The 72,089-nt window shown below is 43.1% G+C and overlaps 1 protein-coding gene across 1 annotated transcript; it reads left to right on the top strand.

Annotated features, from left to right (window-relative positions):
• The first annotated feature begins 32,384 nt into the window (after nt 1–32,384).
• Nucleotides 32,385–42,666, top strand: LOC123152021 (ADP-ribosylation factor GTPase-activating protein AGD3). The gene is made up of 19 exons (XM_044571630.1): nt 32,385–32,742; nt 33,898–33,974; nt 34,163–34,263; nt 34,893–34,963; nt 35,506–35,568; nt 35,662–35,706; nt 36,171–36,236; nt 36,320–36,367; nt 36,466–36,561; nt 36,644–36,685; nt 37,787–38,002; nt 38,102–38,233; nt 38,351–38,569; nt 38,657–38,743; nt 38,825–39,139; nt 39,922–40,064; nt 40,144–40,237; nt 40,992–41,488; nt 42,117–42,666. The coding sequence occupies exons 1-19, from the start codon at nt 32,698–32,700 to the stop codon at nt 42,229–42,231; spliced, it is 2,472 nt and encodes an 823-aa protein (XP_044427565.1). The 5' UTR covers nt 32,385–32,697; the 3' UTR covers nt 42,232–42,666.
• Nucleotides 42,667–72,089: the final 29,423 nt, after the last annotated feature.

Raw genomic sequence — 72,089 nt, 5'->3', positions numbered from 1 at the left:
CATGCCCCGGAGTCTCAGGAGCGCCGGCCTCAGGCCCTGGGGCTCCCTCCCACGCCCAGTGACAGCACTTAGCTCCGCGCTGGTGAGAAGACGTCGAAGACTAGATTAGGTGCCGGCCGCGGCTTTTCATTTGCTTTCCGCAGTTGGCTTGTTCCTTCTCTTTCGAAGTTTTATTGAAGTTGTTGCCGTCTTTGGCTTGTGGTTCTTCGACTTTTCACTCTCCTGCCTCGATTTCTCTTGTGCAAGGCCTCGCGAGGGGGGCAGCTGAGCGCCCTCGCGAGTGTTCCTATCCTAGTCATTCAAAGAGTTCGTGACCTGGGCCCCTTACAGGAGCACCCCTCCAGTCCATGCCCCACGGGCACCGCAACGCAAACAAAGGGCCTGGGTCGGTCGCCCCCCCCCCCACGGCCCGGGCTGGGAACTATCCACGCTCGGGCACGTAGCCGGAAGGTACGGTAATGAAAGCAAAACGATGATTAACAGCAATAACCCAAACACGCCCCCATGGGGCTCCACACTATTGTCTTTGTTACACAGGGAAAAGGAAAAAGAAAGAACAAATCTGGTGCAGCTCGCCTCACACCGGCCCGCAGGGAAGGCCCGAGCTGCCTTCGGAGCTCAGGCGGACTCCCTCTCGCGCTTCGCCAGGGCGCGACAGCGGGAAGACACGTTGCCACCTCCCAAGCAGATACGGCGGCGCGGAGGCTGACCGCGGCCACCGCTAGAAGAGTCGCCGCTTGAAGAAGAACTGGAGAAGCTTGAGGAACCCTGAGCGCCGCCGGCCGCGCGAGTGCTGCCCTCTCCATCATCGCTGGAGCTGGGTTCCCAGCCACGGTCGTCACCCTCGGGGCAACACCCTGCGCGGCGACCATCTTCCCCAAACACCCTCACGTAGAGGGTGGCATCACCGTCGAACTTGAAGTGTAGGGTGCACCGACGGCTCAGGCCACGCGCGCGGGCAAACGTCTGCCAACCGCGGGCCAGGAATAGGCTCCGCGCCGCGGAGACCTCCAGTGAGACCCATGAGGCCCGGCTGCAGCAGCCGTCGGCCTGAAGCCAGAGGCTGCCCGGGGCACCGGCCGGGAGCTCGCCAAGGAGGAAGCAAGGAAGTGGAAGTCGAGTGCTGGTCGGCCCCGCCAACCACACGACGAACTCCGGCAGCACTTCAGCAGCGCGAAAGCGCGGCCTAGGGGGACGCGCAGCCGGAGCGCGCCCCACGGCCGCATCAATCCGCCCGTCGCTGTGCCGAAGATCGCCTCCACGGCCGCGGGGAGCCACCGTGGCGGCCACAGGATGTTTATGAGGGTGCCCTCAGCCGCGCTTGGGTGGGGTAGAGGCGGGCTCAACCTAGTGAGCCTTCCCCTTCTCTGTGTCCGAGAACCTCCTTGACAGGGCCACGAAGAAAGGGAGAAGCAAGGAGGGATGAACTGGAAGGGCGCGCGCCGGTCCGTACCTATAACTGGCGATGGCCAACCAACGGCCCCCACGATCGCAGGTAATTATGACCCGCTTCGCATGCAGGGACTTGTCCAATCCGTGCAGTTGCCGAGGCGCCATGGGGAAGTGGAGACGCCCATGTCCAATCAACCGCCACGCGGCGCCCAAGGCCGCAGGCTGTTAGGGCCCGCGGCGCTTCGCTCTTGCCCTTCCGCCTCCCTGCACGGCCATGTCCGAGCGCGCCTTGGGCCCGGGGGCTACTGTCGGCGTTCTGGGAACGGGGGTCCCCAGACTTTCCTGCCTGCGGCCTGCAGCGTGGCTCAAGGGGGGCCCAGCGCGGCCCATCTTCACCAACACAAACCCAAGACCCTCGCGAGGGGCCAAGCCTCGCGGGGCGGACGACGCGGAGCTTCCTCAGGCGCGGCCTCGTCAGGCTGGCTCACGAGGAGGCGGAGAGATCAAGGCGGGGTACCTCACGAGGTGCCCATGACGCAAGCCATGACGACCGGGGCGCCAGGCGGGTGCCAGCCCGCACAGCGTCCTTCCTTCCTCTTTGGTGCAAAGGGGGCAAGCGCAGCCGCAGAGTACCAAGGCATCAGGCAAAGGTTGCCATTTCGGTGCAACGAGACCAAGACCAGGAGGACTACGAGACGGAGGTCACCATGGAGCCCAAGACGGCGTCATCACTAGAGCTTTGTGCAGGCGAAGACTACTTTTGTCAGGATGGTTGATACTAGTTGTCCCCCTTCAAATTAGCCCGCCATTGTTGGCTCCCTTCCCGCTCGATATTTGGGAAGAGGACCAGGGCCTCTATAAATAGGACCAACCACCCACAGAGCAAGGGGGACGGAAAAAGAGAGAGAGGCAGAGGTAGGGAAAGAGAGAGAGAGAATATCAGAAAGAGAGAGAGAGAGAGAGAGAGAGAGAGAGAGAGAGAGAAAGGTGACTGAGCTCCTCCCAGCAGTTCATCACCCCAGCCAAGAACAGACCCTCGCGAGGCTGTTCTTCCTCGTATTGTTCATCATCATCAGCCCAAGAGGCAATCCACCACACCGCACACTGGAGTAGGGTATTACACCACAACGGTGGCCCGAACCAGTATAAACCCTGCGTCTCTTGTGTTGTTCTTTCCTTAGTTTAGATCTTGGCAAGGCGGAGGGGTGCAGGAAGGTAGGAGGCGAAATCTCCGCACGCACCCCAGCGTTCAAACCTCAAGGGTCAGCCGGAACCCGAAATCCGACACATATAATGCTATAAGTTCGGGGTGCCGCACTTGTGAAAGTGTTCAAACTTCTCACACCATATTGTGGGGTACTTAAGCCCCTGGTGTATTGGCCGTACCAAAGTGTACGGTTGCAAGGCGTCATTAATGAACACACATATAAAAAAGATAATGCAATAATAGTCCTAATGCTATGCATTGTTTATTCAAAAAGGTGCGTTTAAAGCAGAATGATACAGATAGTGCGATAAGCAAAAAGTAGGACTATGTCCCTTCCAAGGGCAAGCTGAGGAATAGTATTAAAACAAATATTTCACTCGTTATCGTAATCCACCTGGGAGTTCCGGGGTGTGATGTAGCTTTCCGCCTCTCTTGGTTGCTGCATCATGTGTTCGGCAATCGTGCTGCCGGACAAGGTTTCCAGAGATTAAAGTCCTGAAAGAGAAAAATAACAAGGTGGGAAGCCCCTAGTGCGGTTTAGGCCGCGTCTTGGAGCGTGCCGTAGTTGTGCCCCCCTCCCCACCTGTGCCCATGGTATTTTTAATGCGTAATTATGTACGCGTGGCACGGATTTCGCCGTTTGGCTGGGACTGGGGTGGGGGCCGCATTGCTACGCGATCTCAGATCATGCCAGACGGTCTAGTTGCCGATTACTCCGAGCGCACTTGAAGGTGTCCGGGTCTTGAAACGCCGAACTGGTGGATTGCCTTGAGAGGCTGCTTTGCGCTTCTGCTGCGAGGGCCGCAGTGTGCTCCTCCGTTCGGAGAGAGCGCTTTGTGTTTCCATTAACTATAATAACCCCACGAGGTCCTGGCATCTTGAGCTTGAGATATGCATAATGCGGTACCACATTGAATCTCGCAAATGCGGTTCGCCCGAGCAGTGCATGATAACCACTGCGGAACGGGACTATATCGAAGATTAATTCTTTGCTTCGGAAGTTATCCGGGGATCCGAAGACCACTTCCAGTGTAATTGAGCCTGTGCAATGGGCCTCTACACTTGGAATGACGCCTTTAAAGGTTGTTTTTGTGGGTTTGATCCTTGAGGGGTCTATACCCATTTTGCGCACTGTGTCCTGATAAAGTAGGTTCAGGCTGCTGCCGCCATCCATAAGGACTCGAGTGAGGTGAAATCCGTTAATGATTGGGTCTAGGACTAGTGCGATGAATCCGCCATGGCGGATACTAGTGGGGTGGTCCCTGCAATTGAAGGTGATCGTACAGGAGGACCATGGGTTGAACTTTGGGACGACTGGCTCCAACACATATACGTCCCTGAGCGCACGCTTCCGCTCCCTCTTGGGGATGTGGGTTGCGTATATCATGTTCACCGTCCGCACTTGTGGGGGGAACCTCTTCTGTCCTCTGGTGTTCGGCTGCCGGGGCTCTTCCTCGTCATCGCTATGTGGCCCCTTATCTTTATCTTCAGCAATTAACTTGCCGGCCTGCTTGAACACCCAGCATTCCTTGTTGGTGTGGTTGGCTGGCTTGTCAGGGGTACCATGTATTTGACACGAGCGATCGAGTATGCGGTCCAAACTAGACGGGCCCGGAGTGCTTCTTTTAAATGGCTTTTTCCACTGACCGGGTTTAGAGCCTTTGAATCCGGCATTGACTGATGTATCCTCAGTATTATCGCTGTTAATGCGGCGCTTATATTTGTTGCGACGTGACCTGCTATTGCCGTCCTTGGTATCCGGAGTACCATGGTTTTTTGATATGTTGTTACTGCGAGCCAGCCAGCCGTCTTCTCCTGCACAAAAGCGGGTCATGAGTGTCGTGAGGGCTGCCATAGATTTCGGATTTTCCTGTCCAAGGTGCCGGGCAAGCCACTCGTCCCGGATGTTATGCTTGAAGGCTGCTAGGGCCTCTGCATCCGGACAATCGACGGTTTGATTTTTCTTTGTTAGGAACCGTGTCCAGAATTGCCTGGCTGATTCTTCTGGCTGCTGAATTATGTGGCTCAAGTCATCGGCGTCTGGTGGTCGCACATAAGTGGCACGCCCTCATGATCCGTAGATCGATCTTGCATGTTTTTCTTTGTCCTCCAATACATCTCGCAGGTCGGGTGTGTTTCCCCATGCTTTTTTATTTGAATGGCGTCGGGGTGCGGGCTGAGTTTTTGGCTGGAATGCATCTCTATCACGGCCACGAGGTGGCCGATCAGCTGCGTCATACGCTTCTTCCTCCAATCGAGGTAGCAACCTGCATTTTGGGTAACTCTTGGAGGGGCGCTCGAGTTTATATTCCTCGGCCGCGAGGACTTCGGTCCATCTGTCAGCTAGCAGATCTTGATCAGCTTGAAGCTGCTGCTGCTTTTTCTTAAGGCTATTTGCCGTGGCCATAAGCCGGCGCTTGAAGCACTCTTGTTCGACGGGATCCTCTGGCATGGTGAATTCGTCATCGCCGAGGCTTGCCTCGTCTTGAGAGGGGGGCATGTAATTATCATCCTCTGCTTCTCCATCTGCCGCTCTCTCAGGAGGGTTGGCTCTTCCATCCTCCCGCTCTAACTCTTGCTGGAGGGGGTTATTGTTGTCTTCGGCACTATCCGGAGAGTTATTACCTCCTGCGCCGGTATCACCACTTTTGCTTTGGCGGGACTTAGAGCGGCACCGCTGACGTCGGCATTTGGGTTGCTTCTTGGAGGGGTCATCCTCTGTTGTCTCGTCGCCATTGCCTTCTTTGGGTGTATCCACCATGTATATATCGTATGATGAGGTGGTTGTCCAGTGCCCTATGGGCAGTGGTTCCTCTTGTCTCCCGCATCGTCGTCCATACCATCCATGTCTTTGGAATCGAAGTCGAGCATGTCGGTTAAGTCATCGACAATGGCTACTAAGTGGGTGGTGGGTGGGCCGCGAATTTCTTTGTCGTCCGCATCCCAGTTCGGCCGGACATAGTTCGGCCAGGATCCTCCTGACAAGGAGAGAGACCTTAATGAATTTAGTATGTCGCTGAAGGGCGAGTGCTGAAAGATATCCGCGGAGGTAAACTTCATGATCGGCGCCCAATCGGATTCGATAGGAACGGGCACAGGCGGTTCAGAGCCCGTGGCCGGAGAAAGATCCGGCAGTTTAACAATACGGCTCTCGTGCAATGTAAGGTCGATGTTTGGCTCGATCGCCGCTGAGGGTAAGGCCTTCATGGCGGGGTCCATCCACCCATCCATGGACGGCGCAACTGGCTCCGAATTGAGGGTCGGAGCAGCTGCCGGTGCGATCTCTTGAACACTGCCTGATGGTAGAGCTAAATCGTACTCATCGTGACCGCGTGCCGCACAAGGCAGAGGCTCAAATCCATCGAAGATCAAGTCTCCGCGGATGTCGGCCATGTAGTTTAAGCTTCCAAACCTGACCTGGTGGCCAGGGGCGTAGCTTTCAATCTGCTCCAGATGGCCAAGCGAATTGGCCCGCAGTGCAAAGCCGCCGAATACAAAAATCTGTCCGGGGAGAAAAGTCTCGCCCTGGACTGCATCGCTAACGATGATAGAAGGAGCCATCAAGCCTAACGGCGATGACACAGAGGAACTCTCAATGAAAGCACCAATGTCGGTGTCAAAACCGGCGGATCTCGGGTAGGGGGTCCTGAACTGTGCGTCTAGGCGGGTGGTAACAGGAGGCAGGGAACACGAAGTTTTACCCAGGTTCGGTCCCTCTTGATGGAGGTAAAACCCTACGTCCTGCTTGATTAATATTGATGATATGGGTAGTACAAGAGTATATCTACCACGAGATCGGAGAGGCTAAACCCTAGAAGCTAGCCTATGGTATGATTGTATGTTGTCCTACGGACTAAAACCCTCCGGTTTATATAGACACCGGAGAGGGCTAGGGTTACACAAGGTCGGTTACAAAGGAGGAGATATCCATATCCGTACTGCCTAGCTTGCCTTCCACACCAAGGAGAGTCCCATCCGGACACAAGACGAAGTCTTCAATCTTGTATCTTCATAGTCCAACAGTCCGGCCAAAGTATATAGTCCGGCTGTCCGAAGACCCCCTAATCCAGGACTCCCTCAGTCATCAAATCACATAACTCATAATACAAATCGTCACAGAATGTTAAGCATGCGGACCCTATGGGTTCGAGAACTATGTAGACATGACTGAGACTCATCTCCGGTCGATAACCAATAGCGGAACCTGGATGCTCATATTGGTTCCAACATATTCTACGAAGATCTTTATCGGTCAAACCGCATAACAACATACGTTGTTCCCTTTGTCATCGTTATGTTTACTTGCCCGAGATTCGATCGTCGGTATCTCAATACCTAGTTCAATCTCATTACCGGCAAGTCTCTTTTACTCGTTCTGTAGTACATCATCCCGCAACTAACTCATTAGTTGCATTGCTTGCAAGGCTTATAGTGATGTGCATTACCGAGAGGGCCCAGAGATACCTCTCCGACAATCGGAGTGACAAATCCTAATCTTGATCTATGCCAACTCAACAAGTACCATCGGAGACACCTGTAGAGCACCTTTATAATCACCCAATTACGTTGTGACATTTGGTAGCACACAAAGTGTTCCTTCGGTACTCAGGAGTTGCATAATCTCATAGTCATAGGAACATGTATAAGTCATGAAGAAAGCAGTAGCAAGAAACTAAACGATCATTGTGCTAAGCTAACAGAATGTGTCAAGTCAATCACATCATTCTCTATTGATGTGATCCCGTTAATCAAATGACAACTCATGTCTATGGCTAGGAAATTTAACCATCTTTGATTCAATGAGCTAGTCAAGTAGAGGCATACTAGTGACACTCTGTTTGTCTATGTATTCACACATGTACTAAGTTTCCGGTTAATACAATTCTAGCATGAATAATAAACATTTATCATGATATAAGGAAATAAATAATAACTTTATTATTGCCTCTAGGGCATATTTCCTTCAGTCTCCCACTTGCACTAGAGTCAATAATCTCGTTCACATCTTTATGTGATTAGTTCACATCTCCATGTGACTAATACCCAAAGGGTTTACTAGAGTCAATAATCTAGTTCACATTGCTATGTGATTAACACCTAAAGAGTGATCATGTTTTGCTTGTGAGAGAAGTTTAGTCTACGGGGCTGCAACATTCATATCCATATGTATTTCGCAAATTTATATGTCTATAATGCTCTGCACGGAGCTACTCTAGCTAATTGCTCCCACTTTCAATATGTATCCAGATCGAGACTTAGAGTCATCTAGATCGATGTAAAAAGCTTGCATCGACGTAACTCTTTACGACGAACTCTTTATCACCTCCATTACCGGGAAATATTTCCTTAGTCCTCTAAGGATAATTTTGACCGCTATCCAGTGATCTACTCCTAGATCAAAATTGTACTCCCTTGCCAAACTCAGGGCAGGGTATACAATAGGTCTGGTACACAGCATGGCATACTTTATAGAACCTATGGCTGAGGCATAGGGAATGACTTTCATTCTCTCTCTATAATCTGTCGTGGTCGGGTTTTGAGTCTTACTCAACTTCACACCTTGCAACACAGGCAAGAACTCTTTCTTTGACTGTTCCATTTTGAACTACTTCAAAATCTTGTCAAGGTAACTTATCAAGCGTCTTGATCTACCTCTATAGATCTTGATGCTCAATGTGTAAGCAGCTTCATCGAGGTCTTTCTTTGAAAAATTCTTTTCAAACACTCTTTTATGCTTTCTAGAAAATTCTACATTATTTCTGATCAACATGTCATTCACATATACTTATCAGAAATGTTGTAGTGCTCCCACTCACTTTCTTGTAAATACAGGCTTTACCGCAAGTCTGTATAAAACCATATGCTTTTATCACTTTATCAAAGCATATATTCCAACTCCGAGATGCTTGCACCAGACCATAGATGGATCACTAGAGCTTGCTTACTTTGTTAGCACCTTTAGGATCGACAAAACCTTCTGGTTGCATCATATACAACTCTTATTTAAGAAATCCATTAAGGAATGCAGTTTTGACATACATTTGCCAGATTTCATAAAATGCGCCAACTGCTAACATGACTCGGACAGACTTTTAAGCATCGATATGAGTGAGAAAATCCCATCGTAGTCAACACCTTGAACTTGTCGAAAACATTTTGCGACAATTCGAGCTTTGTAGATAGTAACACTATATCAGCGTCTGTCTTCCTCTTTGAAGATCCATTTATTCTCAATGACTTACCGATCATCGGGCAAGCCAATCAAAGTCCATACTTTGTTCTCCTACATGAATCCCATCTCAAATTTCATGGCCTCAAGCCATTTCGCGGAATCTGGGCTCATCGTCGCTTCCTCATAGTTCGTAGGTTCGTCATGGTCTAGTAACATAACTTCCAGAAAGGATTATCGTACCACTCTGGTGCAGACCATACTCTGGTTGACCTACGAGGTTCGGTAGTAACTTGATCTGAAGTTTCATGATCATCATCATGAGCTTCCTCACTAATTGGTGTAGGAATCACTAGAACTGATTTCTGTGATGAACTACTTTCCAATTCGGGAGAAGGTACAATTACCTCATTAAGTTCTACGTTCCTCCCACTCACTTCTTTCGAGAGAAACTCCTTCTCCAGAAAGGATCCACTTTTACCAACAAAGATCTTGCCTTCGGATCTGTGATAGAAGGTGTACCCAACAGTTTCCTTTGGGTATTCTATGAAGACATATTTTTATGATTTGGGTTCGAGCTCATCAGGTTGAAACTTTTTCACATAAGCATCGCAGCCCCAAACTTTAAGAAACGACAGCTTAGGTTTCTAGCCAAACCACAGTCCATATGGTGTCGTCTCAACGGATTTAGATGGTGCCCTATTTAATGTGAATGCAGCTGTCTCTAATGCAAAACCCCAACATGATAGTGATAGATCGGTAAGAGACATCATAGATCGCACCATATCTAATAAAGTACGATTAAGATGTTCAGACACACCATTACGTTGTGGTGTTCCAGGTGGCGTGAGTTACAAAACTATTCCGCATTGTTTCAAATGAAGACCAAACTCGTAACTCAAATATTCTCCTCCATGATCAGATCACAGAAACTTTATTTTCTTATTACGATGATTTTCCACTTCACTCTGAAATTCTTTGAACTTTTCAAATGTTTCACACTTATGTTTCATCAAGTAGATATACCCATATTAGCTCAAATCATCTGTGAAGGTCAGAAAATAACAATACCCGCCGCGAGCCTCAACACTCATCGAATTGCATGCATCAGTATGTATTATTTCCATTAAGTCAGTTGCTTGCTCCATTGTTCCAGAGAACGGAGTTTTAGTCATCTTTCCCATGAGGCATGGTTCGCAAGCATCAAATGATTCATAATCAAGTGATTCCAAAAGCCCATCAGCATGGAGTTTCTTCATGCGCTTTACACCAATATGACCTAAACGGCAGTGCCACAAATAAGTTGCATTATCATTATTAACTTTGCATCTTTTGGCTTCAATATTATGAATATATGTATCACTATGATCGAGATTCAATAAACCATTCACCTTGGGTGTATGACTATTGAAGGTTTTATTCATGTAAACAGAACAACAATTATTTAAATGAATAATTGTGTTGCAATAGACATGATCAAATCATATTCATGCTTAACGCAAACACCAAATAACATTTATTTAGGTTCAACACTAATCCCGAAAGTATAGGGAGTGTGCGATGATGATCATATCAATCTTGGAACCACTTCCAACACACATCGTCACTTCACCCTTAACTAGTCTTTGTTCATTCTGCAACTCCTGTTTCAAGTTACTAATCTTTAGCAACTGAACTAGTATCAAATACTGAGGGGTTGCGATAAACACTAGTAAAGTACACATCAATAACATGTATATCAAATATACCTTTGTTCACTTTGCGATCCTTCTTATCCACCAAATACTTGGGGCAGTTCTGCTTTCAGTGACCAATCCCTTTGCAGTAGAAGCACTTAGTCTCATGTTTAGGTCTAGACTTGGGCTTCTTCACTAGAGCAACAACTTTCTTGCCGTTCTTCTTGAAGTTCCCCTTCTTCCCTTTGCCCTTTTCTTGAAACTAGTGGTCTTGTCAACCATCAACACTTGATGCTTTTCTTGAATTCTACCTTCGTCGATTTCAGCATCACAAAGAGCTTGGGAATTGTTTCTGTTATCCCTTGCATATTATAGTTCATCACGAAGTTCTAGTAACTTGGTGGTAGTGACTAGAGAACTCTGTCAATAACTATCTTATCTAGAAGATTAACTCCCACTTGATTCAAGTGATTGTAGTACTTAAACATTCTGAGCACATGCTCACTGGTTGAGCTATTCTCCTCCATCTTGTAGGCAAAACACTTTGTCAGAGGTCTCACACCTCTCGACTCGGGCATGATTCTGAAATACAAATTTCATCTCTTGGAACATCTTATATGCTCTGTGGCGTTCAAAACGTTTTTGGAGTCCCGGTTCTAAGCCGTAAAGCATGGTGCACTAAACTATCAAGTAGTCATCATATCGAGCTTTGCATAACATCTATATCTGCTCCTGCAATAGGTCCATCACCTAGCGGTGCATCAAGGACATAATTCTTCTGTGCAGCATTGAGGATAATCCTCAGATCACGGGGCTAGTCCGCATCATTGCTACTAACATCTTTCAACTTATTTTTCTCTAGGAACATATCAAAAAATAAACGGGGAGCTACATCGCAAGCTATTGATCTACAACATAGATATGCAAATACTATCAGGACTAAGTTCATGATAAATTAAAGTTTAATTAATCAAATTACTTAAGAACTCCCACTTAGATAGACATCTCTCTAATCATCTAAGTGATCACGTGATCCATATCAAAACCATGCCTGATCATCACGTGAGATGGAGTAGTTTTCAATGGTGAACATCACTATGTTGATCATATCTACTATATGATTCATGCTCGACCTTTTGGTCTCCAGTGTTCCGAGGCCATGTCTTCACATGCTAGGCTCGTCAAGTTTAACCCGGGTACTCCGTGTGTGCAAAACTGGCTTGCACCCGTTGTATGTGAACGTAGAGCTTATCACACCCGATCATCACGTGGTGTCCCGGCACGACGAACTATCGCAATGGTGCATACTTAGGGAGAACACTTATACCTTGAAATTTAGTGAGAGATCATCTTATAATGCTACCGTCGAACTAAGCAAAATAAGATGCATAAAAGATAAACATCACATGCAATCAATATAAGTGATATGATATGGCCATCATCATCTTGTGCCTGTGATCTCCATCTCCAAAGCACCGTCATGATCACCATCGTCACCGGCTTGACACCTTGATCTCCATCGAAGCATCGTTGTCGTCATGCCAACTATTGCCTCCACGACTATCGCTACTGCTTAGTGATAAAGTAAAGCAATTACATGGTGATTGCATTTCATACAATAAAGCGACAACCATATAGCTCCTGCCAGTTGCCGATAACTGTGTTACAAAACATGATCATCTCATACAATTAGCATCATGTCTTGACCATATCACATCACAAAATGCCCTGCAAAAACAAGTTAGACGTCCTCTACTTTGTTGTTGCAAGTTTTACATGGCTGCTACGGGTTGAGCAAGAACTATTCTTACCTACGCATCAAAAACCACAACGGGGTATAGTGATTGCTTTTTGATCTTCAGAAAGAACCTTGTTCATTGAATCCGATTCAACTAAAGCTGGAGAAACAGACACCCACTAGCCACCTATGTGCGAAGCACGTCGGTAGAACCAGTCTCGCGTAAGCGTACGCGTAATGTCGGTCTGGGCCGCTTCATCCAACAATGCCACTGAATCAAGAATCAACTAGTGATGGCAAGCAATATGTATATAGCCACTCCCACAACTCCTTTGTGTTCTACTCGTGCATATAACATCTACGCATAAACCTGGCTCGGATGCCACTGTTGGGGAACGCAGTAATTTCAAAATTTTCCTACACAAACGCAAGATCATGGTGATGCATATCAACGAGAGGGGAGAGTGTTGTCCACGTACCCTCATAGATCGTAAGCAGAAGCGTTATGAGAACGCGGTTGATCTAGTCGTACGTCTTCATGATCCGACCGATCCAAGTACCGAACGTACGACACCTCCGAGTTCAGCACACGTTCAGCTCGGTGACGTCCCACGAACTCCGATCTAGCAGAGCTTCGAGGGAGAGTTTCGTCAGCATGACGGCGTGATGACTGTGATGATGATGCTACCGATGCAGGGCTTCGCCTAAGCACCGCTACGATATGACCGAGGTGGATTATGGTGGAGGGGGCCACCACACACGGCTAAAAGATCAACTGATCAACTTGTGTGTCTATGGGGTGCCCCCTGGCCACGTATATAAAGGAGGAAGGCGTAGGAGGCCGGCCCTAGAGGGGGAGCGCCAAGTGTGGGGAGTCCTACTAGGACCCCCAAGTCCTGGTAGGATTCCCCTTTTCCTTTTCGGAGTAGGAGTGAAGAAAGAAGGAAAGAGAGAGGGAGTAGGAAAGGGCAAGGGGGGGGGGGCGCCGCCCCCTTTCCCTTAGTCCAATTCGAACCCATGGGGGGCGCGTGCCTCCTTCCCTTTGGCCTGCCTCTTCTATTCCTGTATGGCCCAATAAGGCCCAATACTTCTCTCGGCGAATTCCCGTAACTCTCCGGTACTCTGAAAAATATCCGAATCACTCGGAACCTTTCCGATGTCCGAATAATAGCCTTCCAATATATCGATCTTTACGTCTCGACCATTTCGAGACTCCTCGTCATGTCCCGGTCTCATCCGGGACTCCGAACAAACTTCGGTCATCAAATCACATAACTTATAATACAAATCATCACATAACGTTAAGCGTGCGGACCCTACGGGTTCGAGAACTATGTAGACATGACCGAGACTCATCTCCGGACAATAACCAATAGCGGAACCTGGATGCTCATATTGGTTCCTACATATTCTATGAAGATCTTTATCGGTCAAACTGCATAACAACATACGTTGTTCCCTTTCTCATCGGTATGTTTACTTGCCCGAGATTCGATCCTCGGTATCTCAATACCTAGTTCAATCTCGTTACTGGCAAGTCTCTTTTGCTCGTTCCGTAATACATCATCCCGCAACTAACTCATTAGTTGCATTGCTTGCAAGGCTTATAGTGATGTGCATTACCGAGAGGGCCCAGAGATACCTCTCCGACAATCGGAGTGACAAATCCTAATCTTGATCTATGCCAACTCAACAAGTACCATCGGAGACACCTGTAGAGCTCCTTTATAATCACCCAGTTACGTTGTGACATTTGGTAGCACACAAAGTGTTCCTCCGGTACTCGGGAGTTGCATAATCTCATAGTCATAGGAACATGTATAAGTCATGAAGAAAGCGGTAGCAACAAACTAAACGATCATCGTGCTAAGCTAACGGAATGGGTCAAGTCAATCACATCATTCTCTAATGATGTGATCCCGTTAATCAAATGACAACTCATGTCTATGGCTAGGAAACTTAACCATCATTGATTCAACGAGCTAGTCAAGTAGAGGCATACTAGTGACACTCTGTTTGTCTATGTATTCACACATGTACTAAGTTTCCGGTTAATACAATTCTAGCATGAATAATAAATTTTTATCATGATATAAGGAAATAAATAATTACTTTATTATTGCCTCTAGGGCATATTTCCTTCATCCTGGCACGCCCTGGTGGGTTGTGCTTCCTTCGAAGCACCCCCCAGGCGCTGCCTTGGCCCATTGGGTGTCTTCTGGTCCATAAAAAATCTCCATAAAGTTTCATTGCATTTGGACTCTGTTTGGTATTGATTTCTTGGGATGTAAAAAACATGTAGAAAACAGCAACTGGCACTTGGCACTATGTCAATAGGTTAGTACCAAAAAATGATATAAAATGACTATAGAATGATTATAAAACATCAAAGATTGATAATATAATAGCATGGAACAATCAAAAATTATAGATATGTTGCAGACGTATTAGCATCCCCAAGCTTAACTCCTACTCGTCCTCGAGTAGGTAAGTGATAAAAATAGAGTTTTTGATGTGGAATGCTGCCTAACATGTCATATCATATTCTTTTCTTTATAGCGTGGACATTTGGACTTATGTATTGTTCAAAGCAATAGTCTAGTTTTGACATGATAACTTAAATACTCAAGCATATCAACAAACAACCATGTCTTTCAAAATATCAATGCTAAAATAAGCTATCCCTAGCCCATCATGCTCAATCATTGATCCCTCCATGAAACACACTCGCATATTAACTACACCCAATGCTCAAGTATGATCATAATGCCTCCTAGTTGGTGCTTTTATAAGAGAAGATGGAGACTCAAATTCAAAAATAAAAATTGCATAAAGTAAAGGTGCCAGAGCTCAAAGCAAAAAACTTAGAGATAAAAACATTTTGGGAGGTGTGTCCTTCCCACCAACGAAAATGACTTAGAGTTCCCAACACTTTCCATGCTAGATATATCATAGGCGGTTCCCAAATAGAAATTAAAGTTTATTCCTTTTTCCACCATACTTTCACTTTCCATGGCTAACCGTATCCACGGGTGCCTTCCATACCAACACTTCCCAAGGAATTTATTATTTGACAACATAAAGTAAATTCATTTTTCATTTCGGGACTGGGCATCCCTAATACCTTTGCCTTACTCCCATGCAATGACAAGTGAATAAACACTCATCATGAGAATAACACATCTAGCATGGAAAATATTAGCCACCCCTCACCGCTCCGCGAGCGGTACGAACACACAAAAGAGAAGTTTATTTTGAAAATTAGAGATGGCACATACAAATTTGCTTAGAACAGCAAAAGAATACCGTATATAGGTGGATATAGTGGACTCATGTGGCAAAACTGGTTTAAAGGCTTTTGGATGCACAAGTAGTGATCATACTTAGTGCAAAATGAAGGCTAGCAAAAAGATTGAGAAGCGACCAACCAAGAAACGGATAATCTCATAAGCGAGCATTAAGCATAATTAACACTGAATAATGCACCACAAGTAGGATATAATTTCATTGCATAACTATTGACTTTCGTGCTTGCATAGGGAATCACAAACCTTAACACCAATATTCTTACCAAAGCATAATTACTCATCAACATGACTCACATATCATATCTCAAAACTATTACTAATAATCAAGTTTATTTTGTCCAATGATCTTCATGAAAGTTTTTATTATATCCTTCTTGGATATCTATCACTTTGGGACTAATTTTCATGTGTTGCTTTTGATAAGCTCAAACAAATATAAGTGAAGATCATGAGCATAATATTTCTTTCTCTCAAATTAATTTAAGTGAAGCAAGAGAGAATTTCTTGAAAATTTTAATAACTCTCAAATAAATATAAGTGAAGCAAGAGAGCATTTCTTCAAAAATACTAAAGCACACCGTGCTCAAAAAGATATAAGTGAAGCACTAGAGCAAGTCCATACCTCATAAAAATTTAAGTGAAGCATATAGAGCAATTCTAACAAGTCATGACATAATTTTGGCTCTCTCAAATAGGTGTGTCCAGCAAGGAATCAAGACTTAAAACACAAAATAAAACAAGCAAATACTCATATCATACAAGACGCTCCAAGCAAAACACATAGTATGTGACGAATAAAAATATAGCTTCGAGTAAAATACCGATTGTCGTTAGAAGAAAGAGGGGATGCCACTCGGGAGTATCCCCAAGCTTAGTCGCTTGCTCTCTTTTGGATAATAGCTTGGGATGCCGGGGCATCCCCAAGCTTAGGCTCTTCTTACTCCTTATTCCTTCATCCATCGTAAGATAACCCAAAACTTGAAAACTTCAATCACACCAAACTCAACAAAAGTCTTTGTGAGATCCGTTAGTATAAGAAAACAAATCACTAACATAAGCATTGTAGTAAACCAATTCATATTTTGTTCTTGCATTATATCTACTGTATTCCAACTTTTCTATGGCAAAAACTGATCAAAGAAAACCATAGAGCCATCAAAACAAGCACACAACGCAAAGAAAAAAGAATATGTCAAAAACAGAATAGTCTGTAGCAATCTGGATAATTCAAATACTTCTGTAACTCCAAAAACTCTGAAAAATTAGGAAGAACTGGGTAATTTGTATATTAACAAAAAGATTGGGTATTTTATCGCTCTCTGGTTAAAAATTAAAATTATTTTTGCAAGCGCAAAAGTTTCTGTTTTTTCAGCAAGATCAAACAACTATCACCCAAGAAGATCCTAAAGGCTTTACTTGGCACAAACACTAAATTAAATACAAAAAACACAATCATAACAGTAGCATAATTGTGCAAACACTCAAGAATAGAAAGCAAAAAGCAAAAATAAATTTTATTCATTGGGTTGCCTCCCAACAAGCGCTATAGTTTTACGCCCTTAGCTAGGCATAAAGCAAGGATCTAAGTTTTGTCATCTTTGTTTCGAGATCCATAAGATGCCCTCATGATTGATTCATATGGTGGCCTAATTCTTGTTCTACGGAAGTGTTCCATACCCCTTCCTCAAAGGAAATTGGAACTTAATATTGCCTTCTTTCATATCAATCATGACACCAATAGTGTGTAAAAACAGTTTACCAAGAATAATTGGACAAGACGGATTGCAATCAATATCAAGAATAATAAAATCTATGGGCACATAATTCCTATTTGCAAGAATAAGAACATCATTAATTCTTCCCATAGGATTTTTAATAGTAGAATCCGCCAAGTGCAAGTTTAAAGAACATTCTTCAATATCGGTAAGACCAAGCACATCACATAAAGATTTCGGAATTGTAGAAACACTAGCACCCAAGTCACACAAAGCAAAACACTCATAATTTTTAATCTTGACTTTGATAGTAGGTTCCCATTCATCATGCAATTGTCTAGGAGTTGAAACTTCTAATTCCAACTTTTCTTCTAAAGCTTTCATCATAGCATCAACAATATGTTTAGTAAAAGCTTTATTTTGTTCATAAGCATGGGGTGAATTTATCATGGATTGCAATAAATAAATACAATCAATCAAAGAGAAACTATCATAATTAAAGTCTTTGTAATCCAAAAGAGTGGGCACATCACTAGTTAAAGTTTTGACCTCTTCAAAACCACTTTTATCAAATTTCTCAACAAGATTTTCACCCTTCGAATTATCGAGACGCCTTCTATCTAAAGTTGACTCTTCTCCAGTCCCGTTTTCATCAATCTTAACTTTACTAAACAAGGAGTCAATAGAAGAAACACCAATCATTTTAAGATCTTCATTTTTATCTTCTAACAAGATCGGTTTAGCGGCCATTTGATTTACTATGGTAGCTTGTGCATTGGATATTTTCCTAGCAAACTTTCGGCAAAAACATACTTAGATTGGAGATTGCAAACTTCTCTACTAATATCATCAAGTTGTTTTGTTATAGCATAAAGCACAACGGAGTGCTCCTTAAGTTCTTCAGTAAAATACTTATTATGCTCAAATTGTGTAGTCATATATTCCTTAGTACTTTTCTCAATTTCAAGCAAAATATTTGGGTAAGGAACATCATAATATTTTCTTTGAGGCATCATGACTACGCAAACAAGAACACACGCAAAAACAGATCCGGCAAGAAAACGGCAAATGAAAAAGAAGGGCGAATAAAACGGCATTTTTTGTGAAGTGGGGGAGAGGAAAACGAGAGGCAAACGGAAAATAATGTAAATTATGAGGAGATGAGATTTGTGATTAGGAACCTGGTATATGTTGAAGATCCTCCCCAACAACGGCGCTAGAAATTCCTTTTGATGGCGGCTTGAAGCTACGTCGGAATTTCCCCAAAGAGGAAGGGATGATGCAGCATAGCAGCGGTAGGTATTTCCCTTAGATATGAAACTAGGGTTATCGAACCAGTAGGAGAACCAAGCAACACAACGTAAATAACACCTGCACACAAATAACAACTACTCACAACCCGACGTGTAAAAGGGGTTGTCAATCCCTTTCGGGTAGTGGCGCTCCAAGATGGGCAAACAGACGTGAATAAAATAGTAGTAAATTGATAGATCGAACGCCAAATAAAATAAATAAGAATAAAACACAGCAAGATATTTTTTTGTATTTTTAGTTTAATAGATCTGGAAATAAAAGCAAAGAAAAAGTAGATTGCAAAGGCAAATAATATGATAAAGAGACCCAGGGGCCGTAGGTTTCACTAGTGGCTTCTCTCAAGAAAAATAGCAAACGGTGGGTAAACAAATTACTGTCTGGCAATTAATAGAGCTTCAAATAATCATGACGATATCCAGGCAATGATCATTATATAGGCATCACGTCCAAGATTAGTAGACCGACTCATGCCTGCATCTACTACTATTACTCCACACATCGACTGTTATCCAGCATGCATCTAGTGTATTAAGTTCATGGAGAAACAGAGTAATGCAATAAGAATGATGACATGATGTAAACACGATCTATCTATGTAGAGATAGACCCCATCGTTTTATCCTTAGTAGCAACGATACATACGTGTCGGTTCCTCTTCTATCACTGGGATCAAGCACTGTAAGATTGAACCCACTACAAAGCACCTCTTCCCATTGCAAGAAAAATAGATCAAGTTGGCCAAACAAAACCCAAATATCTGAGAATAAATACGAGGCTATAAGCAATCATGCATATAAGAGATCAAAGAAGATTCAAATAACTTTCATGGATATAAAAAGATAGATCTTATCATGAACTCAAAGTTCATCGGATCCCAACAAACACACCGCAAAAAGAGTTACATCATATGGATCTCCAAGAGACCATTGTATTGAGAATCAAACGAGAGAGAGGAAGCCATCTAGCTACTAACTATGGACCCAAAGGTCTACAAAGAACTACTCACGCATCATCGAAGAGGCGCCAATGGAAGTGGTGAACCCCTCTGTGATGGTGTCTAGATTGGATCTGGTGGTTCTGGACTCTACGGCGGCTGGAATTGATTTTCGTCGACTCCCCTAGGGCTTCTGGAATATTGGGGTCTTTATAGAGAAAAGAAGTAGTCCGGGGGGCACCCGAGGTGGGCACAACCCACTAGGGCGCGCCTGGGCCTCCTAGCGCCCTGGTGGGTTGTGCTCCCCTCGGAGCACCCCCATGAGCTGCCTTGGCCCATTGGGTGTCTTCTGGTCCATAAAAAATCTCCGTAAAGTTCTATTGCATTTGGACTCTGTTTGATATTGATTTCCTGCAATGTAAAAAAACATGCGAAAAACAGCAGCTGGCACTTGACACTATGTCAATAGGTTAGTACCAAAAAATGATATAAAATGACTATAAAACATCCAAGATTGATAATATAATAGCATGGAACAATCAAAAAATATAGATATGTTGGATATGTATCGTCGACCCAGCTCCGCCCAATTGGGGAATGTGAGGTATTGAGGGTTTTTTCTCATGGACAACAATGTAACTAATTTATTGAGATGTTCTCTCATTTCTTACCCCAGTTCATCTGCCTCCTTTAATCACCCGACCGAAAATAACTGTGAATTCATTTTTATTCGAGTTGGTTTGAGGTTTTTCTTTCGTTCATAGAGTGTACAGTGCACGGACACATCGGGACTTTGCAGCCTCGGCCAGGCATCCGTGGAGTTCCATCTCACCGTACCAGATGACTTCACGATGTGCACGGTATGTTCAATCTCACCCAACATCAGTTCGCATGGCCTACTTTCCTGAACATAAACTATATATTGCTACATTTGGATAAAAGGTGCCACATGCAACATATACGTCAAAGGGGATTTTCCCTCTTCTTTCTATATTAGGAAAATTAATGGTGTATTGTTCCTTCAATTACTCTCATATTTCCATGACATCATGGTTACACTATATGTTTAATTATAGATTTTTGTCCTTTGATTTCAACTACCATACTGTTCTTTCAATTTCGCCCATATTTGCATGTTACCATATTCTTCAACAATACTACCATTTTCTGCAGCATGTTCCTTGCTATGCAACATCATCTGTATTAGGCAATCTTGCCCTTTACATAAGTCAAGACTGTAGGGATGTCATACTGAACACAACCATGGATTTACAATTGTTGCTTCTGTAAGACTTGATGAACATGATCACTCCTATTTTGCCACGGGCCTTTGGACAGAAATTTCTAAGTTTTATGTACTAAAAGTGGCACTAAAATTGCATTACACATAAAAGAGCCTGGTCATGAGATATATGATAACTTCCCCGACGATATCATCCGTCCAGACTTTGTTCGAAGTAAGTGTTCTTTACAAGTATCTGCATGTTGACTTACCCACCAATATCAAAGGAATTGTGTAGTATTTAAGCAACCAATTGTTATTCCATTTTCATACTCTATTCCTACCTACTAACTTTTAGTTACCAATACCTTTTCTTTTGCCTTGTTTTAACTAAATATTCCCTCTACTCCCACTTCTATCAGAAAGCGCCGCTGACGAGGAGACTCCGGAGGTGGAGAATGAGGCTGCCAATAAGCGGAGGCGGGTTGAGCAAGAACCGCAAGCGACTCCAGCAGGCCTAGACTTCATCAGCAGCCTCCCCGATGATATGTTTATAGTCATCACCTCCCTCCTCCCAATCAAATATGGGGTACAGACAACCGTCCTTTCCCGGCGTTGGCGCCCCCTATGGCACTCCACCCCTCTCGACCTCATCGACGCCCATGAGCTCAGCCATGGCTATCGCAAAAACTTGGATGTGTTGTCCCAGATCCTCAGCAGTCACCGTGGCCCAATCAAAGGCCTTAGCACGGGCAAGTTCCGTTCCAATGGCAAGGACCGAGCCAAGCTTGACGAGTGGTTCTGATTCCCCGCCCTAGATCAGCTCAAGGAGCTCAGTTTTAATGATGGACATATGCGCTCATTGCCAACATTTGTGCTCTGCTTCGCGCCCATGCTGTGCCTCACCAAGTTCATGAACTGCCATCCCCCTTAATGACGCGCCCGCTCTTTTTCTACCACGACTGAAGCACCTCGAGCTAATCGCCATCTGCATCCCAAAGGATGACATGGAGCGCCTGCTCCATGGCTGTATTGCACTCGAGTACCTTCGTCTTCAGGCGATCAATGGGTTGATTAGCTTCCACATCACCTCCATGACTCTTCGGACTATTTATGTGTGTTGCTGGTGCTGCAACAAGAGATCACAAAAAGGTGTACCACAATATGGTCATTGAGGACACACCTTCACTTGAGAGATTACTTAGTTGATCAAGAAGGTCCAACAAGAATCAATGTCATTTATGCGCCGAAATTGACAATGGTGGGCTACCCGCCCGTCAAAAACTCTGAACTTGTTATTGGATCCACACCCGTTTAGGTACAATAGTCACCTTCTACCTCTCCCTCTTGAAATTAACATTATTTCTAATTTTGAAGATGTATGTTCGTCTGTCATCCAGAAAATGGTTCCGACAAGCTTGACCCCGAATCTGCGCACAGTGAAGGTCTGGGCACTATAATCTAGCGGCTCCAACCTGGACCAAGTTGTCAATTTCCTGAGATGCTTTCCGTGCCTGGAGAAGCTATACATCAAGGTGATGTTCCTTTCCTGTTAAATGTTAACCATAAGGGAGTTTAATTTTGGCACCTCTTCCCAAGTTTACAATGACAATGTACTACGATTTCTGAAGGAATTTTGGACGATTTCAGTACATACATGTTCCCCCCCCCCATATTGGTTGCTTGATTCATATGGTTACAATCCATAAGCATTTCCCCTTTGGATTCATCTGTACTAGTTTTCTTAGGGAATTTTTCATCCACCCCAACCTCTTGTGAAGAAGGCTACATTTTTCTATATTGTAATCAAATGCCCATGTTAATCATGTCAGATTGAAGATGGCACGTTAGTGTATTTTACAAATCCTGCAAACCAAATAGGCCAGTAGTAGTGTCCAAAACTACATGTAGGCACTAACACGTTTTCTTATTTTGCAGATAAGATTAGGCCCGGTGGTGGATAATGTGATACAGTATAACAATCACATCGAATGCCTAGATCTGCATCTGTCAGAAATTACTTTGAACTCCTATCGAGGGACCTTACCGGAGATTATATTCACCTGGTTCTTTATTGTTAGAGCAAGGGTGCTGAAGATAATAAGGTTTGCCCTAGATTTATTTCACAAAAATTAATGGTTTATTGATTAGCGTCGGCGGTTGCATCGGAATGGAAAACGCTCCGAAAAAGCTGAATTTCATTTTGGAACTTTGGATGATAAAGTAATCGGAAGTCATCGTGTCAACCCCATACATGACTTGTCAGTGGTTGATCCCTTTGCGGAAATGATGAGGTTTCAAAACCAGCCTTACTAGTGGTAATATTAGTTTGAACCTCTCTTATATCCACGTTCAGCTGATCAACGCGGGCGTTTGCAGCTGAATGAGCTAAATTTCATTTCTAATATCAATTTGAACCTTGTAATCTTCGAATTTGAGCCATATAACTCTGGAATTTGAACCTTGCAATATTTGGGGCTTTTGTGGTACAATCGTTGAAATGACATCGTATGAGACTCGTATATTGGTAGTACTATTTTGAACTTAATATGCAATGGACTTAGATTTTATTAACCATTCTTGAATGTGTTTCCCTTGTCGATCTCATAGCACACGATTTGTATAGCTAACTCGACTACGATCTTCGACATTATTGCACACAGTTGGTTTCTTGAACCATGTGCCATGTAGAGCGCAAAATTAATTATCGCACTCGAGTGTCCGTCATCACCCTTCTGTGTAACTTTGATCTCATCACCTGTGGGTAAACTTATGATCAAAGTCATTCCACACACTTTGTTTTTACAAAGCCTTTTGCCAATAAACACCCATGATTTTCCCCTCTTCTAGTCGACGCGTGGCCAAACTACCCGGGCGGGAAGCTTGCGCGGTTGCGCGGGAACAGGCTCACCAATGATACATTTGGCGCCTCTTCGAGCTCACGCGTGGTCAAATGAAACACGTGCGGGGTGCTCAAGCATGCACTGGAATCCTCCGCTATGAACGTTGTGATAAGACGTGACGATTACAGGCCGGCCAGCCCCCATTTATTACAACGACCATTTAACCCTTGTGTCTCTTCAACCTTTCGATCACGCCCCAGTATTGCAAGAAGCACACCCACCATAATCAAGTGGGAGTTAATCTTCCAGATAAGATAGTGATTGACAGAATTCTCTAGTCACCATCACCAAGTTAGTAGAACTTCGTGATGAACTATGATATGCAAGGGATAACGGAAACGATTCCCAAGCTCTTCATAATGCGGAAATTGACGAAGGTAGAAATCGAGAAAAACATCAAGTGTTGATGGTAGACAAGACCACTAGTTTCAAGAAAAGGGCAGAGGGAAGAAGGGGAACTTCAAGAAGAACAGCAAGCAAGTTACTGCTCAAGTGAAGAAGCCCAAGTCTGGTCCTAAGCCTGAGACTAAGTGTTTCTACTGCAAAGGGACTGGTCACTGGAAGCGGAACTACCCCAAGTGATTGGCAGATAAGAAGGATGGCAAAGTGAATATAAGTATATTTGATATACATGTTATTGATGTGTACTTTACTAGTGTTTATAGCAACCCCTCAGTATTTGATACTAGTTCAGTTGCTAAGATTAGTAACTCGAAACGGGAGTTGCAGAATAAACAGAGACTAGTTAAGGGTGAAGTGACGATGTGTGTTGGAAGTGGTTCCAAGATTGATATGATCATCATCGCACACTCCCTATACTTTCGGGATTAGTGTTGAACCTGAATAAGTGTTATTTGGTGTTTGCGTTGAGCATGAATATGATTTGATCATGTTTATTGTAATACGGTTATTCATTTAAGTAAGAGAATAAATTGTTGTTCTGTTTACATGAATAAAACCTTATATGGTTACACACCCAATGAAAATAGTTCGTTGGATCTCGATCGTAGTGATACACATAATCATAATATTGAAACCAAAAGATGCAAAATTAATAATGATAGTGCAACTTATTTGTGGCACTGCCGTTTAGGTCATATTGGTGTAAAGCGCATGAAGAAACTCCATGCTAATGGGTTTTTGGAATCACTTGATTATGAATCAGTTGATGCTTGCGAACCATGCCTCATGGGCAAGATGACTAAAACGCCGTTCTCCGGAACTATGGAGCGAGCAACTGACTTATTAGAAATAATACATACTGATGTATGAGATCCGATGAGTGTTAAGGCTCATGGCGGGTATCATTATTTTCTGACCTTCACAGATGATTTGAGCAGATATGGGTATATCTACTTAATGAAACACAAGTCTGAAATATTTGAAAAGTTCAAAGAATTTCGGAGTGAAGTGGAGAATCATCGTAACAAGAAAATAAAAGTTTCTATGATATGATCGCAAAGGTAAAATATTTGAGTTACGAGTCTGGCCTTCAGTTAAAACAATGTGAAATAGTTTCACTACTCACGCCACCTGGAACACCACAACATAATGGTGTGTCCGAACATCATAACCGTACTTTATTAGATATGGTGTGATCTATGATGTCTCTTACCGATCTACCACTATCGTTTTGGGGTTATGCATTAAAGACAGCTGCATTCACGTTTAAAAGGGCACCATCTAAGTCCGTTGAGACGACACAATCTGAACTGTGGTTTGGCAAGAAACCAAAGTTGTCGTTTCTTAAAGTTTGGGATTGTGATGCTTATATGAAAAAGTTTCATCCTGATAAGCTCAAACCCAAATCGGAGAAATATGTCTTCATAGGATACCCAAAGGAGTATTGGGTACACCTTCTATCACAGATCCGAAGGCAATACATTCGTTGCTAAGAATGGATCCTTTCTAGAGAAGGAGTTTCTCTTGAAAGAAGTGAGTGGGGGGAAAGTAGAACTTGATAAGGTAATTGTACCTTCTCCCTTATTGAAAAGTAGTTCATCACAAGAAATCTGTTCCTGTGACTACTACACCAATTAGTGAGGAAGACTAATGATGATGATCATGTAACTTCAGATCAAGTTAATACCGAATCTCGTAGGTAAACCAGAGTGAGATTCGCACCAAAGTGGTACGGTAATCCTGTTCTGGAAGTCATGTTACTAGACCATGATGAACTTGCGAACTATGAGGAAGCGATGATGAGCCTAGATTCCGCGAAATGGCTTGAGGCCATGAAATCTGAGATGAGATCCATGTATGAGAACAAAGTATGGACTTTGATTGACTTGCCCAATGATCGGCGAGCCATTGAGATTAAATGGATCTTCAAGAGGAAGACGGACGCTGATAGTAGTGTTGCTATCTACAAAGCTAGAATTGTCACAAAAAGGTTTTCGACAAGTTCAAGGTGTTGACTATGATGAGAGTTTCTCACTCGTATCTATGCTTAAGTCTGTCCGAATCATGTTAGCAATTGCCGCATTTTATGAAATCCAGCAAATGGATGTCAAAACTGCATTCCTGAATGGATTTCTGGAAGAAGAGTTGTATATGATGCAGCCGGAAGGTTTTGTCGATCCAAAAGGAGCTAACAAAGTGTGCAAGCTCCAGCGATCCATTTATGGACTGGTGCAAGCCTCTCAGAGTTGGAATAAACGCTTTGATAGTATGATCAAAGCATATAGTTTTATACAGACTTGCGGTGAAGCCTGTATTTACAAGAAAGTGAGTGGGAGCACTACAACATTTCTGATAAGTATATGTGAATGACATATTGTTGATCGGAAATAATGTAGAATTATTCTGCAAAGCATAAAGGAGTGTTTTTAAAGAAGTTTTTCAAAGAAAGACCTCGGTGAAGCTGCTTACATATTAAGCATCAAAATCTATAGAGATAGATCAAGACGCTTGATAAGTTTTTTCAATGAGTACATACCTTGACAATATTTTTAAGTAGTTCAAAAATGGAACAGTCAAAGAAAGAGTTCTTGGCTGTGTTACAAGGTATGAAATTGAGTAAGACTCAAAGCCCGACCACGGCAGAAGATAGAAAGAGAATGAAAGTCATTCCCTATGCCTCAGCCATAGGTTCTATAAAGTATGCCATGATGTGTACTAGATCTATTGTATACCCTACACTGTGTTAAGCAAGGGAGTACAATAGTGATCTAAGAGTAGATCACTGGACATTGGTCAAAATTATCCTTAGTGGAATAAGGAAATATTTCTCGATTATGGAGGTGACAAAAGGTTCGTCGTAAAAAGTTACGTCGATGCAAGTTTTGACACAGATCTGGATGACTCTAAGTCTCGATCTAGATACATATTGAAAGTGGGAGCAATTAGCTAGAGTAGCTCCGTGCAGAGCATTGTAGACATAGAATTCACAAAATACTTACGGATCTGTATGTGACAGACCCGTTGACTAAAATTATCTCACAAGCAAAACATGATCACACCTTAGTACTCTTTGGGTGTTAATAACATAAATGATGTGAACTAGATTATTGACTCTAGTAAACCCTTTGGGTATAGGTCACATGACGATGTGAACTATGGGTGTTAATCACATGGTGATGTGAACTCTTAGTGTTGAATCACATGGCGATGTGAACTAGATTATTGATTCTAGTGCAAGTGGGAGACTGAAGAAAATATGCCCTAGAGGCAATAATAAAGTTATTATTTATTTCCTTATATCATGATAAATGTTTATTATTCATGCTAGAATTATATTAACCGGAAACATAATACATGTGTGAATACATAGACAAACAGAGTGTCACTAGTATGCCTCTACTTGACTAGCTCGTTAATCGAACATGGTTATGTTTCCTAACCATAAACAAAAGAGTTGTTATTTGATTAATGGGATCACATCATTAGGAGAATGCTGTGATTAACATGACCCATTCCATTAGCTTAGCACCCGATCGTTTAGTATGTTGCTATTGCTTTCTTCATGACTTATACATGTTCCTATGACTATGAGATTATGCAACTCTTGTTTGCCGGAGGAACACTTTGTGTGCTACCAAACGTCACAACATAACTGGGTGATTATAAAGGAGCTCTACAGGTGTCTCCAAAGGTACATGTTGGGTTGACGTATTTCGAGATTATGATTTGTCACTCCGATTGTCGGAGAGGTATCTCTGGGCCCTCTCGGTAATGCACATCACATAAGCCTTGCAAGCATTGCAACTAATGAGTTAGTTGTGAGATGATGTATTATGAAACGAGTAAAGAGACTTGCCGGTAACGAGATTGAACTAGGTATTAAGATACCGACGATCGAATCTCGGGCAAGTAACATACCGATGACAAAGGGAACAATGTATGTTGTTATGCGGTCTGACCGATAAAGATCTTCATAGAATATGTGGGAGCCAATATGAGCATCCAGGTTCCGCTATTGGTTATTGACTGGAGACGTGTCTCGTCATGTCTACATTGTTCTCGAACCCGTAGGGTCCGCACGCTTAAGGTTTCAATGACAGTTATATTATGAGTTTATGAGTTTTGATGTACCGAAGGAGTTCGGAGTCCCGGATGAGATCGGGGACATGACGAGGAGTCTCGAAATGGTCGAGACGTAAAGATCGATATATTGGACGACTATATTCGGACATCGGAAAGGTTCCGAGTGATTCGGGTATTTTTCGGAGTACCGGAGAGTTACGGGAATACGCATTGGGTCTTATTGGGCCATACAGGAAAGAAGAAAAAGGGCCTCAAGGGTGGCCGCACCCCTCCCCTTGGTCTGGTCCGAATTGGACTAGGGAAGGGGGGCGCCCCCTTCCTTCCTTCTCCTTTTCCCTTCCTCTTTTCCTATTCCATATGGGAGGTGGAATCCTACTAGGACTAGGGAGTCCTAGTAGGACTCCACACTTGGGGCGCCCCCTCCTAGGGCCGGCCTCCTCCTCCCTTGCTCCTTTATATACGGGGGCAAGGGGGCACCTCTAGACACAAGTTGATCCACGTGATCATATTCTTAGCCGTGTGCGGTGCCCCCTTCCACCATAGTCCTCGATAATATTGTAGTGGTGCTTAGGCGAAGCCCTGCGACGGTAGTACATCAAGATCGTCACCACGCCGTCGTGCTGACGAAACTCTTCCCCGACACTTTGCTGGATCGGAGTCCGGGGATCGTCATCGAGCTGAACGTGTGCTAAAACTCGGAGGTGCCGTAGTTTCGATGCTTGATCGGTCGGGCCGTGAAGACGTACGACTACATCAACCGCGTTGTGCTAACGCTTCCATTGTCGGTCTACAAGGATACGTAGATCACACTCTCCCCTCTCGTTGCTATGCATCACCATGATCTTGCGTGTGCGTAGGTTTTTTTTTTTTTGAAATTACTACGTTACCCAACATATAAGTGGAAGGAGGGAGTAAATATAGTATAGCATTTTATTATTAATTTAACATCCCCTGAAACATTTTCCACCTATATATATATATTATTTATTGGTAATACTTGATATTGCCTGATAAATTCTAAAACCCTTCTGGTGACCCCGAAACGCTTCCGGTTCATCTCGAAACTATTTCAAATATGAATGAAACTATTTCACAAATATTTCCTTGTTACCCTTGTTCTACTAATACTCATCAGATCATGATTACCTTAAGCTTGTGACCCTATAGGTTCAGTAAAACATAGACATGAACAAAATCCCTTTGTCCAGTGACCGATAACAGAACCATGGACGTCCATATCGATCCCTATGAGTACACAAATGACATTCAAGTGAACCTTAGGTTATCATGTGATGTTCCCTTTGCTTCATGATACTTTACAAAACTCGAGGTGAGATGTGTCGGTATCCTCTTGAGTTATACACATGCTCACTATACCGATCTCCTCGTTGCCGGTTTTGTTCTTCTTTCTCGTTGACGTGTTCCGACATCCCCGTGACATAGTCACCTGTGTCTAGACAGGCGATGATGGATGCCATCACACCGAGAGGGACCTAAGAATATCTCTCCATCATCGGAGGAGCAAATTCCACTCTCGAGCTATCTAGTCCCTTGTCAGACTTTCCGATGGACTTGCTAGTTGTCCTTATGATCACCGTGTTACAGATGACGTTTGAGCAGCCCCAAAGCTCATCGTATGGTAAGAAGTGACTACGATACTCTCATGGTCTAAGGAACTAAAAGACATGTTAACACTCCGTATTATAAAATTGACTTGTGACGATGTCATCTCAAAGTATAATAAACAAGTTTGGGTCGATTCAATATGATCGTTCTTATAACGTCATACTCTCCATGTTTTTTAGGACTATTGTTGCAATTAACGATATCCTAAGATCCGGAAAATATGATCACTAACAACACTTGAGCCAGTCTTAGAGGCGAGACTAGGAATTTTATTTTATCATTTATTGTTCTACACGTGCATATTAGTTTTCCACTAAATTTAATATTCCAGGAACATAGCAGCTATAGCATGGAATATAAACTCTTAATGAACATGGAAATAAAATGATACAATATTACTGCCTCTAGGGCATACCTGTTGTTGCAGGAAGTGGATAAGGAACTAGCTCCTTAGTCAATCAATGTTGATGATGCTAAGATAGTTGGAAGTGTTCATGTCACTAATTAGTGGACCAACTTCAGGAACCAATTATCTCACAACATGTTCGCTAATTATCGTGTGACGAATGCAGATTTTCAACTATAGTATGACATGTGGATTAGCTAGACGGTGTGTTCTCTTCTGAGGTAACTAGATGGTGAGTTAGCAAGATGATGTGTTCTCTTTTGTGCTATCAAGATGATGAGTTAGGAAGATGATGTGTTCTCTTTTGTGCTAGCTAGACGATGACTTAGCAAGATAATATGCTCTTTTTTTGCATAGCTATTGAATGATGACTTTTGGATATTTTGTAGATCATCATCATGAGAAAACAATTGGTATATTCTCTTTTGTTTGCCAACTATTTTTTACAATTTTTTACTTGTTGCACCATGGCTAAAAAAAGTAATTTAGTAGGAATTACTTGACACATACAAATGAGATGGATAGTGCATTGTTGGATGTCCTTGTTGAACATCACGACAGAGGTGATCATGCCCAAAATTTCCAAACATTTTAGGTTGAATGTCTGCATTTTAAGTGTGGACTGGACATCACACAAGAGATAATACGCTCAAGGTGCAAGACTTTTGACAAGCGTTAAGAATGATTATCAAGATTCCATCTCAGAGTGGATTTGTTTGGGATTGGGTTAATAATAAGTTACTCATGGATAGAAGAATGTTAAATATTCTTATTCTATATGATATATACATGCATCTGATTTACTATGTACATGTGTCCATGCCAATGAGAAAGCAACTTGTTACAAGAACAAAGAAGTGAAGAATTGTGCGACATTCTGCACAATTACTCGAAAGATCATGCAACCGCTGAAGATGTAATGTCAGGTGCTGAAAATGCAGCACAACCAACAGAACTAGTTGTATTATTGATATATGATCACTCACAGATATGTTCACATATTGCATAGAATTTAGTTCTAAATATTACATCAAAGTACAATGTCCATAATATGAGAAATGAGCAATTCCAATGTAGAGAATGACCATCCAAACAAGCTTAAGAATTAAATCTCTCATGCGAATTCCAAGTGTCAATTCTATGAACACCCAAACTAACAAAATTGGGATCAATGTCAATACCAAGTGAGGGAGTTTTGATACTGGGACCAATACAACTCCATAGCTTTGAATATCAATATCCAAACGAAACCTTAGAGTTTTTCATGCATAGCTTGTTACGTTTGTAAGATTAATAACATATTCATTTTTCAACATGTTGAACTATTTTTTTTGTTTTGATCACTACTAAGAGAAGCAACCAATTCTTATGAAAATCTTTGTTTCTTTCATGTGTTGCACAACATCTATCGCATATTATCCGCATTTCAATTTTGTGTAGTATTCAGTGTGCTAACAAACAAGACACTACCAAGTTTTGGCTCTTTCTTGGACGAATGCCATTTTTTGGATCATTTTATCTCTACCAGTATTTGGCTAAAAATATGAACAACCAATACCTTACCTAAAATATTAGTAACCCAATTTCTTGGTAGATTAGCTTCGGCTCAACCTCAAACCAAACACAACCTGATGTATGATAATGTCTGCAGCGTTCAAACTACAACGTTCTCGTGTCATGGTACATGTTTTTTGTCATCCATTAAGCACACTCTTCTCCGTATCAATATGAATCGGCAAACCGCCTTTCCTAGTTGATGTCACCTTAATTTCGTTCAATTGCTTTTTAGGAACCGTCGTCTATTCTATTCCCAAGGGCCTACTTGATTCACAGGACTCTAAAAACTAAGAATAGAAATAACACAAGATTGTAATGTTATGTCTATTTGGCTACTACATGATTTTCGCTAGTTTGACTGCACCATAGGAAAAAGCAAAAACATTGTTTCTAAGAGATTAGTAGATACAAAATTTTCTATGAAAAAATGTAACGCAAATGAATCCTTAGAAAAAACAATCGTATATTTTTTCTAAGGGTTCCAAAATTCACATGAAAATCATTTCAAATAAAGAGGCCCTAAATCATATTATTGCAATTATTTTATCACAAGAAACAGAATTCCACCTCACCTCTCTCTCTCTCTGGCGAAGTAGGAGAGAGAGAGGGAGAGAGAAGAGATTAATACAGTAATAAAATAGAAAAAGTTTAAAGGAAAAGCGCACCGTTATTTCCACTCACTCCCTTCCTATTCCCTCCTCGTTCCCTCTCTTCTTGCCGAGCCACCCGACCAATTCCCTCCCCCCTCTTCCCCTCCCTCCCTCTCCCCCACCCAAATCGCCGCCATTTCGCTAATCCCGGCTACTCTCGTGGCGCACGCGCTCCCCTCCCCTCCTCTTTCCTCCCCCCCTGGCGTCGACGCGGCGGCGGCTCCCGGCGGTGGCCAGGCGGGCGCGGCTACGAGGAGGTGGGCGTGCGCACGACAGGGCCGAGCTCAGGCTAGGGTTCGAGGCAGCGGCATTGGCGGCGTGGATGAGGAGGTAGGAGGTGCTCGGACGGTGGGGAACAGCAGCGGCGGCGGTTGCATGCAGGCAGGCCGGCAGCCATGTATTTCGCCAGGCTCGATGACTCGCCCATGTTCCGGACGCAGGTGAGCCGGGTGGATCTCGTTCTCTGGGATGCCGGGACAACGGGTGTCGCGTGTCCTCCGAGAGTTTCATGTCTATGCCATTGGCAGCTCGGCGTTGCCGCGAACGGGTCGGGGGAATGCATGCTCTATCTTTGATTTGATTGAGTTGTTGGAGTGGTGCTCGCCTTCTTGTTTTTTTCCCTTCAGTTTCTGGTGAATGCGCGAGTAAAGCTGTTCTCTTACCCGTGATTTGGGCTCTGCATGTCTTTATTGTCGCGTGAAGCTGGTTTTGCTGCGTGTGTTTCTATCGCCGCATCTCACTGATTTTAATATGCGCGGCCATGTGCTTAGAATAATTTCGTGGAGCGCGTGGGTCTTAAACATCCTTCTGATGCTATCGGGCAAGCAAATCTACTTCATTGAGTTGAAATTTGGTTCGGATTACCAGGTTGGCGCATGTGTGTGCCGATTTCACTGTCGTATGTCGAATTTCCATGGTCGTTCATCAGTTTCTTTTCCCTGTAGCGGATGGTTTCGAGTTAGCCTATCTTCTGGAGGAAACAATACTCTTTGTATTGATGTGCAGATTGTTCAATACATATGCTCTAGTTTGACACCGGTGTGATTTTGTCAAAGTTGACATGACGATTTTGTTGGTGGAGCTGCGGCTTTTATTTGGAAAATTGCATTTCATCATTAGATTAACATTAACTGTAATTTATTTTTTTTGTTTATTTCCCAGGCGTGCAGTCTATGTCAGCCCATAAAGTTTGACAGTTTGACATACACCTATACCACTTCCTATAGTAGTTTTATTTGAATCCATTGGAAGAATAAACATATTCTACCATTTAGTTAATGTATTAGGAAACATCCGAAATACTTTTGAATACGCTGAAAATATAGACAAAATCTTTGCCTCAAAGAAATGCACAGATCTGATTGTCCTCCAGTTCGTTAGAAATTTGTACTAGGAACTGCTTATGTTTTTGATGTTGGGTCCAAGTGATTGGTACGAAAGGTAGAGTGCTGGATGCCCCAATGCCTTATTAGTTGTTCTGCTTACCACATTCACGAATGAATTTTACTCATTCATGAACGAAACCTTGCTCTCTCTTTTGACTTCCCTTGATTCATGACCAACCCTTTATCTTCTCTTGACCTTTCGACAAACAGATACAATCACTTGAAGAAAGTGCTGAAGTACTAAGAGAGAGGTGCTTGAAGTTTCATAAAGGTTGCCGCAAGTATACGTGAGTTTTCATTTGGATCTCATTCATTTTCTTTTGTTCACTCTACCTGACACATGTATGGTTGAGCACTTCAAGTCTTCAACTGTAATTCACTATCCCAATAACATAAAACTGCTATGTAAACGCATTCAGCCCCAGCCTGTGCCAGATGTAGATAAATTAATACACACACCTGTGATTTGTTTCAGTGAAGGGCTAGGTGAAGCTTATGATGGAGATATTGCATTTGCAAGCGCACTTGAGACATTTGGAGGAGGCCACAATGACCCAATCAGTGTTGCTTTCGGCGGTGAGTCATGTTATTCTCTCGATATCTTTCATCATGTCATTTATTCTATTAAAAATATCGTACTTGAAGATATGTTTTGCTTAGTACTGAATGATCTGCTTGTATGACTGAGAAAACTTCTTCATCAACGTCACTCACTTATGCTTTGTTTTCTTCGTTGCCTTTGAAATTTCTCTGTATGCTCTCAGTTTCTTGTCTTTACACTCATGCCATCCTTTGTTTCTATCTACGTGGTATTTATTTTATATTTTATTTAAGTTCTGACTTTACAAAGAGAGTATCAAATTGAGCATGTTCTAACTAAGCCCTTATGATTGATAGAATGAAAATTGAATAGGGAGGCCACACAATGCTTATCTGGAATTCTGGTTGCATGTTTCTCTGCATATCATAGTTTTAAATAGCGGCACCCTGCTCAAACAGCTATAGCATGGCTATAGCGGGGCTATAGCCTGCTATTTTGTAACTATATCTGCAATTGTACATGAATACCATTTGGCAGAACCCTGTTCAAACCGCTATAGCGTGGCTATAGCCGGCTATTTAAAACTTTGCCTCATATAGGGGCTGAGAGAAGTTGAGTGTAGACATTCCCTTGACTAAGAATACACAATTCATCTTCTTTACAGGACCTGTCATGAACAAATTTACAATTGCCCTGAGAGAAATAGGAACATATAAGGAAGTCCTGCGATCCCAGGTACCACATCTTTTTTTTTGTTATATAAGCATTGTTTGAAGCTTTCGAACAATGCATTATGTTCACTCTTCAATTCTGCATGCGTTGCTTATCAAATTGACTAGAATTTTGGTTTAAATTTGCTGCTCATTTTGTGTGATGTTACATTGCTGGCCTGATGTCTTTCCCCAATACTTGTGATGTTTTGGTCAGTGAACAGCATAAGCTGCAGTTGTAATATCTTATCGCTACCAGAAAAAAAAACAGGGATCACTTGGTCAACATGCACTTGATGATGTTAATGGAAAATAACTATTATATTACTTATCTAGTTATTGGAATGACTACATTCTTTGCTGCTTCCTTTTTTACTCATCCTACATGACTTTGATGTTAGAACTTGGTCCCCCAAGAACCATTACAAGCTTCTATATATAATGCTTTGTTTGGAAATCCGTATCAAATGTGATGCTACATTAGTGAAAATGCAAATGCTCTCATTTCATGGTCAAACACACTTTGTGTACCTAAGGTGGTATATTTCTGATTCAGTTTCCTGGCAGGTTGAGCATATGCTAAATGACAGATTGCTAAACTTTGTAGACGTTGATTTGCATGACGTTAAGGTACCATTATTGTTTTCTGCTAACACCGAATCTTAGAAGTTTGTACCAAGAACTAGTCCTTGAAATAATTTCCTGCTTCATAAATTTAACCAGGATGCCCGGAAGCGCTTTGACAAGGCTAGCCTCGTGTATGACCAGGTAAGTTAATCAATATGTCTATTACCCAAAATGTGAAAAAAGAGAGGGAAAATGAAGTGTGTGTTTCTAAAGCTATCGTGGAAACGTTTTTGATAATAATTATGATGCCTTCGTATTCTCAACGCAATTCTGATTCTCCTTTGCCTTGTAGTGATCAAAATGATGCAAGGTTTTCTTTATATTTTCTTGGGACTTTATTTCAGCCGTCAATATTTGTCTTGGATATAACAAGTTTCCAGTTTTCATCAGCCAATAATACTTGTTTGCGGTTTCTGATTGTTTCTGGTCAATTAACTGATGTTGGAATGGTTATATATGCACTTCTCTTAGCTAACCTTACTGTTATTTTATGGTTAATTTTCTGTCTTTTTTTCTGCCATATTTTAAACTTTGCAGTAGTTTGCTTTGCTAGTTATGTAATTTTTTGAGAGAATATGTTATTGACTTGCTAATTGCTTTGTTAGATTCGCGAGAAATACTTATCATTGAAGAAAGGCACAAGAGCAGACATAACAACTGCCATTGAAGAAGTAAATACCTTTCTGTCAATCTTGTATGATAAGAGGTAATTCAGTGTTTCCCCTCTATCTGACCTACACTTGGCCTGTATCAGGAGCTCCATAGTGCTAGATCTTCATTTGAGCAAGCTCGTTTCAACCTGGTATGTGAAATGTTGGCCTTAACTTTGCTCTTGTGATTTCATATGTATGTTTAAATGCATATCATGCCATCGCTTCCTATACCTCTTTGAATTTTCAGGTGACTGCAATTTCGCATATCGAGGCAAAGAAGAGATTTGAATTTTTGGAGGCTGTTAGTGCGACAATGGATTCACACCTCCGATATTTTAAACAAGTAGCGCCTTTAAAAAAAATCCTCTTCGTGATGCTATATTTTGCTACAAAATGATTAATCTTATCTGTTGCCATTCATGCAGGGATATGAACTATTGCATCAGATGGAACCCTATATTAATCAGGTTACCTTAAACCATGCCTCCCTCCTTAATACAATTTCCCTAGTCTTTTTTGGTGTTTGAATTGTGAATATGTTGATAGCGCGATGGTAACGCCTCCTGTAGTGAGGTGGCCGACCTGGGTTCAAAGCCTGGGTCTCGCATAAAAAATACCCCTTCAGGTCGTTTTTTTGGTATATGAATGATTTTTGGCTGTTACATAATCCTGGCACACGGAGAGTGTGATTTTTTTCATTGGGCACACCATCTATGATCTATCCCAGCTCTTGTTGCACTTTAGATCCGTGCGTCAAAGCCCTGCAGTTTCAGATATGCGCCCTACAATCACACACATAGTATTCTAGTGCATCATTCATCATTCTCTCTTCTTGTAATTATATGCTCTTTCAATAAAATTTACTGTTGGGGCCTCCCTCCTACAGTTTCCTGGTAAAAAGAAGCATCTTTCACCATCCTTGTGCCTTGTCTTCTACTCCCTCCTTTCTGGTTTATAGGGCTCAATTCAAAAATCTCACCAACCAAGGTAGATGGTGAGTGGTGGAATACTTTTTGTAGTTTGCAAAAGCACCCAATTAATGCTCTTGTTTTCCTCAAAAAATTATGTTTAGCAATGCATTAGTTGCAATGCATGCATGCATAAAGTACATGCATTGGTCAATTTTCTATTAATACTTGCATGCGATGATTTAATGCACCTTGGAATCTGAACCTGTGATGGGGAACAACCAAATTGAGCCTTATAAAATGGAAAAACTAAAACTTTGAGATAAGCCCTATAAACCGGAAAGGAGGGAGTATATGGGGCTTGCACTCCCATTTGTTTGTGCCCTGTGTGCCTTATTGGTAGCTTGCCTAGGCTGGTATTGCTGTTGGTAATGAGAAATCATGATGACAACACTGAATCGAAGTTGGTTATGTCCTGGTATTGCTGTGCACCTAAGGACATTGGAAACATTGTTTTGCAACTAAAATATCAGTAGAGTTGGCCAATGCTTGTGTTTTGCAATGAGAGATCAACATCCTACTTAGTGGTAAAGTACGAATTCCATATTATGAAGTCAAGAAGGCAGTTTATCACTAACTTGTGGTTGGATTGTCCTGCAGGTTCTCGCCTATTCGCAGCAATCAAGAGAGAGAGCAAACAAGGAACAAGCTTCTCTTTTAGAGAGGATGCATGAGTACAAAAAACAGATAGAGCGTGATAGTCGGTCATCTGGGAATGGTTTAAATGTTTCCCCTAATGTAGATGGCATACAAACAATCGGTAGAAGTTCACATAAAATGATTGAAGCAGTGATGCAGTCATCCACAAAAGGCAAGGTAACATTTCTTTTCTCGACTGGAAATTGAAGATTCATGCATACATGAAGGTCCTATAGCTCCAAGGACGGGGTTTATATATGATGTACTAATTTTCAGGTTCAGACCATTCGTCAAGGTTACCTCTCAAAGAGATCATCAAACTTGAGAGGTGACTGGAAAAGAAGGTTTTTTGTTCTGGATAGTCGAGGGATGTTGTACTACTATCGCAAGCAAATTAATAGGCCAGCTGTAGGTCCCCCTCGTAACATTTCCCTTGAAATCATCATGCATTCAGCATGATTTTGTACATGTATGATACAATTCAGCTTGGCCCCTTTCCTCAACTTTCACTTATGATCTTATCAGGGTGTTAGTCAAGTTCAAAGAACCAACAATACCCCTGAACATGGTTCAGGGTTGCTGAGCAGATTGTTCTCTTCTCATTACCATGGTATACATGATGAGAAATCTGTTGCACGGCATACAGTAAATTTGCTGACATCAACCATTAAAGTCGATGCAGAACAATCAGATCTGAGGTTCTGCTTCAGAATTATTTCACCCATGAAGATCTACACATTGCAGGTAGATGCACAAAATTGCAGACAATACAGTTTTCATTTTGAATATACACGTTTGCTACTTTAGTGACATCATCTGATATTTATACAGGCAGAGAGTGCTCTAGATCAGATGGATTGGATCGAAAAAATTACTGGTGTCATTGCATCTTTGCTGAACGCACAATCCCCAGAACAGGTTAATAATGGTCTAGATTAGATGATTCCAGTTGGATTATTTATGTGCTTCAATTCAATTTATCATGATGTTATGTTTCAGTGTCTGCACAGCCCTAGGAGCTGCGGCCATGATCGGAGCGCTAGTGAGAGTAGCTCCTATACTAGTTCAGTGGAACTGGAAACCTCCACAAGTGAAGATTTAACACTGGAAAAGAACACTGGAAATGGACAACATCATCACAGGACCAATATCAAACCCGAAAAACCAATTGACTTGCTTAGGAGGGTTGATGGTAATACTATTTGTGCTGATTGTGGTGCTGCGGAACCTGATTGGGCGTCGTTAAACCTCGGTGCTCTTCTGTGCATAGAGTGTTCTGGAGTACACAGAAATCTAGGAGTGCATATATCGAAGGTATTTAAGAAAACTTACTATATATATTCATGCTTATTGCACATAGATTGGTTGCCGCATCTCCATTTAACTTGAAGTCTACAACAGCATTCTTGTGTCTTGCCTGTGCATGATCTCACATGCTTTTGTGACCGGAAACTACTCTTATAGCTGTTACGCATCTGCTATTTGTTTGTGAGCCATCATTTACATATATGATTTAAAAAATTGCACTCTAAAATATAGACCCAAATTCCAACCTGGAATCTCTAAAGCCTTTAGTTATGCCCTTTTCTCATAGCTATTTTTAAAAGGATATTCTCAGATGCGCAATTATTTATATGCAAATTTAATTTAGTCAATGTGGCAGCATGCCTTTTTGGTTTGAATATAGATTTGCAGTATTTTATGTGATACCAGTAAACTTAATAGAGCAAAATTTATCTTTTTCTTTGTCAACAATGGCAGAAAATAGCAAGCACTGTTATTTAAGTCATTGATGTATTGGCTTGCATGCATCATCCTTTTTAGGAGACCTCGCTGAGATTCAACTTTAGGACACTGCCATTCTTTGAAGATGATACAAGTAATTGTTTCTATTTGGGTGTCCCTATATATGTGTGTGTAACTGTGTACATTGCCACCTATACTTCTACTAGTGTCTGCGCTCTGCCTATTTTCAATGCATATTTTGCAGTCAAATTTGATTACATAATTAGCAAGTTGTGTTTGATGGTATCATTAGGGTCACTAATGACTAATTAACTGAACATAACTTCCAAATAAATACATCATATTTGCAGGTAAGGTCTCTGACTCTCGATGTCAGAGTCTGGGAGCCATCTGTAATCAATCTCTTTCAATCATTAGGCAACATGTTTGTGAACAGAGTTTGGGAAGAAACATTACCTTCATCAAACAATGGCTCTTCTGTTGATAATACAAGGTAATATGAATTTCTTTACAAAACTTCAGTCTTTTTTTTGTTCTTTCAGAAATTAACTTGCAACTTTGTTGTCTTGTAGTACTAATGGATCACAGGCAGCACAATACTTAACCACCACCAAGCCTAAACACTCGGATCCTTTCTCTGCCAAAGAGAAGTTTATTCATGCCAAGGTGCTTGCGATTTGTCCTTTTGCAATTGCTTCTCTGCACTTCTCCCATTATTAGCAAATAAGTGTTGAGGACAAAGTTGTCTCCAGATATCCTGATGGGAAAATGATTGGGTAAAAATGATTCATGGTAGTTTATAAGTCGAACATTTCTTAGCCTAAATACAGTTGTTGCCCGTCACGGTTAGTTGCCAGATGGCACTTGTGCGATCCACCGATCATTTTAAGACCTTGCAAATATTTTTGTTCTTTACAGCTGCATCCTCAGAGTTCCAGAAAAATTGTCTATAGGTTGTATCCACATTGACAAAGTTGCTTCAAGTGCTTTTATTTAGTTTCCGTGGCCTACAAACTGCATCGCGTTTGACTTGTTATGTAAACTCACTTCATGCAGTTCATTTATACTACAGATGCTATATGTGAACTATCGAAGTTTACTTCCGTGATGCTATCCATGTAGAATAGTAAACTCACCAGGATTTTTGTGGCTACATTAACTCCATATATAATGAAAAGGAAAGCTTGTGGTTTAATAAATTATGAATCTGCAGATAAGTTTTTTTAATTGCATTATGAGTTCCTTAACATTGATCTTGGTTTGAGATGCCCATGAAGCTAAGTGAGCATTATAATGCATGGACTAGAATTTATATAGCCTGTCAGCTGGTTTAGAATGCATTTTGTAAAGTCAATATCTATCCTTCAGTTTCATGTATCGTATTGTCATATGTTGAGCTCTTTCGGTGCAAATGTTCCAGTATGCTGATAAGGAATTTGTATGGAGGCATAGTATCGATGAGATTCACATAGCTCAGCAGATGTGGGACAGTGTAACTGCAAATGACAAGAAAGGAGTATACAATCTCATCGTGGCATCACACGCCAATGTAAATTTGGTTTATGGGCAGATGGCTTCTGGTTTGTTGCTGAATCTTGGAAAAGCACTTAAACAAGAGCAGCCAACTTCACCACCTGATGGAAGCCCTAGATTTTTCGATTGCAATTCACATGAGAAGGTTTCTCCTAGAGAGTCGCTTTCTCCTCCCAGCACAAGTTCACATGTAGATGAGTTGGATGATAGATATGAGGGTTTCTCCTTGCTTCATCTTGCATGCCGTGTTGCAGATGTGGGGATGGTTGAATTACTTTTGCAGTATGGTGCTAGTGTAAATGTGTCTGATTCAAGAGGTCGGATGCCCCTTCATCACTGTATTTTGAAAGGAAGACATCTGCATGCAAAGCTGCTGCTCTCCAGGTATGTAGCTGCTTACAACTTCAGCACTTTATCTTGCTCCATATGTTGTCTGCCAACTAGGAAGACCACCTGGTTGTCCGGTGAGGGCTGGGATGTAGTTTCTGCGGACTGGGAAATGAATTTGACGTTACCTGCAGCACTTCATGGTGTGGAAACAATAGTAGGGGAGCTTATAGTTTCAATTTCATAAAATAAGGGCACCTGTACCGAGTTGTGGATAAGTTATGGCCAATTTTTAGACCTTACTCAAGACCGTGAAAAGGATCATTGCCTTTCGTATGCAGTCCGTCTATGTCTATCAACAGAATTTTTCTCTAGTCTCAGTCAATTCAGAAAAGTGCAACTTGTACATTTGGGACTTAAGAATCTCTCAGTCTATTGTGGCCTAGCAAACCGAAAAAAAGATGCCTGTTTTGGAGAGTACCCTGAAAGAGAAAAATAATGCATCTTTTAAAAAATTTAAAACTAATACGTGAACCAGTTTTAGGATTATTGGATGCAGTATGAGAACTGTCCCACTGTTCTTTTTTGTTTGTCGAAGTGTAGATTATTAGGGATGATCTGGCGAGCGGCACAAGTCCAAAAACAGACATGTCTCACCTATTATTTCCAATCAATTTCTTTGCAGGGGAGCTGACACACATGCCATAGACCGAGATGGCAGATCAGCATTGCAGTATGCAATGGACCGTTCTACGAGCGACGAAGACATGCTTGCGTTGTTAGAGGAGCACTTCAGATAATTGCTGCAGGCAGCCTTCACGTCAGGAGTATGCCGCCCAGCAAACAAACACAGAGTAGGCTGTGGCGCTGTCTGGGTTACTCAGCTCCATGCTCTGATAAGCCCCCAGCTCGTCTTGCTGATAGTCCGAAGCTCGTGGCATGAATGGAACCTAAATCTTCTTCTGGAGATCCCGCAACATGATGATGCGGTTTATTCTCTTGTCCGGTTGTTAGTTTTAGCGTGCGCCGGTCTTATTTATCATCTTGCAAGCCGTCCGGTTGGTGTTTGCAGATGGTGCATAGTAATTTTGTATATGGAGTTGCTTCTTGTTATATCCATCATCTTTCCATGTAAGGTAGACGGCCCTGTGGTGAAAGATGATTGTACATATGGATATGTGCCATTGTGATTTATGGAATATGAAGTACTTGACACGCTTTAGTCAGTTGTCACACTTGATATCTGTTGTCTGCTGCTGCTACTTGTCATTTGTGGCAGAAGAATTGGCCTTGAGCCAGCAGCTATCCCTCATCTACAGCTTACAGGTACTGAAAAATACCTAGCTGTCCGGTGTTTGTTCAATGCCATAGAGATAGAGTATTCGATTTGGCAGACCGCAGACAGTTGGGACGATGAGTGGTTGATCTGCCACTCTGGGACAAGCCATAGTATGATTCATCTTTACCAACTTAAAAGTACAATGTATGACACTCTGGGTATGCATTATTCCACTGTCAGTGCATTTCATGCGGGTTGCTCTTTCTTCTAGCCCAAATGTCAGTCGAAAACCAAGCCTGTAAAGTGCATTTCATGTGGGTTGCTCTTTCTTCTAGCCCAAATGTCAGTCGAAAACCAAGCCTGTAAATCCTGGCAAACACCATCCGAAAAACTATATATCGGGAGAGTGATGTTGTGCAATCCTGCAAATGAAAATAAAAATGAAGATCATGTTAAACTCACTTTGTGCGGATTATTATTTTTACACCGTGTAGTAATAATCAATTGACATCTACTGATGATCTGCCGTAATGATATTGACCTTTTCATACTGGCTACCATGGGTCAGGACTCAGGACACTATTTACTAACTAACGTCAACGTTGGATTACATATCTCAGAGGACGAACGGCTCTGGTTGCTCAACCGCTTGGAAGCTCAGCTGGCAAGCGAATAAACTCAGGTAGGACGACGTGATATTCCCACTCGGTACATAGTACAGTACAACTATGCGCGCTTGTAATAAATCAGTAGAGTAATAAATGTGGATCGGATTTGAAAGGAAAAATGCTGCCTATCACGGACAGGCATGAATACCACGAGCAAAATATACTCTCTCCATTCCATGCAGTTTGCAAAACGATTTTATGTTATAGGACGGAGGTCGGAGGGGGTAGTTTCCAGACGGATTCAGTGGACAGGGCATATGCATTGCAGGGGCTCCCTCACCGCGTGTTGTAATTTTCCCAACCAATAAGTAGTATTGGGCTCCCAAGTAAACAAAGCGAAGGATCTACTTTTAGAGCATCTCGAGCACACCCCATATAATGCTGACCCGTAAAACGCGTATACAGTTTGCGGAAAAACGGCTTTGTGGGTCGATGCGGACGGCGGGAGAGTCAGAGCCCGCAAAACGGATCCGTAAAAAAGGATATTCGCAGAATATGCTCTTTTATGGGTCGGCTATGTGGGGTCTGCTCGACCGCAGCCCGCGTCGATTCGCAAACCGAAAAACCCCGATAAGCGAATTTGACAACAATTTTGACAATTGAGTTCAAATTCAAACAATAAAACATAGTTCGTGCAAAAAAATAAAATAAAACATAGTTCGTGCACAAATAAAAGCATAGTTTGGTACGACAAACGCAAAATTACTTCATGCAAAAGCGACGACCACGTCCATCATCATCTTGGTTGCTTTTCATCCGTCGTCATGATCTTCACTCCGCACCATCTCCATCGATGCCATCGCGGCCCTCGAATCCATCGCCGACACTTGTTCCAACTCCGGCACCGAAAGCGTCGCCGGGCGGACTGAATGCATCGGCGACATTTGTTTCAAATCCCGATGAGAAAACATCGCCGGCACTGTAACATGCACCGGCCGCCGCAAGCATCCTTCTCTTCAAGATGTCTCTCCTTGATATATCATGTCATTCTTTGTTGATCTCGTCCATGTCATTGCGGTTCAATGTCATGATCCTATTCTCTTCGGCAAGAAGCTTGGACATGACTTTGTTCTCAGCGGCACGTGCTCTTCTCTCCTCAATGGCCGCCTTGCGCAACCCCTCGTCCTTTAGCAATTGCCACTTCTCTTGCTTCTCTCGTGCCTTCTTCTCGGCCAACTCTTTCTTTGTCTCCAATGTCTTCACTAACATCAACTCATTTGATTGCACCATGGCATCTATCTTGTCCTGCAAGCTCGATGCTTCGTGTTCCCTCTTGATCTTCTCCTTTGTCTTCTTGTCACCATCGGGCTTGTTCAAGTTTCTTGGGCCATCAACATCTTCATCTTCATCCATGTTCATAAGTGAACCTCTCTTTGGCGGGGATTCTTTATCAATCAACTTCCACTTGTCGCACTCTTTAAGCAAGTCCCAACAATGCTCTAGTTTATTTTTTGTCTTTGGAAGCTTCCATGTCTTTGTATCTTTGTTGGGAAATTTTGTCCTACACAATTAAAACAATGTCAAATGATGCAATCACTTAGTATGGTACAAATGACGCGCACAACTTGGGACATGAAAACGAACTCACATAGTTGGATTCCATGGTTCCACTTGGAGGTGCACTGCAAACTTGTTCCAAGCGAGCAGCCCAATGGCTACAAATCGGCTTGATCACGTCCCAACGACCTAGTGACCGAAAGGTCCGTGGAGTCATATTGGGATGCTTCCCCATCATGCGGAAGTATTGATCTTCGATTCTTTGTCAATACCTCTTGGAGGTTTGAGATGTACCCGTGCAAGCATCAAGAGACACCACACTCCAAGCCTTGATCAAGATTTGATCTTCCAAGATCGTGTAGTTCTTTGATCTCACGTTTTTTTTCTTGTGCTTGCTCATACGCCCCCTCATCTACCTCCTTCACTTCATATTCACCACCGTGATACTCCATGCCACCCTCCATTTCATTGTAATCGAAAGCAGCGAACGTGGCTTGATCGATGTCGACGGCGTTGGTGTCCAACAAGTTCACGAACTCGACAGTGGCATTGTTTGAACCACCGCTATAGTGAGTGACAACAAGTCACGAGCTACCACAATGGCGAAAAGCGAAGCAAATAGAAGGGATCGAAGATGCATACCTTTCGGTCATTTCATCGAACATCTTGCCTGCGGTGGAAGCAGCGCCGTTGAACGGCATAGCCGGGGAACCTCTTGCTGGGGCGGAGGGAGTGGATGAAGGCACCGACCTTTTTGTAGGAACCTTCTTGTGCTTCACGCCTGAAACCTTGCCCACCTTCTCCGCCGGCGGCCGGGCAGATCGCATAGCGGTGGCGACGCCCGACACGCGTGCCTTCCCGGCGGGGCCAACCGGATTCCCGCCCTACACGACCACGTTCCCCTGCTGCTTGCGGGCAGGCGCGGTGGTGCCTTGAGCGATGGCGGGGGCGACATGGACGACGACGAGATCCGCCAAAGGGGATTGCGCGTGCGCGACCTCGAAGGTGACAGGGGAAGGCTTGGAGGCTTCCATGGCGGCGAAGAACGGCCGGGAAGATGGACCGGAGCGGGCGGTGGCGGGGCAATGGTGAAGGAAATATGCCCTAGAGACAATAATAAAGTTGTTATTTATATTTCCTTATATCACGATAAATGTTTATTATTCATGCTAGAATTGTATTAGCCGGAAACTTAGTAGATGTGTGAATACATAGACAAACAAAGTGTCACTAGTATGCCTCTACTTGACTAGCTCGTTGAATCAATGATGGTTATGTTTCCTAACCATAGACATGAGTTGTCATTTGATTAATGGGATCACATCATTAGAGAATGATGTGATTGACTTGACCCATCCGTTAGCTTAGCACGATGATCGTTTAGTTTGTTGCTATTGCTTTCTCCATAACTTATACATGTTCCTATGACTATGAGATCATGCAACTCCCGAATACCGGAGGAACACTTAGTGTGCTATCAAACGTCACAACGTAACTGTGTGACTATAAAGATGCTCTACAGGTGTCTCCGATGGTGTTTGTTGAGTTGGCATAGATGGAGATTAGGATTTGTCACTCCGAGTATCGGAGAGGTATCTTTGGGCCCTCTCGGTAATGCACATCACTATAAGCCTTGCAAGCAATGTGACTAATGAGTTAGTTGCGGGATGATGCATTACGGAATGAGTAAAGAGACTTGCCGGTAATGAGATTGAACTAGGTATTGAGATACCGACGATCGAATCTCGGGCAAGTAACATACCGATGACAAAGGGAACAACGTATATCGTTATGCAGTTTGACCGATAAAGATCTTCGTAGAATATGTGGGATCCAATATGAACATCCAAGTTCCACTATTGGTTATTGACCGGAGACGTGCCTCGGCCATGTCTACATAGTTCTCGAACCCGTAGGGTCCGCACGCTTAACGTTCGGTGACGATCGGTATTATGAGTTTATGTGTTTTGATGTACCGAAGATAGTTTGGAGTCCCGGATGTGATCAAGGACATGACTAGGAGTCTCTAAATGGTCGAGACATAAAGATTGATATATTGGGTGACTATATTCGGACACCGGATGAGTTCCGGGGGTCATCGGATAATTATCAGAGTGCCGGGGTGTTATCGGAACCCCCGAGGGGACTAATGGGCCAACATGGGCCTTAGTGGAGAGAGAGAGAGGATCGGCCAAGGCAGGGCCGCGCGCCCCTTCCCCTCTAGTACGAATTGGACTAGGGAAGGGGGGCAGCGCCCCCTTTCCTTCTCTTCTCTCCCTCTCCTTCCTTCCCCATTCCCCCTCCTAGTTGGACTAGGAAAGGGGGAGTCCTACTCCTACTAGGAGGAGGACTCCTCCCTCCCTTGGCACACCTCCAAGGGCCGGCCGGCCTCCCTCCTTGCTCCTTTATATACGGGGGCAGGGGGGCACCCTAGAACACACAAGTTGATCATTGATCCCTTAGCCATGTGCGGTGCCCCCTCCACCATAATCCACCTCGGTCATATCATCGTAGTGCTTAGGCGAAGCCCTACAACGGTAGCTTCATCATCACCGTCATTACGCTGTCGTGCTGACAAAGCTCTCCCTTGACACTCAGCTGGATCGAGAGTTCGTGGGACGTCACCGAGCCGAACGTGTGCAGATCGCGGAGGTGCCGTACTTTCAGTACTAGGATCGGTCGGATCGTGAAGACATATGACTACATCAACCGTGTTGTCATAACGCTTGCGCTTACGGTCTACGAGGGTACGTGGACAACACTCTTCCCCTCTCGTTGCTATGCATCACCATGATAGATCTTGCGTGTGCGTAGGAATTTTTTTGAAATTACCGCGTTCCCCAACATTGGCATCCAAGCCAGGTCTATGCGTAGATGTTATATGCACGAGTAGAACACAAAGGAGTTGTGGGCGTGGGTATATACATATTTCTTGCCGTCACTAGTTATTTCTTGATTCGGCGGTATTGTTGGATGAAGCGGCCCAGACCGACATTACGCGTATGCTTACACGAGATTGGTTCTACCGACGTGCTTCGCACATAGGTGGCTGGTGGGTGTCAGTTTCTCCAACTTTAGTTGAATCGGATTCAATGAACATGGTTCTTTCTGAAGATCAAAAAGCAATCACTATACCGCGTTGTGGTTTTTGATGCGTAGGTAAGAACGGTTCTTGCTCAGCCCGTAGCAGCCACGTAAAACTTGCAACAACAAAGTAGAGGACGTCTAACTTGTTTTTGCAGGGCATGTTGTGATGTGATATGGTCAAGACATGATGCTAAATTTTATTGTATGAGATGATCATGTTTTGTAACACAGTTATCGGCAACTGGCAGGAGCCATATGGTTGTCGCTTTATTGTATGAAATGCAATCGCCATGTAATTGCTTTACTTTATCACTAAGCGGTAGCGATAGTCATAGAAGCAATAGTTGATGAGATGACAACGATGCTTTGATGGAGATCAAGGTGTCAAGCCGGTGACGACGGTGATCATGACAGTGCTTTGGAGATGGAGATCAAAGGCACAAGATGATGATGGCCATCTCATATCACTTATATTGATTGCATGTGATGTTTATCCTTTATGCATCTTATTTTGCTTAGTTCGACGGTAAGATTATAAGATGATCTCTCACTAAATTTCAAGGTATAAGTGTTCTCCCTGAGTATGCACCGTTGCTACAATTCGTCGTGCCGAGACACCACGTGATGATCGGGTGTGATAAGCTCTACGTTCACATACAACGGGTGCAAGCCAGTTTTGCACACGCAGAATACTCGGGTTAAACTTGACGAGCCTAGCATATACAAATATGGCCTCGGAACACTGAGACCGGAAGGTCGAGCGTGAATCATATAGTAGATATGATCAACATAGTGATGTTCACCATTGAAAACTACTCCATCTCACGTGATGATCGGACATGGTTTAGTTGATATGGATCACGTGATCACATAGATGATTAGAGAGATATCTATCTAAGTGGGAGTTCTTAAGTAATTTGATTAATTGAACTTTAATTTATCATGAACTTAGTACTGATAGTATTTTGCATGTCTATGTTGTTGTAGATAGATGCCCCGTGCTGTTGTTCCGTTGAATTTTAATGCGTTCCTAGAGAAAGCTAAGTTGAAAGATGATGGTAGCATTTACACGGACTGGGTCTATAACTTGAGGATTATCCTCATTGCTGCACAGAAGAATTACGCCCTGGAAGCACCGCTATGTGATAAACCCGCTGCAGGAGCAACACCAGATGTTGTGAACATCTGGCAGAGCAAAGCTGATGACCACTCGATAGTTCAGTGTGCCATGCTTTACGGCTTAGAACCGGGACTTCAACAACATTTTGAATGTCATGGAGCATATGAGATGTTCCAGGAGTTGAAGTTAATATTTCAAGCAAATGCTCGGATTGAGAGATATGAAGTCTCCAATAAGTTCTGCAGCTTCAAAATGGAGGAGAATAGTTCTGTCAATGAACATATACTCAGAATGTCTGGGTACCACAACCACTTGACTCAGCTGGGAGTTAATCTCCCTGATGATAGTGTTGTTGACAGAGTTCTTCAATCACTGCCACCAAGCTACAAGAGCTTCCTGATGAACTATAATATGCAAGGGATGGATAAGACGATTCGTGAGCTCTTCGCAATGCTAAAGGCTACGGAGGTAGAAATCAAGAAGGAGCATCAAGTGTTGATGGTCAACAAGATCACCAGTTTCTAGAAAAAGGGTAAAGGGAAGAAGGGGAACTTCAAGAAGAACGGCAAGCCAGTTGCTGCTCAAGTGAAGAAATCCAAGTCTGGACCTAAGCCTGAGACTGAGTGCTTCTACTGCAAAGGAACTGATCACTGGAAGCGGAACTACCCTAAGTATTTGGCGGAGAAGAAGGATGGCAAAGTGAAAGTTATATTTGATATACATGTTATTAATGTGTACCTTACTAATGCTCGCAGTAGTGCCTGGGTATTTCATACTGGTTCAGTTGCTAACATTTGCAACTCGAAACAGGGCCTACGAATTAAGCAGAGATTGGCTAAGGACGAGGTGACGATGCGCGTGGGAAATGGTTCCAAAGTTGATGTGATCGCCGTCGGCACGCTACCTCTACATCTACCTTCGGGATTAGTTTTAGACCTAAATAATTGTTATTTGGTGCCAGCGTTGAGCATGAACATTATATCTAGATCTTGTTTGATGCGAGACGGCTATTCATTTAAATTAGAGAATAATAGTTGTTCTATTTATATGAGTAATATCTTTTATGGTCATGCATCCTTGATGAGTGGTCTATTTTTACTAAATCTTGATAGTAGTGATACACATGTTCATAGTATTGAAGCCAAAAGATGCAGAGTTGATAATGATAGGGTAACTTATTTGTGGCACTGCCGTTTGGGTCATATTGGTGTAAAGTGCATGAAGAAACTCCATTCTGATGGACTTCTGGAATCACTTGATTATGAATCACTTGGTACTTGCGAACCATGCCTCATGGGCAAGATGACTAAAACTCCGTTCTCTGAAACAATGGAGCGAGCAAACAGAGTTATTGGAAATCATACATACTGATGTATGTGGTCCAATGAACATTGAGGCTCGCGGCGGATATCATTATTTTCTCACCTTCATAGATGATTTGAGCAGATATGGGTATATCTACTTAATGAAACATAAGTCAGAAACATTTGGAAAGTTTAAAAAATTTCAGAGTGAAGTGGAAAATCATCGTAACAAGAAAATAAAGTTTCTACGATCTGATTGTGGAGGAGAATATTTGAGTTACGAGTTTGGTATTCATTTGAAACAAAGTGGAATAGTTTCGCAACTCATGCCACCCGGAACACCACAGCGTAATGGTGTGTTTGAACGTCATAATCGTACTTTACTAGATATGGTGCGATCTATGATGTCTCTTACTGATTTACCACTATCGTTTTGGGTTTATGCTTTAGAGACAACTGCATTCATGTTAAATAGGGCACCATCTAAATCTGTTGAGACGACACCTTATGTACTGTGGTTTGGCAAGAAACCCAAGTTGTCGTTTCTTAAAGTTTGGGGCTGCGATGCTTTTGTAAAGGGACTTCAACCTCATAAGTTCGAACCCAAATCGAAGAAATGTGTCTTCATAGGTACCCAAAGGAGACTGTTAGGTACACCTTCTATCCCAGATCTGAAGGAAAGATATTCGTTGCTAAGAATGGATCCTTTCTAGAGAAGGAGTTTCTCTCGAAAGAAGTGAGTGGGAGGAAAGTAGAACTTGATGACGTAATTGTACCTGCTCCCTTATTGGAAAGTAGTTCATCACTAAAACCATTTCCAGTGATTCCTACACCAGTAAGTGAGGAAGCTAATGATGATGATCATGAAACTTCTGATCAAGTTACTACCGAACCTCGTAGGTCAATCAGAGTGAGATCCTGATACGTCTCCAACGTATCTATAATTTTTGATTACTCAATGCTATATTATCTACTGTTTTGGACTATATTGGGCTTTATTTTCCACTTTTATATTATTTTTGGAACTAACCTATTAACCGGAGGCCCGGCCCAGAATTGCCGTTTTTTTTCCTATTACAGTGTTTCGAAGAAACGGAATATCAAACGGAGTCCAAACGGAATAAAACCTTCGGGAACGTGATTTTCTCACCGAACATGATCTAGGAGACTTGGACCCTACTCCAAGGAGTCAAAGAGGCGGTCACGAGGGTGGGGGGAGCGCCCTAGCCCCTGCCTCGTGGGCCCCTTGATGCTCCACCGACGTACTCCTTCCTCCTATATATACCTACGTACCCCCAAACGAACAGATACGGAGCCAAAAACCTAATTCCACCGTCGCAACTTTCTGTATCCACGAGATCCCATCTTGGGGCCTGTTCCGGAGCTCCGACGGAGAGGGCCATCATCACGGAGGGCTTCTACATCACCCTAGCCTCTTCGATGAAGTGTGAGTAGTTTACCTCAGACCTTCGGGTCCATAGTTAGTAGCTAGATGGCTTCTTCTCTCTCTTTGAATCTCAATACAAAGTTCTCCCCCCTCTCTTGTGGAGATCTATTCGATGTAATCTTCTTTTTGCGGTGTGTTTGTTGAGATCGATGAATTGTGGGTTTATGATCAAGTCTATCTATGAATAATATTTGAATCTTCTCTGAATTCTTTTATGTATGATTGGTTATCTTTGCAAGTCTCTTCGAATTATCCGTTTGGTTTGGCCAACTAGATTGGTAGTTCTCAAAAACTGAGGGAAATACTTACGCTACTCTGCTACATCATCCCTTCCTCTTTGGGGAAAACCAACGCAAGCTCAAGACATAGCAAGAAGGATTTCTGGCACCGTTGCCGGGGAGTCTATGCAAAAAGTCAACATACCAAGTACCCATCACAATCTCTATCTCTCACATTACATTATTTGCCATTTGCCTCTCGTTTTCCTCTCCCCCACTTCACCCTTGCCATTTTATTTGCCCTCTCTCTCTCTCTCTGTCCTCCCTCTCTATTTGCCTCTTTTCCTTTGCCATGTCAGAACCAAAAAGAGTTGGGGGTTCTCTCCCAAGTTCTAGTGCTTTAGACAATCCTGCTATCTTATCTAAACTCATAAATCGGAATGCTATAGAACAACTTGCCGGAGTTATCAATGAGAACCTTAGTAATTTTGATGAAGATGATTCTGGAATCTTTCATTACTTACTTGATGAATCTTTAAAAGATGCTTGGGATAGGCTGTTAAGGATCCGGGCTAGCTATGTACCCCAATATCAAATTGAGGTTTATTTAAAAAGCTTTTATGTTGGGCTACCCGCTTCGTTCAAACAAGTTTTAGATTCTATTTTCGAAGGGGGTTTCCTTGAAGGGGACCCCATAGATACCTATGAGAGGATGAAAACTATATTTGGGCACCCCATTAATGAGAAAGCTGAAATCACATCTCTCTTGCTTTCTTACCAAAACGAATCTATTAAAGAGATAAAAGCTAGCCTAGATGCCAGTTTCCGCAACATTCTTAATCTTTCTTCTACCATTAATGGACATGTACTTTTTCAAAATAGAAAGATTAATTCCATAGATAACAAGTTTGCTCTCTTTCTCTCTAAAACCAAGAATGGCAATACCTAGATCTATCCTCGCTTTTATGCCTAGCTAGGGGCGTTAAACGATAGCGCTTGTTGGGAGGCAACCCAATTTTATTTTTATTCCTTGCTTTTTGCTCCTTCTTAGTAATAAATAAATTATTTAGCCTCTTTTTTGGTTGTGTTTTTTGTGTTTAATTAGTGTTTGTGCCAAGTAGAACCGTTGGGAAGACTTGGGGAAAGTCTTGTTGAACTTGCTGTAAAAAACAGAAACTTTAGCGCTCACGAGAACTGCTGTAATTTTTATTTGAAGAGTGATATTTAATTAATTATTTTTGCAGATGATTAATAGATAAATTCCTCACGTCCAGCAATTTATTTTAGTATTTTTGGGGTTCCAGATCTTGCGCTAGCTACAGATTACTACAGACTGTTCTGTTTTTGACAGATTCTGTTTTTCGTGTGTTGTTTGCTTATTTTGATGAATCTATGGTTAGTAAAATAGTTTATAATCCATAGAGAAGTTTTAATACAGTAGGTTTAACACCAATATAAATAAAGAATGAGTTAATTACAGTACCTTGAAGTGGTCTTTTGTTTTCTTTCGCTAACGGAGCTCACGAGTTTTCTACTTTAAGTTTTGTGTTGTGAAGTTTTCAAGTTTTGGGTGAATTCTTGTGATGGATTATGGAACAAGGAGTGGAAAGAGCCTAAGCTTGGGGATGCCCATGGCACCCCCAATATAATCCAAGGACATCAAAAAGTCAAAGCTTGGGGATGCCCCGGAAGGCATCCCCTCTTTCGTCCACTTCCATCGGTAATTTACTTGGAGCTATATTTTTATTCACCAACATGATATGTGTTTTGCTTGGAGCGTCTTATATTATTTGTGTCTTTGTGTCTTAGTATGCCACAATCATCCTTGATGTACACACATTTTTAGAGAGCTATACATGAATTAAAATTTGATAGAATACTCTATGTGCTTCACTTATATCTTTTGAGCTAAGTAGTTTTGCTCTATGTGCTTCACTTATATCTTTTGAGCGTTATAATTTTGCTCTATGTGCTTCACTTAGATCTTTTAGAGAACGGTGGTGGATTTGTTTTAAAGAAACTATTGATCTCTCATGCTTCACTTAAATTATTTTGGGAGTCTTAATAGCATGGTAATTTGCCTAATAATAATATGCTTGGTATTCAAGATTTGTGAAACTTTCTTTTGAGTGTGTTGAATACTAAGAAAAGATTGAAGCATGATAATTGTTTTGAGATATGTAGGTGATAATATTAAAGTCATGCTAGTTGAGTAGTTGTGAATTTAAAGAATACTTGTGTTAAAGTTTGTGATTCCCGTAGCATGCACGTATGGTGAACCGTTATGTGATGAAGTCGGAGCATGATTTATTTATTGATTGTCTTCCTTATGAGTGGCGGTCGGGGACGAGCGATGATCTTTTCCTACCAATCTATCCCCCTAGGAGCATGCACGTAATACTTTGCTTTGATAACTTCTAGATTTTTGCAATAAGTATATGAGTTCTTTATGACTAATGTTGAGTCCATGGATCATACGCACTCTCACCCTTCCACCTTTGCTAGCCTCTCTAATACCGCGCACCTTTCGCCGGTATCATACACCTACCACATACCTTCCTCAAAACAGCCACCATACCTACCTATTATGGCATTTCCATAGCCATTCCGAGATATATTGCCATGCAACTTTCCACCATCTAGTTCATCATGACACATTCATCATTGTCATATTGCTTAGCATGATCATGTAGTTGACATAGTATTTGTGGCAAAACCACCGTTCATAATTTTTTCATACTTGTCACTCTTGATTCATTGCATATCTCGGTACACCGCCGGAGGCATCCATATAGAGTCATACTTTGTTTTAGAATCGAGTTGTAATCATTGAGTTGTAAAATAAATAAAAGTGTGATGATCATCATTTAATAGAGCATTGGCCCAAAAAAAGAGAAAGGCCAAAGAAAAAAAAGAAGGCCCAAAAAAAGATAAAATAAATAAAAAGGGGCAATGCTACTATCCTTATACCACACTTGTGCTTCAAAGTAGCACCATGATCTTCATAGTAGAGAGTCTCTCATGTTATCACTTTCATATACTAGTGGGGATTTTACATTATAGAACTTGGCTTGTATATTCCAATGATGGGCTTCCTCAAATTGCCCTAGGTCTTCATGAGCAAGAAAGTTGGATGCACACCCACTTAGTTTCTTTTTGAGCTTTCATATACTTATAGCTCTAGTGCATCCGTTGCATGGCAATCCCTACTCACTCACATTGATATCTATTGATGGGCATCTCCATAGGCGTTGATACGCCTAGTTGATGTGAGACTATCTTCCCCTCCTTTTTGTCTTCTCCACAACCACCATTCTATTCCACCTATAGTTCTATATCCATGGCTCATGCTCATGTATTGCGTGAAGATTGAAACAATTTTGAAAAAGTTAGAGTATGAAACAATTGCTTGGCTTGTCATCGGGGTTGTGCATGATTTAAATACTTTGTGTGGTGAAGATAGAGCATAGCCAGACTATATGATTTTGTAGGGATAACTTTCTTTGGCCATGTTATTTTGGGAAGACATAATTGCTTTGTTAGTATGCTTGAAGTATTATTATTTTTATGTCAATATAAACTTTTGTCTTGAATCTTTCGAATCTGAATATTCATATCACAATTAAGAAGATTTGCATTGAAATTATGCCAAGTAGCACTCTGCATCAAAAATTCTCTTTTTATCATTTACCTACTCGAGGACGAGCAGGAATTAAGCTTGGGGATGCCTGATACGTCTCCAACGTATCTATAATTTTTGATTGCTCCATGCTATATTATCTACTGTTTTGGACTATATTGGGCTTTATTTTCCACTTTTATATTATTTTTGGGACTAACCTATTAACCGGAGGCCCAGCCCAGAATTGCTGTTTTTTTGCCTATTTCAGTGTTACGAAGAAACGTAATATCAAACGGAGTCCAAATGGAATAAAACCTTCGGGAACGTGATTTTCTCACCGAACGTGATCCAGGAGACTTGGACCCTACTCCAAGGAGTCAAAGAGGCGGTCATGAGGGTGGGGGGCGCGCCCCCCCTAGGGCGCGCCCCCTGCCTCGTGGGCCCCTCGATGCTCCACCGACATACTCCTTCCTCCTATATATACCTACGTACCCCCAAACGAACAGATACGGAGCCAAAAACCTAATTCCACCGCCGCAACTTTCTATATCCACGAGATCCCATCTTGGGGCCTGTTCCGGAGCTCCGCTGGAGAGGGCCGTCATCACGGAGGGCTTCTACATCACCCTAGCCTCTCCGATGAAGTGTGAGTAGTTTACCTCAGACCTTCGGGTCCATAGTTAGTAGCTAGATGGCTTCTTCTCTCTCTTTGAATCTCAATACAAAGTTCTCCCTCTCTCTTGTGGAGATCTATTCGATGTAATCTTCTTTTTGTGGTGTGTTTGTTGAGACCGATGAATTGTGGGTTTATGATCAAGTCTATCTATGAATAATATTTGAATCTTCTCTGAATTCTTTTATGTATGATTGGTTACCTTCGCAAGTCTCTTCGAATTATCCGTTTGGTTTGGCCAACTAGATTGGTAGTTCTTGCCATGGGAGAAGTGCTTAGCTTTGGGTTCGATCTTGCGGTGTCCTTTCCCAGTGACAGAAGGGGCGGCAAGGCACGTATTGTATCGTTGCCATCGAGGATAACAAGATGGGGTTTATTTCATATTGCATGAATTTATCTCTCTACATCATGTCATCTTGCTTAAGGCGTTACTCTGTTTTTAACTTAATACTCTAGATGCATGCTGGATAGCGGTCGATGAGTGGAGTAATAGTAGTAGATGCAGAATCGTTTCGGTCTACTTGTCTCAGACGTGATGCCTATATACATGATCATACCTAGATATTCTCATAACTATGCTCAATTCTATCAATTGCTCAACAGTAATTTGTTCACCCACCGTAGAATACTTATGCTCTTGAGAGAAGCCACTAGTGAAACCTATGGCCCGCGGGTCTATTCTCATCATATCAATCTCCATCACTTTAATCTTGTTTTGCTTTTTTACTTTGCCTTTACTTTTCACTTTGCATCTTTATACCAAAAATACCAAAAATATTATATCTATCAGATCTCACTCTCGTAAGTGTTCGTGAAGGGATTGACAACCCCTAATCGCGTTGGTTGCGAGTAGCTATCGTTTTGTGCAGGTACGAGGGACTTGAGTGTGGCCTCCTACTAGATTGATACCTTGGTTCTCAAAAACTGAGGGAAATACTTACGCTACTCTGCTGCATCATCCCTTCCTCTTCGGGGAAAACCAACGCAAGCTCAAGACGTAGCAGATCCGCACCAGAGTGGTACAGTAATCCTGTTCTGGAGGTCATGCTACTTGACCATGACGAACCTACGAACTATGAGGAAGCGATGATGAGCCCAGATTCCACAAAATGGCTTGAGGCCATGAAATCTAAGATGGGATCCATGTATGAGAACAAAGTGTGGACTTTGGTTGACTTGCCCGATGATCGACAGGCCATAGAGAATAAACAGATCTTCAAGAAGAAGACTGACGCTGACGGTAATGAAACTGTCTACAAAGCTCGACTTTTTGCAAAAGGTTTTCGACAAGTTCAAGGAGTTGACTACGATGAGACCTTCTCACCCGTAGCGATGCTTAAGTCCATCCAAATCATGTTAGAAATTGCCGCATTTTATTATTATGAAATTTGGCAAATGGACGTCAAAATTGCATTCCTTAATGGATATCTTAAAGAAGAGTTGTATATGCTGGAACCAGAAGGTTTTGTTGATCCAAAAGGCGCTAACAAAGTGTGCAAGCTCCAGCGATCCATTTATGGACCGGTGCAAGCCTCTCGGAGTTGGAATATACACTTTGATAGTGTGATCAAAGCATATGGTTTTATACAGACTTTTGGAGAAGCCTGTATTTACTAGAAAGTGAGTGGGAGCTCCGTAGCATTTCTGATATTATATGTAGATGACATATTATTGATCGAAAATGATACTGAATTTCTGAATAGCATAAAAGGATACTTTAATAAGAATTTTTCAATGAAAGACCTCGGTGAAGCTGCTTATATATTGGGCATCAAGATCTATAGAGATAGATCAAGACGCTTAATTGGACTTTCACAAAGCACATACCTTGATAAAGTTTTGAAGAAGTTCAAAATGGATCAGGCGAAGAAAGTGTTCTTGCCTGTGTTACAAGGTGTGAAGTTGAGTCAGACTCAATGCCCGACCACTGTAGAAGATAGAGAGAAAATGAAAGTCATTCCCTATGCTTCAGCCATAGGTTCTATCATGTATGCAATGCTGTGTACCAGACCTGATGTGTGCCTTGCTATTAGTTTAGCAGGGAGGTACCAAAGTAATCCAGGAGTGGATCACTGGACAGCGGTCAAGAACATCCTGAAATACCTAAAAAGGACTAAGGATATGTTTCTCGTATATGGAGGTGACAAAGAGCTCGTCGTAAATGGCTACGTCGATGCAAGCTTTGACACTGATCCGGATGACTCTAAGTCACAAACCGTATATGTGTTTTTATTAAATGGTGGAGCTGTCAGTTGGTGCAGTTCCAAGCAGAGCATCGTGGTAGGATCTACATGTGAAGCGGAGTACATAGCTGCTTCGGAAGCAGCAAATGAAGGAGTCTGGATGATGGAGTTCATATCCGATCTAGGTGTAATACCTAGTGCATCGGGTCCAATTAAAATATTTTGTGACAATACTGGTGCAATTGCCTTGGCAAAGGAATCCAGATTTCAGAAGAGAACCAAGCACATCAAGAGACACTTCAATTTCATCTGCGATCAAGTCAAGGAGGGAGACATAGAGATTTGCAAGATACATACGGATCTGAATGTTACAGACCCGTTGACTAAGCCTCTCTCACGAGCAAAACATGATCAGCACCAAGACTCCATGGGTGTTAGAATCATTACAATGTAATCTAGATTATTGACTCTAGTGCAAGTGGGAGACTGGAGGAAATATGCCCTAGAGGCAATAATAAAGTTACTATTTATATTTCCTTATATCATGATAAATGTTTATTATTCATGCTAGAATTGTATTAACCGGAAACTTAGTACATGTGCGAATACATAGACAAACAAAGTGTCACTAGTATGCCTATACTTGACTAGCTCGTTGAATCGATGATGGTTATGTTTCCTAACCATAGACATGAGTTGTCATTTGATTAACGGGATCACATCATTAGTGAATGATGTGATTGACTTGACCCATCCATTAGCTTAGCACGATGATCGTTTAGTTTGTTGATATTGCCTTCTCCATAACTTATACATGTTCCTATGACAATGAGATCATGCAACTCCTGAATACCGGAGGAACACTTAGTGTGCTATCAAACGTTACAACGTAATTGGGTGACTATAAAGATGCTCTACAGGTGTCCCCGATGGTGTTTGTTGAGTCGGCATAGATCGAGATTAGGATTTGTCACTCCGAGTATTGGAGAGGTATCTTTGGGCCCTCTCGGTAATGCACATCACTATAAGCCTTGCAAGCAATGTGACTAATGAGTTAGTTGCGGGATGATGCATTATGGAACAAGTAAAGAGACTTGCCGGTAACGAGATTGAACTAGGTATTGAGATACTGACGATCGAATCTCGGGCAAGTAACATACAGATGACAAAGGGAACAACGTATATTGTTATGCGGTTTGACCGATGAAGATCTTTGTAGAATATGTAGGAACCAATATGAACATCCAGGTTCCGCTATTGGTTATTGACTGGAGACGTGTCTCGGTCATCTCTACATAGTTCTCAAACCCGTAGGGTCCGCACGCTTAACATTCGGTATTTTGAGTTTATATGTTTTGATGTACCGAAGATAGTTCGAAGTCCCGGATGTGATCATGGACATGACGAGGAGTCTCGAAATGGTCTAGACATAAAGATCGATATATTGGATGACTATATTCAGACACCGGATGAGTTCCGAGGGTCACCAGATAATTATCGGAATGCCGGGGGGTTATCGGAACCCCCCCGGGGGGGGGGGGACTAATGGGCCAACATGGGCCTTAGTGGAGAGAGAGAGGTCCGGCCAAGGCAGGGCCGCGCGCCCCTCCCCCTCTAGTCCGAATTGGACTAGGGAAGGGGGGCGGCACCCCCCTTTCCTTCTCTTCTCTCCCTCTCCTTCCTTCCCCCTTCCTCCTCCTAGTTGGACTAGGAAAGGGGGAGTCCTACTCCTACTAGGAGGAGGACTCCCCCCCTTCGTGGAGCACCTCCAAGGGCCGGCTGGTCTCCCCCCTTGCTCCTTTATATACGGGGGCAGGGGGCACCCTAGAACACACAAGTTGATCATTGATCCCTTAGCCATGTGCGGTGCCCCCCTCCACCATAATCCACCTCGGTCATATCATCGTAGTGCTTAGGCGAAGCCCTGCGACGGTAGCTTCATCATCACTGTCATCACGCCGTCATGCTGACGAAGCTCTCCCTCAACACTCAGCTGGATCGAGAGTTCGTGGGACGTCACCGAGCCGAGCGTGTGCAGATCGCGGAGGTGTCGTACTTTCGATACTAGGATCGGTCGGATCGTGAAGACGTACGACTACATCAACCGCGTTGTCATAATGCTTCCGCTTACGGTCTATGAGGGTACATGGACAACACTCTTCCCCTCTCGTTGCTATGCATCACCATGATAGATCATGCATGTGCGTATGATTTTTTTTTTGAAATTACTGCGTTCCCCAACAAATGGCGGCCGAGGGGGGGGGAGCGGGAACGGTCGCGTGGAAATTTCCCTCGCACCAAATCTCGCTGTGGATAGGGGCGAGCTCGGGTAGGCCTCCCACCCCCTGAATCTAAAGTTTGAGGGCGAACTTTTGCCGCGCCCCGCAAATTTTTTTACGGGTCAGACACGTTTGCGGGGTCTGATCGGGCAACATTTTCCGCGCTGATCCATATTTTAGTGGTTATTTTGTGGGTCGCGGCTTTATATGGGGTCTGCTAGAGATGCTCTTAGCAGGGTTGCCTCCTTGTTCTAAACAAAATTAAAATAAAATAAAAGATGAAGGGTAGCCTCCTTCAGGACTTGGCTTCGCTCCCCGGTTGCTCCTGTCCTGGCAAGGCAGCGTTCGGTAATTGCCATGGCTCCATGAGCGTGCGATAGGGAATCCTTATTCGTCATCTGGGGCTCGCACATGGCGATCGGAAATGAGACTTTTCAGACATACCTGGACCTCAGTGTGTATGCTTAGACATTTGATCAAGGAAACAAAAGTGTGTATACTTAGACAATCTTTCTAACATTTGATCGACAAGGGGTAATGATCTTTTCTAGTAGCTTTGTTTAATTTTCTAAAATCAATTACCATCCTATAACCAGTTAAAATCCTCTGTGGGATGAGTTCATTTTTATCATTAGGAACAACAGTTATACCTCCTTTCTTAGGAACACAATAACCAGGATTTACCCATCTACTATGAGCTATGAGATAAATTATACCTGCTTCCAGAAGCTTTAATATTTCAGTTCTTATCACATCCTTCAACTTAGGATTCAACCATCGTTGGTGATCAACACTTGGCTTAGCATTGGGATCCACATTAATTTTGTGCTGACATAAAGTGAGACTAATGCCCTTAAGATAATCAAGAGTATATCCAATAGTGGCACTATGCTTCCTCGGAGTTTTAAGTAATCTCTTTTCTTCATGCTCTGAAAGGTTAGCATTGATAATAATAGGAAATATCTTTTTTCATCCAAATAAGCATATTTCAAGGTATCAGGTAGTTTCTTAAGTTCAAACACAGGTCACCCTTTGGTGGAGGAGGACCTCCGAGAGTTTCAACATGCAAATTATGTTTAAGGGTAGGTTCTTGATCAAAGAATGTGTCATCTATTTTATTTCTTTCATTCATATGCATATCATTTTGCTGGTCTAGCAAATATTTTTCTAACGGGTCGGTAGAAGGTACGACAATAGAAGCAAGACCAAGAATCTCATCCTTACTAGGCAATTCTTTATCACGAGTGATGCGGCTTGAACTACATCGGTATTTCCCCAAAGAGAAAGGGATGATGCAGCACAACTACGATAGGTATTTCTCTCGGTTATGAAACCAAGGTATCAATCCAGTAGGAGAACCAAGCAACACTATGTAAATGACCTACACACAAAGAACAAATACTTGCAACCCGACGCTTATGAGGGGTTGTCAATCCCTTTTAGGTAATGGCGTCAGAAATTGGTGAGTTGTTGGGAGACTTGACTTGATTCTCTCCGGCAAAAAGTTAGATAAAATTGTGGTAGATTTGATAAATAGATCTCGCAATAACACAAAATAAAAGAAGTAATAAAAAAAGTGCAACAAGGTATTTTTGGGTTTTTGGAATAATATATTTGAAAATAAAAGCGAATAAAAATAGATCTCAAAACAAATATGATAAAGAATAGACCCGGGGGGCGTAGATTTCACTAGTGGCTTCTCTCAAGAAATAGCACATGGTGCGTAAACAAATTACTGTTGGGCAATTGATAGAACCTCAAATAATTATGATGATATCCAGGCAATGATCAATATATAGGCATCACATCCAAGATCAGTAGACTGACTCCTGCCTGCATCTACTACTATTACTCCACACATCGACCGCTATCCAGCATCCATCTAGTGTATTAAGTTCATGGAAAAACGGAGTAATGCAATAAGAAAGATGACATGATGTAGACAAGATCTATTCATGTAGGAATAGACCCCATCTTGTTATCCTTAATAGCAACAATCAATACGATCCTTGTTTCCCCTTCCATCACTCGGAAAGAACACCGCTTGATCGAACCCATCACAAAGCACCTCTTCCCATGGCAAGAAAAAATGATCTAGTCGGCCTAACTAAACCAAAGATTTGAATAAGAAATACGAGGCTATAAATAATAATGCATATAAGAGATCAAAACTCAAATAGCTTTCATGGATAAAATAGATCTGATCATAAACACAAAGTTCATCGGATCCCAACAAACACACCGCAAAAAAGAGTTACATCAAATAGATCTCCAAGAGACCATTATATTGAGAATCAAAAAGAGAGATAGGAAGCCATTTAGCTACTGCCTACGGACCCGTATGTCTACAATGAACTACTCACGCATCATCGGAGAGGCACCAATGAGGATGACGAACCCCTCCATGATGGTGTCTAGATTGGATCTCATGGTTCTGGAACTTGCGGCGGCTAGCATTGTGTTTCGTCGACTTCCCTAGGGTTTTTGGAATATTTGGGTATTTATAGGGCAAAGAGGCGGTGCGGGAGGCCACCGAGGTGGGCACAACTCTGGTACTTCTTTGGCCCAACGGGTCTCTTCTGGTCCAGAAAAAATCTCCAAAAAGTTTCACAACGTTTGGACTCCGTTTGGTATTGATTTTCTACGGTGTAAAAACAAGAAAAAAACAACAACTCGCATTGGGCACTATGTCAATAGGTTAGTCCCAAAAAAATGATATAAAGTTGCTATAAAATGATTGTAAAACATCCAAGAATAATAATATAACATCATGGAACAATAAAAAATTATAAATACATTGGAGACATATCAATGAGGTTGTCTACGGAATTTAAAGAAATCAAACTCATGAGACACATCACCAAAGTTAACACTGACAGTTTTCTTATTGCAATCAATCTTAGCATTAACTATATTCAGGAAAGGTCTACCAAATATAATGGGACGAAAATCATCTTGTGGAGAACCAAGAACTAGAAAATCAGTAGGGTATTTTACCTTTCCACACAAGACTTCAACATCTCTAACAATCCAAAGTAGTGAAATAGTATCTCTATTCGCAAGCTTAATAGTAACTGAAGGAAATATGCCCTAGAGGCAATAATAAAGTTGTTATTTATATTTCCTTATATCATGATAAATGTTTATTATTCATGCTAGAATTGTATTAACCGGAAACTTAGTACATGTGTGAATACATAGACAAACAGAGTGTCCCTACTATGCCTCTACTTGACTAGCTCATTAATCAAAGATGGTTAAGTTTCCTAGCCATAGACATGTGTTGTCATTTGATGAATGGGATCACATCATTAGAGAATGATGTGATGGACAAGACCCATCCGTTAGCTTAGCATAATGATCGTTTAGTTTTTCTGCTATTGATTTCTTGATGACTTATACATGTTCCTCAGACTATGAGATTATGCAACTCCATACCGCAGGAACACCTTGTGTGCTATCAAACGTCACAACGTAACTGGGTGATTATAAAAATTCTCTACAGGTGTCTCCGATGGTGTTTGTTGAGTTGTCATAGATCAATATTAGGATTTGTCACTTCGTCTATCGGAGAGGTATCTCTCGGCCCTCTCGGTAATGCACATCACTATGAGCCTTGCAAGCAATGTGTCTAATGAGTTAGCCACGGGATGATGCATTACGGAACGAGTAAAGAGACTTGCCGGTGACGAGATTGAATAGGTATGATGATACTGACGATCGAATCTCGGGCAAGTAACATACCGATGACAAAAGGAACAACATATGTTGTTATGCGGTTTGGCCGATAAAGATCTTTAAAGAATATGTAGGAACCAATAAGAGCATCCATGTTCCGCTATTGGTTATTGACCGGAGATATGTCTCGGTCATGTCTACATAGTTCTCGAACCTGTAGGGTCCGCACGCTTAACGTTCGATGAAGATTTGTATTATGAGTTATGTGATTTGATGAACCGAAGGTTGTTCGGAGTACCGGATGAGATCACAGACATGACGAGGAGTCTTGAAATGGTCGAGAAATAAATATTCATATATTGGAAGGTTACATTCGGACACCATAATGGTTCGGGTCATTTCGGATAAGTTTTGGAGTACCGGGGGTTACCGGAACCCCCCGGGAAGTTATTGGGCCTCATGGGACTAATGGTGGAAGAGAGGAGGCCGGCCAAGGAGTGGCGCGCGCCCCCAAGCCCAATCTGAATTGGGTTAGGGTTGGGGGGGGGGCTATCCTTCTCTCCTCCTTCCCTCCTTCTCCTACTAGGAATAGGAAAGAGGAGGGGAATCCTACTTGGACTAGGGAGTCCTAGTAGCTAGTCCTAGTAAGATTCCCCACACCTGGCGCGCCCCGCTTGGGCTGGCCACCTCTTCCCTCCCCTCCTTCATATACATGGCTAGGGGGCACCCCATAGACACACAAGTTGTTCTTCTAGCCGTGTGCGGTGCCCCCCTCCACAGTTACACACCTCGGTCATATCGTTGTAGTGATTAGATGAAGCCTTGCGCCGGTAACTTCATCCTCACCATCACCACACCGTCGTGCTGACGGAACTCTCCCTCGTCCTTAACTGGATCAAGAGATCGAGGGAAGTCATCCAGCTGAACGTGTGCTGAACGCGGAGGTGCCGTACATTCGGTGTTTGGATCGGTTGGATCACGAAGACGTTCGACTACATCAACCGCGTTACTAAACGCTTCCGCTTTCGTTCTACGAGGGTACGTAGACACACTCTCCCCTCTCGTTGCTATGCATCTCCTAGATAGATCTTGCATGATCGTAGGTAAATTTTTTGAAATACCGCATTCCCCAATAGTGGTATTAGAGCCAGGTCTATGCGTGGATGTTATATGCACGAGTAGAACACAATGAGTTGTGGGCGATAATAGTCATACTGTTTACCAGCATGTCTTACTTTGATCCGGCGGTATTGTTGGATGAAGCGGCCCAGACCGACATTACATGACCGCGTTCATGAGACTGGTTCTACCGACATGCTTTGCACACAGGTGGCTAGTGGGTGTCTGTTTGTCCAACTTTAGTTGAATCGAGTTTGACTATGCTCGGTTCTTGTTGAAGGTTAAAACAACACACTTGACCAAAAATTGTTGTGGTTTTGATGCGTAGGTAAGAACGGTTCTTGCTAGAAGCCCGTAGCAGCCACGTAAAACTCTCAACAACAAAGTAGAGGACGCCTAACTTGTTTTTGCAGGGCTTGATGTGATGTGATATGGTCAAGACGTGATGATATATAAATTGTTGTATGAGATGATCATGTTTTGTAACAGTTATCGGCAACTAGCAGGAGCCATATGGTTGTCGCTTTATTGTATGAAATGCAATTGCCATGTAATTGCTTTACTTTATCACTAAGCGGTAGCGATAGTCATAGAAGCAATAGTTGGCGAGACGACAACGATGCTACAATGGAGATCAAGGTGTCAAGCCGGCGACGATGGTGATCATGACGGTGCTTTGGAGATGGAGATCAAAGGCACAAGGTGATGATGGCCATATCATATCACTTATTTTGATTGCATGTGATGTTTATCTTTTATGCATCTTATTTTGCTTAGTACGACAGTAGCATTATAAGATGATCTCTCACTAAATTTCAAGGTACAAGTGTTCTCCATGTGTATGCACCGTTGCTACAGTTCGTCGTGCCGAGACACCATGTGATGATCGGGTGTGATAAGCTCTACGTTCACATACAACAGGTGCAAGCTAGTTTTGCACAAGCAGAATACTCAGGTTAAACTTGACGAGCCTAGCATATGCAGATATGGCCTCGGAACACTGAGACCGGAAGGTCGAGCGTGAATCATATAGTAAATATGATCAACATAGTGATGTTCACCATTGAAAACTTCTCCATCTCACGTGATGATTGGACATGGTTTAGTAGATATGGATCACGTGATCATTTAGATGACCTGATGGATGTCTATCTAAGTGGGAGTTCTTAAGTAATATGATTAATTGAAATTTAATCTATCATGAACTTAGTACCTGATAGTATTTTGCATGTCTACGTTGTTGTAGATAAATGGCCCGTGCTACTGTTCCTTTGAATTTTAATGCGTTCCTAGAGAAAGCTAAGTTGAAATATGATGGTAGCAACTACACGGACTGGGTCCGTAACTTGAGGATTATCCTCATTGCTACACAGAAGAATTATGTCTTGGAAGCACCGCTAGGTGCAAAGCCTGCTGCGGGAGCAACTCCAGATGTTATGAACATCTGGCAAAGCAAAGCTGACAACTACTCGATAGTTCAGTGTGCCATGCTTTACGATTTAGAATCGGGACTTCAATTATGTTTTGAATGTCATGGAGCATATGAGATGTTCCAGGAGTTGAAGTTAATATTTCAAGCAAATGCCCGGATTGAGAGATATGAAGTCTCAAATAAGTTCTATAGCTGCAAGATGGACGAGAATAGTTCTGTCAGTGAACATATACTCAGAATGTCTGGGTACCACAACCACTTGACTCAACTGGGAGTTAATCTTCCTGATGATACTATCATTGACAGAGTTCTTCAATCACTGCCACTGTCGGTGTCAAAACTGGCGGATCTCGGGTAGGGGGTCCCGAACTGTGCGTGTAAGGCGGATGGTAACAGGAGGCAGGGGACATGATGTTTTACCCAGGTTCGGGCCCTCTTGATGGAGGTAAAACCCTACATCCTGCTTGATTATTCTTGATAATATGAGTAGTACAAGAGTTGATCTACCACGAGATTGGAGAGGCTAAACCCTAGAAGCTAGCCTATGGTATGATTATATGTTGTCCTACGGACTAAAACCCTCCGGTTTATATAGACACTGGAGGGGGCTAGGGTTACACAAGGTCGGTTACAAAGGAGGAGATATACATATCCGTATTGCCTAGCTTGCCTTCTACCCCAAGTAGAATCCCATCCGGACACAAGACGAAGTCTTTAATCTTGTATCTTCATGGTCCAACAGTCCGGCCAAAGGATATAATCCGGATGTCCGGATACCCCCTAATCCAGGACTCCCTCAGTAGCCCCCGAACCAGGCATCAATGACGATGAGTCCGGCGCGCAGTGTTGTCTTCGACATTGCAAGGCGGGTTCTTCTTCAAATTTCGAACGTTTGTTAAGCAGTGTCCGGTCCCATAAATGTTGAACCTCTTGGCTTCTGCACCCAATAAGGGCTATCTTCCACGCGTCGAATGAATGCGAGGCACTAGGGCATTTTTACATTCGCCCCCTAGCCAGATAAATAAATTGTCTATTAAAGGGATGGGGATTCTTAGATCCAATCCATACCATCCTCCCCTAGCGAGAATCCATCGAAGCGTGCTTCAGAAAGATCCACTCCAGCATGGCCGACCTCCACAACTCCTCCTCCCGCCCCCGTAGCCCTAAGCCCGGTGATTGGGAGAGGTGTTCAGTCCTACACAGTCGATTAGTCGAACTGCAGACTAAGGGATTTCTCCCTCCGGCGTATATGGTGCCTGTCTGAGCCGGGCTCGCCACCTACAATGGCGGGGAGCAAGCGGAGAGCTTCCCCAGCCCCTCTACAGGGGAGCGGGTATGCCTTGTCCCTTATTTATTGAGGGGACTCAGATTTCCGATTCATCAGTTCCTCCGCGAGCTCCTGGAGTTTTACGGCCTCCAACTGCATAATTTCACCCCTGCTTCCATTTTACACATCACCGACTTTGTTGCCCTTTGCGAGTTATTCCTGGGCTGCGAGGCTCATTTCGAGCTGTGGAAAAGGTTATTTTGCCTCGTCCCTCACACACAGAAGGGGTCACTTTATCAAGTGGGCGGAGCCGAAGTATGGCACATCGCTGAAACCGGATACCTGTCCGGTACTCCGAAGAAGACGTCCGAAGACTGACCTTCGGAATGGTTTTATATGGAGGACTTCCCCCTTTCGGACCCTGTTCGGTGGGGTCTTCCTGAGTTCAGCAATGCTCCTCTGAAGAAACGCCAAAGTTGGCACCCACGGAGCCCCCAGGAGGAAGACAACGGAGAAGTCCTTTACCTGATGAACCGGATTAAAGTGCTGGCTCAATCAGGATTGGTAGTAATCGAGGTTATGTCAATATGCATAATGCGGGGAGTGCAACCACTTCAATATCGAGGGCACCCCTTGTGGTGTTTTAACGGGGAAGATGACGCCACCCGTTGTGGGCGTAAGGGTCCGGACAACGCTGCCGCTTTAGCAAAAATTATGTCCGAATTGTTCAAGGGAGAGGAAGAGGAGTTCATCCGCATCAAGCCACGAGACGGATTCTCCATGTACAACCCTCCAAGCTGGGTGAGTTATATCTCCTTACTCCCGTTCTTCCCGGATTCTTTGTCGTAGGTACTCACCTTGCCATTTTGCGGCAGGAACTGCGAAAAGCCATAAGGGAGGTCAGCAGCCCATCTCCAGAACCATAGGACCCTGACCGGGCCCTCGGTGCCGGACTCAAAGAAGATCCGGACATATTCTTGGAGCTGATAGACCGGCAGTTCTATCAATTAAGCTGTGATGACGCCATGGTGGCCATTACGGCCGACTATCCCGGACTGCTTCCTGCATCGCACGTAAGAAAAACCAAAAAATCCCAACTCCAAAAACTAGGATCCCCTTTTAGACACTTCACCTACCATATACATATGGTGTTTTTACAGGGAAGGCATTCGGGACGCCATGCCGAACCCGCAGCAACTCGCCAACAAGAGGCACTGAGGCCGGGCAGGCCAAAAAGGAAGGCGGTCAGGACGGAGACGCCGGCACAAAGGTATGACAGAAACCCCGCTCCGTGGTTGTCGTCTTTCTCGAAATGTAATGACGTCCATGTTTCTTTAACAGAAAAAACTCTCACCAGAATATGTCCGGTGAGGCTGCCGATCATGCTTCCACCAGTCGGGCTCCAGGACCGGACATAGAGGCGGAAGCCGACATGGGTCGGACGCCGGATAGTCCCCCTACAGAGGATGCGGATAGGCTATCCGCTACACATTCAGAAGTGGAGAGCGCCATGAATCATAGGCGTCGTCGAGCCGTACTCCGCAACGCTTGCTTCTCACTAGAGGCATTTGATGCCTTCAATTCTGGAGAGGCGTACCTCTGTGCTGCTCAAAATGGTCTAGCCAGAGCCACGAACCAGTATGTAAAGGATGTACGGGTAAGAAAATCTGACGATTATATGTATCAGTAGCCCCTGAGACTTGAAACAGTTAGCAGAACTGATTTAAGGATCATCTTACTGTGTGGGTTCTTACAGAGAAGAATAGTCGACTGTCACAGGAGCTGGAGGAATGCAAGACCCAACTTTGGGCTGCTGTTGCCGCATTGAAGGAACCTAAAAAGTCCGCAGCTGGTAACATTTGTTTCAAAGAATGAGAGGTACCATATGGCGTGTGGCATGGCTGCAGATCTAACAATAGATGTTGCAGATGAATCCGGAGAGAATTCGGAGGAGCAGCACACCGCACGACAGCTAAAGGCTGGCAAACACGTGCTGACTGAGGTCAAGCGGGAGAAAAACAATCTCCAAGACGCCAATACCAAGCTGAGCGTAGAACTGAAAGATGTTCGAGCCCAGCTTGTGGACTCCGAGAAGGAGAATAAGCGGCTTCGATGCGGCATATTCAGTAAGTGCTTGAACGAACCCTTAATAAAGGGGACGGCGGAGAAGCTAGCTAACAGAGTTATGTCTGCAGGTATGCTGATGGGTCGTCCCGCGGAGGAGATGCTCGGATCTGCGGGTGATCTTCTATCCGAGCTCTCACAACTGCATGAACAAGTCCGGCAGGTGATGCAAGGTATTGCCCAGGCCTTGTGGCCATCCGTCTCCTTTCCAGAAGGTGTTGGAGAGCTTGTGGAGAAGCTCAAGGGAGCACGGCGGCGCTTCCGATTATGGAAGATATCTGCCTGCCGTCAAGGTGCCAGGGAAGCCTGGGCCACGGTGAAGACGCGGTATACCAAGGCTAACCCAAATCACATGGCCGAGGTCGGACCTGTGGGGCCCGACGGGAAAGAGATCCCCGTTAGCTTAGTCTATGGGCAGGTAGAATTAGCCACAAAGTATTCCCAACAGGATTGTAGGCTGGACTGCCTGTTGGATGGTATAGAACAGGAATCTAGTCAGTCTACATGACTATGTAATTAAAGTGACATGTATAATGCCTTCTAGCCGGATTGTAGATCATTTTTCATGGCGGACCTTTTCGCTTCAACCTCGGGACCCGATAGTCTGGAGTGTATCCGAATACCCGCTCAGTTATATAAGAACCAGGGTATGCGTGGAGACCAAGCGTAGGGGTCATTAGTGCTTGAACAGACAAGTGCCCAACTAGTTATGTTATATTACATGGGTAGTAAGAAACATCTTCCAGGGAGAATAGTTCCGTTAAGGGTTCCTTTCCCTGGGTACGCATGCCCTAAAGTGCATGTCCGGACCGTGAGAGGAAACACAGGCATCTGGGGGCATATGTGGAAAATAAATAAAAATCATCTTTTGTTCACCGACCGAATATTCCCTTAAGAACGCTAGCTTTCGGCTTCACCCAGTCTGAGGTACACATCCGACTGACCCGGCAGTAACAATCGCAGAGGTGCTCCCCTTATGCCCTAGCCGAATTAACGGGAACGTAGGGCATAAATACAAGAGCCAGGCAACCCAGCTTGGCCAAAACTTAAGTCATATCGATGCATATAATGGCGAAGAAAAGGTACATGCGGAAGAATAACACATGTGCTGGGCATGAAGCCCAGATAGATAATTAAGCTTCTGTGTAAGAAGCCCCCAGATATAATGAGCGCGGTTAGCGCATCTATAATGTGCAAGCGAAGCGCAAGTTGTCCCTTGAAGGCCTTGAGAAAGAATAAAAGAAAGAAAGAGAAAAAAGACAGATAATATATATTCAAAAAATGGACAGAGGAAGGAGACAAACATAGAGTCCGGCGCTAGGCGTAGAATCTTCGGAGCCTGGCTGCGTTCCATGGGTTCGGCTCAAGTCGATTATTCGATGCATCCCACAGATGGTACGCTCCACCGGTCAGAACTTGGTCAATAATGAAGGGACCTTCCCATTTGGGCTCGAGCTTGGACTTTTTCTTCTCTGGCAGGCGTAGAACTAACTCGCCAACGTTATAAGTTTTGGCCCGTACTTCTCTACTTTGGTATCTGCGAGCCTATTGCTGATAAAATGCGGAACGAGCTTTTGCCACGTCGCGCTCCTCCTCCAGGGTGTCCAGACTGTCCTGCCGATCGAGCTCGACTTCTCTTTCGTCGTACATGCGCACTCGAG

This window comes from Triticum aestivum, chromosome 7A (genome assembly GCF_018294505.1).
Source record: "Triticum aestivum cultivar Chinese Spring chromosome 7A, IWGSC CS RefSeq v2.1, whole genome shotgun sequence".
Taxonomy (NCBI): Eukaryota; Viridiplantae; Streptophyta; class Magnoliopsida; order Poales; family Poaceae; genus Triticum; species Triticum aestivum.
The sequence above is the reverse complement of the archived record's forward strand: the minus strand, read 5'-3'. Positions and strand labels throughout refer to the sequence as shown.

Coding starts and splice junctions, on each gene's coding strand:
- LOC123152021 (XM_044571630.1), top strand. CDS start 32,698: ATGTATTTCGCCAGGCTCGATGACTCGCCCATGTTCCGGACGCAG. Junction 32,743..33,897: donor CGCCCATGTTCCGGACGCAG/GTGAGCCGGGTG, acceptor TTCGACAAACAG/ATACAATCACTTGAAGAAAG. Junction 36,237..36,319: donor TAACAACTGCCATTGAAGAA/GTAAATACCTTT, acceptor GGCCTGTATCAG/GAGCTCCATAGTGCTAGATC.